The sequence below is a fragment of the Folsomia candida genome, unplaced genomic scaffold (assembly GCF_002217175.1).
Source record: "Folsomia candida strain VU population unplaced genomic scaffold, ASM221717v1 Fcan01_Sc065, whole genome shotgun sequence".
Taxonomy (NCBI): Eukaryota; Metazoa; Arthropoda; class Collembola; order Entomobryomorpha; family Isotomidae; genus Folsomia; species Folsomia candida.
In genome coordinates, this window is record NW_019091257.1 from 176,557 (window position 1) to 247,624 (window position 71,068).

Sequence of the window (71,068 nt, forward strand, 5' to 3'; positions counted from 1 at the left end):
TGATAAAGAAGAACCTTCGAAGAGGTTAGTTTCAATTAATATCAATCGCAGTATTCATCATGACTTCGCGCCACATTTTTTAAATATTTTCCGAACTAATTACTAGCCTAGGAATCTTCAGAGGAATTCCATACTATTATAAGAAAATCATCTTCTTGTCGGATTACGCATCAAGTAAACCTCGATCGTCAAATGAAGTAGGAACAGATTTTTTCAAAGACATGAGTGGCAGCGCGATTGAATACTTAATGACAGTTTTTTGCTGCAGTGCCCTCTATCGAATTTTGGTAATGAAGAATTATTTTAAATCTTGTAGTGATTCTATTTTCATTTTTTTACCAGACAATAACAGCAACCTCCGATATGTCAGACTGCTACTACAACAGATTGTGCACTTATCCGATTGAATTCAAGATGTGAATATGGCATAATTTGCGGTTTAAATTCTTCCTGTGGAATTCGGTCGTATCCAGTTCAGCCTTTACTTTAGCTGCGGTGGCGTATTTTATTTTCGTCATAATTCATGACAAGCTGCAGAGAAAGATTGCGGAAAATTTAAAAAAAAGATTACCAGATGTGGATCAACTATCTGTAATTTCCGAACGACCTGTGCCCCAAGAAGAAAATCAGTTGCCATCAGATTGTGACACAAATTCCGACGGAGATACCTACTCATGTCAAGGGGATGTCTCTAATATTGCGGAAAATAATCAAAGTCCATCAAATGAAGAAGTAAATAACAACGATTCGAATCCTACTGAAACAAAGACACACCAAGGTGAAGGAATTTTGGAAAATCAGGAATACGGAATTCCAATCAAGTCCGGGTTGGATAAAGGTTTGGCAATGTTGCTCATCATGGAAGGTTTCGTTTCTGCGATGTATCACATCTGCCCAAATCTTGGAAGTTACCAAATCGGTAGGTATCAGTTCGCATTTTAGTAACTTATAGTTTCCAAGAAGACTAAAATCTAAATGGATTTTTAGAGGCTCCCTTTCTCGACATGATTGCTCTCTTGGGATGGATTAAACTTCAACGATTAAGACATCGCTCCTACATTAGTGTGTAAGTGTTTTTCGAAGTTATGTTGCGAAATATACACAAACAACCCCTAGAAGTTCGCAACTTTTACAAGCTCCGCAAATATATTTTGATTCTGATACTTTGCGTAATTTTACATACCTGTTTCACAATTTATGTTGCAATGTGACGTTTCCGAAATTGTAAGCACAATATTTTCATTATTTTTACAGGCTATTCACCAGCGTTATAGCGCTTATTTTATCCCTACTCGAATTGTACGAAACAATTCAGAAATATTCTCCTGATGATGGATTTGGACCTTACTTTCTGTTCCCAATGCCACTCACATTTATTTTGATTTTGATGTACGCTCTCCATGGTATTTATGGATGCTTCGTGGATCACATTTATTCAGACGTTGATTCACAAGATACAAGCACCAATTTGTTAACCGTAAAGGAAGTCATTTCCGAACTAACCTCTCTTGCTGATTGGCGAGACGTGGTTCCTTCCATTATTATAGCGTTCGGGAATGTGAGTCTGCTTTTTACTTTGTTGTTCAGAAGTATGCGGATTATTTCCTATGGTTGGGATGGCGCTGATCCAGTCAGTCCGCCAGAATACGTGGATATGTTGATTGACATGCTCCACATCAATATCATGATTGGGCTGGCGATCCATTTTTTTAAGAAGGTGGGATAATTTATTACTCTTTTAATTGTTCTGGTATATTGTGAAACGAGATCAAATTTATGGTAATGACTTGAATCTCGCTTGTGAATTTTTTCATTGATAGAAATTCAATCTAAATTTAAATTTCTCGGCAGAAAACATAAAAATATTATCCCGTTTTAATGCCATAATTATAATTTAAGTTACTTAATTCGATTTAATAACTGTAATTTCGGGTCTTCACAGATATACCTTGAAGGATTTAGACGTACTGACATCGCCCCATTTATGTGTTACATTTCATACATTGGGTTCTACATCGTCCAATGGAATTATCACTCTGATTTATTTGATTGGAGTTTATCGCAAGCTGAGTCAGGCAATTTGAACAAGGAATGCATAGACGGTGTTTATGACGATAATGATTACTCCAAGTTTTACAAGGCGGCGTCCCTATTTGCAATGGGACTGGTAAATAAATAAAAAACAGTAAATTATTCGAATTTCAAGTAATAACACTTCGTTTTTTTATGCAGACCCTAAGCACAATCAATGATGGATGTGTTCTGATGAACAGGAAGGTTATTCGAGTATTTTAAGCAATTCGAAAATTTCTTTCATAATGAAAATCACATATCCCACTTAATTGTTGTTTCTTTCAATTTACGAAATAATACTATTATGTATACGACATTTTATAACTAGTTAGTAAGTATTTGCATGCATGAAATTCCAATTATTTTGTGTATATCAGTGCTGCAAAAGAGATAAATACATAAATAAAATGCAGTGGTAAAAAATCCTTTCATGAATATTTCACTCTTAATTGTCAAGAAGTTTAGAAATTCTGTTTTGGCAATTAAATACATACTTATATAGGTGATATTTTCGGGCCATATTTCCAAAAAAGCACGTATGTGACACGAATTAAAAACGCAAAATATATGGCGACATTCATCCCCACTTTGACACTAATTAGGCTCCATAAAATAACGTTACCTCCTCCGCAGTGAAAACTTGTTACCACCTCAGAGTATGCATACGTCATCAAATTGATGTCATCAATGCATTGATGACATGAGTTGAGATGCGTCTCAACCAACTCTGTCAGCGAATGAATTGAGTGGTGGTAAAAACGAGGAAAAGTTACAAATAAAGAACCGGCTGATTTTCTAGTTGTATTATTATTATTCTCCGAATTTACTGAATTTAAATAAATAAAGGTAAAAAGTAGAAAATTTTTAACCGTTTTTGTGATAAAGATAGAGCTTCAAAAGTTGTTCTGATTAAATTCTTGTATTAATTAAGCGCAGGTGGAAAAATATTTATTTTTTGGAAGATTGTTAATTTGCGGAGTCGCGGACGGGACAGTTTATTTTACATTTGTGTTTTGACTGTTAATTATTGAAAGTGGTCTCCTTATCAGGGCGGATAAGTGGCGTGGAGTGACAGGCAAGTGGGAGAAGCTTAGAGAGTACAGTTTGGAAAATATTTGAAACTATTGTGGTTTTAAATGTGCAACGGATTTTCTAGAATTGAGCAATTTTTGTGGTAAGTATTTGTGGTAAGGAATTTTGCATTGCCCGTTAATATTGCTAGGATTTTATTTAAATGTCCATATCACGTGTGATTTGTTATTTGATTACTGGACAAATTATTGTAAACTTCCGCCGATCTAGATAATGCCGAGGTTTAAATTTTAATGCGAGGTTAGTTAAATGCGACATAAAAAGTTTGTCCCTCTTCAGTACACGACGTAATTTGTTATAGAAAATTTCACACTTTCGAATGAGCTAAATGATTCTATTTTTTTCAACGAAATTTAATTTTCACACTCTTCAGTGGTAGACTTTTACTTTCACTTTTCTTCATACAGGCTGACCTTGTGTTTAAGTGGTGCTTAGAAAAGTTGAGAAAGTGAGAAAAAAATACGAAATAAATTACAATGTGAAAAAGCCAGTGGCCTTGGTAGCTTAGTGGAAAACAGTGATATGTATTAAAAAAACCTGGGTTCGATTCTCCCTGGATTTACTAAATTTTTCACAATATTGCAATTCCGTATTTAAAAATAAATAAAAATTGAGAAAGTGAGTTGTTTATCAATTACACTCTTTTTGTAAGTTTAGTATCCTTTAATTTATTGCTTTTAATAGATCGCAATTCTAAATATAGAAAGTATTCACACACCAACTAATTTGCATCCTGTATTTTTTTAGTTTTTTTAATAAAGTTAAATTTCATAAAATGCCAATAAATTTTTATATTTTTGTATTAAAAATTTCAGAAAGCCAAAGAGTACATAACCAACAACATGACGTCACAGTTGGTTTCTGGAAATAATACAAATGATCCAAGGTAAATGAAACTAGCAATTTACTGAAAAAATTATTTACCAATTGATCATTTAATTTTCTTAGACATTTGACACAAAAGCAAACCCTCAAAAAGGACGATACTTTGGTCTACAGTTGCAGCGATATTAAACGTGAAATTGAACAAACTTTGATAAACTTTCAATCCCCTGCATACTGCCAGCCTCGCCATGGACAATTATATCGACTCGCTAATGCAATTTATTATCCTGAAAAAATCCTACTGCAAGATAAAGAACCACTTAAACTTATCACCACAGTTCACAACAATGCAAAATCCAATCAATATCATGGTGCCTTATTCCTCAATGCGAAGACATCTCAGATAATAATCGTCAATAAAGGTACAGACTCACTAGGATCCTTTTGGGCAGACATACGAGCAGTTGTTAACGGCAACTTAGACAATTCACACATCTTGTCTGCAATCACGTTTGCTCTCAAGGTTAGAGATGTGGTTGAAGAATTGGGTGGGATATTACAGATTAATGTGACTGGTGGGTATGGCTTAATTTATTGCTAATTATAAATTATACATAAAAATATTCAAACATGTTATCCTACATATTGTCAATATCATTACAGGTCATTCCCTAGGAGGATTTCTAAGTACCTTACAGGCATTTGCCATGGAGTGGTTACAATTTGAGGAAAATGAAATCCAAGCTAGGGCGATCCACACATATCGGGTGCACGTTGTCGGGTTTGAAAGTCCCGGTACATATCTTCTCTTTACCATGTGCAGCATAACACGAAAGTTCGACACGACCAGCTTCGCACTGGGAGGCAATTAGAAAATTATGTAGAGAAAGGAAAGCCATACTTTAGTACAAGATTTACAGTATACACGATTTGTTGCAAAATACAGTGGTGGTTTTATAGCTTGGAGCACTCTATTTATTAAAGATGTTCATACCAATTTTCGTGAAATTCGGATAAGACACTGACAATTTATTAATACGTTCAGTTTGTAGTCTAATTGGTCGGGTCGAACTTTCCTGTCATGCTGTATATTGTTTGTCTGAATTTTAAAATATTAATTATTTTATATAAACAAAAGGGAGCAAGGACTTCTTGACTAAACTATGGAGCAACTTTTTTAAAGAAGAGCGATATGTCAATAATAAAATCCTGGAATGTCTGGACCTAACTAATTACACAACTGATCCCAATGCCATCAATACTTACGGGTTGCATCTTGGAACCATGTACAGCTTCAGTCCAGCCTTCTATGACCTTGCAGGATGTTACAAAATCAATCTAAGAAATATTAATGCCCACAGTGTAGCCAATTTTGAGACATTATTTGACGAGGAAGAAAACATACAGCAAAACGCTAACCTCAGACAAATACTCGACCATCCACTCACAACAATTATGAGTGGCGGAGAGCTACACAAATTACAACATCGCAGAATGGTAAATATTTCACCAGAGGAAGTATTGAAGTGGAGAAGATTGACAGCTTTTACTCCTCAAGTGAAACAGTTTCTGGAAGCATTTGAACTCGTACGGGATTTAAACGTTATCAAGAATGATGTCCTCCCACCAGAGATAATGGGCATGTTGCAAAGCTACGTTGTAACAATTGGAAATGGGGGGTTCAATGGGGTCCAGTTAACTACACAAAATGTAACAACGGACCAATTTGTCGCAGAAGTAGACATGTCCATGAGAAAGAATCCACACTTCATCCCCCAGCAATTGAATGCAATGAAAAACTGTGCTAAAGAGTGGGTCAGAAATCTTGGATTTACGACAGCGGCATACTTTCAGGGAGAAGTGACAGATTTCAATATTACCGAACAAACCCATATAAAATACTTTCAAGTAGAAAAATTAGAGAGAAAGACAAATATTTCAGTGATCGATCTACTTGTTGGAGTTAATGTCGTCGCGAAAATTTTAAAAAATAAAAAATCCTACCAAATATTTCGAGTTGGTGACCTAGTAGCAGCAGAATTCGATTATCAGAGACACATTACCACTGATGTGGCAATTCTGACGTGCATGGATGACGATGAGATTTACAACGCAGGCAAAATTGCAGACGGCATCGGGGTGAAAGTTATTATAATATCACAAAACCGTGACGGAATTGCACTAAAGTGGGATGACTTGCAGAAGAAATCACAAAATAAAATAATGAATATGGAAGTTAATTTGCAAGGAAAGACGATGCTCGTGTCGGATCTTCACATTCCCGTTGTCATGGAACTGCTAAATAACTTGCTTAAAAAGGAAAGCACTGTGTTCCACCTACCGCCAATTGGACCACTGCCTGAATACTTTGTTGAGGGGAGAATTGCTGAATCAAGAAATTCAATGGGATGTGTACCCCAGTCTCCAATGCAATTACAATTTTCAGCCAGTGTAAATGAATTGAGCGACAAAATACTTATCATAACGGGAACAAGTGGACAGGGGAAGTCTGCATTCCTGACAAATCTTGTAACCAACCAACCACGAGATGGGAATATTACATTATTTCTCCAATTAAGGAAAGTAATCCCGGAATTGAAACTTTTGAAAACTAAATTAATAACGTGAGTTAAATAATAAAAAAATTTCACTTACATATTAATTACTTGAAGATATTATTTTATGGTTTCCATATATATTTTCAGCATGACACAGGATGACGCCGTTGATTTTATCGCCAACTCCATCAAACTTGACGAAATCGAGCGGACCATTTTAAGTCAGAGTTTAATTTCCGTAAATGGGCCTAGACTGAATTTCTTTGTAGATGGTTTTGACGAAGTTTGCCCCGATTATGAAGAGACGCTACTGAAATTATTTCAAATTTTGAATAAATCTACAATGAAGCGGATGTGGATTTCTACAAACTACCATTTTGAAGAAAAACTAGTTCACACTTTAGAATGTCCATCCTACAAAGTTCTTCCATTGTCAGTGGATTCAGCCACTGCGCTCTTATCGAATCGATTAAATGATTTAGTCAAAGGGTGGGTGGGAACGCCGCAGCAAATTAGCCTGTGCCAATCCTGGCTTGCAATTTCGCAACAGTGGACAAACGATGGCTCCATGACGACGCCCTTACTTATCCTCTTACTGGCTGATCACGTAGCTCCAATCGCAAAAGAATTTGTATCTGGTGAAGATATCACGTCACTCTCTCCCCTGAAGATCAACATCATCCAGCTTTTTGACTCCGTCTTTGGAGAGAAGTTAAAAATAACGAAAGACAAGATGAACATACCTGTCGACGGATCTGTAGGCACTTCAGAAATACTTGAAGCCAGCGTAAGGGATCAACATGAATTCCTCGCTCTGAAGGAGTTAGGTGTCTTGGAGAATGCAGACCTCAATCGCGCATTTCCAAGAATGTCGGCAAAACTTGACCCCCAACTTATTTCTCGGCAAGGAATATTTTACCATGATGGTAGCTCGTACTACAGTGTTCATCGCGCATTTGCTGAATATCTTGCTGGAAGTTATTTGTCAAAGGATTTAAGAGTGGAGGATATTGACGAGATAGCAGAAGCCGTTCAGATTGCCATTGTTCGGGAAGTGGCTCAACCTCGATATCTACAATTGTTGAAGAAAGTTATCAATGAAGAATTAAAGGAGATGGGATCCATTCCAGTGGAAAAGTTCAAATCGTATGTGTGCTTAAATTTTTGACAATCTTTTGAAATTTTGAAATACTTTACCATTGTTTTTTTGTAGGTATGGGGAATCATTCATACGTGAAATGAATAAGAATTGGTCAGAAGGTTGCACATTTACTCATCGCATTAATCAAGATGGAAACGCCAACATTTTAGAATTTGTATTGAAAAGTGTGAAAATGTTATCTGACGGGGTGGATACCCTCAAAAATTTTTTGGGGAGCAGGTGCGGTTTTCAACAGTCACCAATGCAGGATACACAGAGTGCCGAAATTGTCAACGTTATGTTCAAATACGCCGATTGTTTAGGTATGGATGAGAAAAAACGCATACTTTTTGGCCTCGGTGAAGACAATTTCAGTTACCTGTCCTCTTTTTCTGTCATCGTTGGACGTGACGAAGCCTTTACTGCGCTGGTAGGTCAGACTCGAGGAGTTTTAGAAGATGAAGAAGTCTCGCACTTATTCTTTTCCGAGGACAAATGGGGATCTACCCTGCTTTGGTCTTCTGTCTGGGCGAATGTGGTGATTTTAGATTCTATTTTGAAAGAAATAAAACATCGTCGACTCCTAAAACCTCTCCAAACCTCCATTTTTCCAGAGGGTGAAGTTTCCCTTTTGAACATGGCTACACGCCTTGGTCATTTCGAGGCATGGGAGAAGTTATACGGTTTCTGCACAACCGAACTTTCATTACCAGAAAATATTCTGAAAAAAGAATTGTACCTGAGGTGGGCTTGTACGGGAAATACAACTGGAATCGCCTTATCTACAGAGGAAAAGGAACAAGTTCTACTGGGTAATTTTTATATTTATTAAGCAACTGGTTTCAAATTATTAAAGTAATTTGAACTCATTTATTAAAGGACTGGACAAGGACGACTTAACAATCTTCGACAACAAGGCGAGACAAGGAGCAATATCAGAACTTCAGTCATTATTAAAAACAGTAAAATCTGATTGTCCAGATATACTAAAGACACAAATTCTTAAAAACTCATTCTCACCCGGTTCCCTATTTACATACGCAATCCCGTACGTTATTACTGACACTAGCAGAGACACAGGGATAGGAGAGTCCCAATATTTTATGAAATTCCTGAGAGAAACTCACCACCCATTTCCAGTAGTGCACTCAAACTCTCACGCAGATCTGTGGGCCTGGATGACTAACAATTTAAATGTGGAGGAACTGAACGAAGCCTTATTTGAGAGGAAGGAAACTTCTGGAAATACCGCATTTTTAATGGCTATAAAATTTGCAGGACCGGGCAACACTTATTTGTATGATAGAATAATAGAACATTTTAACACTGGTTTAACACCCAGCGAGAAAGCAGAGATTCTAAAGATGAGAAACAATCAGAGTCCATTCCATGTCGCCGCTAATGCAAGGGTGGATGACTTTCCCTTGGTCAGAAGTCTGGTCAATGTCGCACTTGCGAATGGAATAGATTTTATGGCAGCCTTTGCGGAGGAGGATGCCGTTGGGGAGAATGTTTGGGAAATTTTGGTCAAATGGGGTCACTTTGTGAGAATGATGGATTTCACGTTGATAGAAAAGAAGATTGTCTTGGATAGAGAGTATGTTCGAAACGCCTTTCATAGAAGTCTTCCCAATGACGGAAGGAATGTTGTTGATATTTTGAAAGCACAAATTGACCAAGGTTGGCAGCAGGTTACAGATGAAGTGAAATTTTACCAAAAAAGGATTGATATGACGGAGGAGTTGGGAGATGATTAAATAATGTTTTACAGTGTCATCATATTTAATTCTGCTAAATATATTATCCTTCTTCAAGCTATGACACATACTTATATACACTTTGCAAAAAATACATTACTGCAAATAAATGAATCATGTAAAATTCAAATCACCCAAAGTTTCATTTCCTTTAATTACCATATTACGTATGAAGAACCGTTTTTCCATTTTTGCTTGTCCAACTGGGGTCTTATATTCCACATTAATGGTCTCCCTTCCATTCGAATTAACCACAGAGCCTGAATTTTTTGTATTTGCTCTATTCATGAAATTATATCTCGCTAATGTTTGGTGGGAAAATTTTGAAAAAAATTGTCAATGAAAAGGAAACCTTTATCCTTCGAAATATATTTTTTCTTTGTGCATACATCTAATAATGCCCAAGAAATCCCCTCCCGAAGTGGAGGGTATGGTAAAAGCCTTTTCCGGTGAAGGATTGACCTCCAGGGTCATAGTGCATCGCTCAAAAGTTCTCGGACATGTCATATCTCAGAGGTCAGTGTCTAATGTTAAATATATTTAACATGGCCCTAATATGTACGTCTACAAATTTTACACTGGCCACGACTGATTGCCAAGGGACATTGGAAGCTGATAGCTTGAAGCAGATCATTACTACCAATATTCCCACCCAAGTGTATACGGAATATTTATTCAGTGAAAATGATTACAAATGACTTTATTTTCACCTAAAAAGAAATAATTCTATGCAAATTTTTTATCATAATAAAATGAAATTGGTGTTTCGGTAGACCGAAATTATACAGCATTAGGCAAGATTATACGGAATGGTTCCTTAGGTCGTACCAAATTACCCTCTCAATGAAATCTCGAAATTTAAAAACCATATGATAGATAAATTCACTGAGATAATATAAACATATATTTGAAATCAGAAATTTTCGATATGGGTCCTAAAATTGACCCTAAAGTGTTCAATGCTGTAAAAGCAGTTTGCGCGGCTGGATTGACCTATAAAAAAATACTAAAGCAACTCAGATATCAAAAAATCACAATTTCCATAAGTACATACTATAGAATAAAGAACTCAATCGGAAAAAGAAATCAGGTCATCGATTTGGGCCTTCCACAGCCTCCTAATCGGTACCCCCAGAAAATGCGAAAACCGACGCTGAGCAGGAAAATTGCTCCTGCAACGACAAAAGAAAATCTAGCATCGCAAAATCAGTTGGCGGAGAAATGTAAGGTCCTCCAGCACACAATAAACCGAAGTATTCATAACGATTTAAGTAAAAAGACCCTTAAAATGAAAACAGTGCATGCGCTCCAACCGCGTCACCACAAAATAAGGAAGTCAACTTCTCGGACGCTCTACCGGATTCATCTTGCAGGAAAAAAGTCAAACTTTTTGTAACATTGAACGACGCACTTTTTTCCATTCAAAATTGTAACGGTTACGCCGAATCTGCTATTTACAGTCCCACAATGAAATAGAAAAGTTTGCATCCGAAAAAGTGACAAGTTTGCGGACAAAATAATGATCGTGGGCGTTAGACAGGTCTTGGGGCACTCGATTAAATTCGATTTCCACACAATGTAAAGATAAATGCTGCCTATCATGTGCACAATGTTTTAAAACCACTTTTGGCGAAAAAAAATCCAAAACGATATCCTGGCGACACTCACAAGCTTTCTCTCCGCCATTCCGCGGCGTCCTAGACGCCGCTCGGATCACTGCCCAGTATGCAGCGGTGTTAAAAGAAAAGCTCAAAATTTCATTTATTCCTAATAAAGAAATGCCACACTCTTAAAAAAATCAATAACCGCTGGTATTGATAGGTGACTCTACCGCCATGGTATTGATCCGGTATGAAATTAATACTACGCGGTAAAACAGTTAATACTGGGTGGTATTAGAAGTATTACTACCCCATTTTGATTTAATACCGGTTCAATACCAATATGGTATATCTGTTTAATACCATCTCGGTAGAGTCACATTCAATACCACGTTTCTAAGAGTGCAGGGGAGTCCAATGATGCATTGCTCATATTTTTGACTTACTTGGAACATTTTCAAAATCAATTTGAAAACGAAGTGAAAATTTAATTTAATGATTTTGCAAAGTTTTTTTTGAACGAAGGAAAGTGAGCCCTTGAATGTTCTTTATAGTTTTCAATTCCTGGAAACTGCGACTGCTTTCCATATCAGAAAACGATGGGGAACACGTAGAAAACACTAAAAATATTCACCGACGGGTGCATCGACCAAAAAATTAAAGTAGAACCATTCCGTATAATTTTGCCTAATGCTCAGTATAAGGTACAATTCTATCTGATTAGAACAGCTTGTAATCGGTGGGCCTCCCATTGATTTTAAAATTTAATACAAAATTTCAATTAATTGAAGGAGATAAAAAATCAGTATAGTTGGATAATTTTTCCAATTTTCCTTTTCATCTTTCATTAGATAACATTGTGACATAAATTTCTGCGTTCCATTCCTGCTCTAATTTTCCAAAGAGCAGTACCATTTTTATTGTATACTATTTTTTCTATGTACCATTTTTTTATATACCATATTTTCCTGTACCATTTTTTCCGGTCACCAAATATATATGTAAGCTTCATATAAATGGATTTATTTACTACTTATATTACAATTACCTAGAATGACACTAAAATTTATCATGATTTATCTTAATATTAATTATAAGCTGGAAACTGTGAACCAGGAACATTGCCGACAATTTTTATCACCTTTAAAGTAAACTACGTAGTGTTGGTTATAAAAGCAATTTTACGGTTGCCTTTTCTGATTTACTCTGATGATATTGTAATACACACCCACGGCTGTGACACAGAAGGCATAATTAACAAACCCGGAGTCGTGTTTTGACAAAATGTGTGCCTGGTTCATAGAAAACAAAATGTTTGTAAACTTCGGTAACACTAAATTTATGCTATTCTGTAAAGAGCACGACTCCCTACCAGATAACATAAGACCATTTGTTGTACAAGGTCACACAATAGAACGAGTGACCAGCTTTAAATATCTAGGTATTGTTTTAGATCCTGCCCTAAATTTTAATATTCATTATGACTTAGTTTTAAAGAAAATATGTAGTAGAATAAGCTTTATTACAAGTGTAAAAAGATACTTAAACATTCAGTCGATGAAAGCGATGGTCAACGCACATTTACACTCTGTAACAGATTATTGTTTAGACATCTGGGCGATTCAAGGCGACAAAAAGTTAGACACTATCCAAATGAAAATAGACAAATTCCTTTGTTCCTATTTTTACCCGAGAATCGCCAAGAGGAAAGCCCACAAAGTTCTCAATTTCTCCAAAATCCGCAAATCTGAAGACATGGCAAAAATTAGAAACGACTGTAATTTTCTAACTTTGACTATGTAACCTTAAAAGACACGTACAAAAGGTGGTCGCTGGGCAAAATAATTTTTACTGACAGAAGCACAAATTTGAATTTATCTATGCCAAAAATTAACGCGATTATTCACAGAACTGAATCAATGAAGCGGTCACTACAGTATCGAATGTACAAGTTATGGAACAATCTCCCCAAAGACTGGACCCTCAAAGATATGTCTTACCTAATTTTCTGTTACAAGGTTAAAGAGTTCATTATTAACAAGCGTGAAATATAAAATGTAAAACATAATCTGACATTATTAAGTAATATAGTTATAGCTTTAATTTTAATTAGGTTATTTTAATTAGTTTATTTCAAAATTATATTCGAGATTTGTCTTCCGGAGTCCAGAGCTGAAAATCAGTACTTGTGCTGACGCTCATACGACTCCTATAATAAAAACCTATCAATCAATCAATCAATCAATCAATACGATGGCTTAAATTGCGCAGATATTTAATGTCTGCGCAACTGTGTTTCTGTATATAAAAATACAGTTAATTCCTTACTTTAATATATTCCAAATTTTGGAATTGAAAAGTGACAGTAATCTTATAATCTTTAAAAACTTTTGCCAGACCGCATTGTACAGCAATATTGAACCATTTGCAATCGTGCGCGTTTTTTGCGCAGAAAATAAATCTCTTTCATGATGCAAGAAATGAAAAAAACCACAGGAAATGTAAGAAACTGCAATAAATTTTTCTTATGTATACAAAATGGTCACATCCAGCTCACAATCATCTTACACTTAATGAAAATTGATGCGTCTTAACCATACAATTATTTTGTTATAGACTATTTTAATAAGACATTGCGGAAAAATTGATGAAAAAGCTGATGATTAAGTATTTTTAAATTATTGGGTGCTCAGAATTATCCGTCTATAAATAATATAGTGTATGGTCAAGAAACTTGACCATACTAGCATTTTAATGTCAATATATCCTTCTTGACTAAATATTGATCTAAATATTGACACCAGTTTGACGTGGCTGATCAATGTAACCCACAGAGGATCATAAATCACGCCAAAAATCGTGATAGTTTATTTTTCACTTTATAGCTAGGCTTTTAGTTATATAATGTTAAGGTATTTCATAAATACGTTCCTCAGGTTGCTAAGTAAATTCTGTGAGGGTATTCACGAAAGGTTCGCAAGTTCGTATCGCAACAATACAGATTTGTGAACCTTTAACTAACGAAAATAGCCAAGGAAATACGCAAGTTCACAAGACAAATTTCCATGATAACATCTTACGAGCTTGCGAATTTTATTTTTTTTTGCGCACGTTGTGAACCATTTGTGCATAACCTCTATGTTTGTTTTAAATTTCTTACGTTTCTTGCAAAAAAGTGGCCGTAGAAAAACTGCATTTCTTGCATTTAAATCAGCCAACTGGTTTTTTTAAGCGGTGCCATGAACATTTGTTCAAAGGATGTATATAATTTACGACTATTGTAAAATATTCAACCGCAAAAGAAATTATTTTACTGTCATACGGATCATGATTAATAAATTTAATCCCGCAATTTGTAATTGCAATGTAGGACCGACAAAGTTGGAAAAATTACAATATAATTTTAACATCTTTCCATAGATTATGGTGTTAACAAGGTAATGCTAACATTGTTAGAATTACCTTTTTTCAATTAATTAATACTGCTTTGTGTATGTGCGTTATACTGGGAAAGAAAATAAATTCTAATCCAATCCATTCAGTGTAATCCTCCATCATAGTAAATTTGAGAAGAGATTTATTTAATAGCTCAGAAATAAATGAAATTCGTATATAATGAGTTCGCATAACGGAGTATGAGCATCAATAAGATTTATTTCGTGATACCTGAAAATATTCAACTTATTTCAACATCTGGTTTCACAGGTATCAATATTTTTGCCGCATTACATTAAATTTTATTTGAGAATAAAATATAACATCATCTAGTTTTTGGAAGAATTTTTTAGAAATTTAAAATTAAGCATTTTAGATTTTCTAAATATTTAAAAATATTAAGGAATTTTTAAATATCTTCAATAAGCAATAAACGAGAATCCTTAAAGAAGAACGCATTACGGCAACTTATGCAGGATTTAGAATATTTGTATTTTTTTGTATTTTGTTAAGTTACAACCTTTAACATGTTTCAACTTTCTCATAACGAACCTTATCAGATAGTTGAAGTTGCGTGTTTACCTTATCATATGGTTAACATGCATCTTCCATACCACATATTTAACTTCCGGACCGGAAGTTCCGGTTCAGATAATTAAGTACTAACCTACAAAACATTAGAATTATTTTACTTCTTCTATATATATGTTTAAACTTCGGTCCTGACCAAGGCTCAAAGTTCAAATTTACAAGAATCAAAATAATTCCAATGGAGATGCCCTTGGAATAAACCTGCAATATCAATTAAAAATTTTTAATTGATTAAACTTTTATTTCTCCTTAGACATGGCCAACAATTTAAGGAAACTTACCTACCTCCTCGCCCTAGTCTACCTGGCCTTCCTGATCACTTGCATCCATGGGGAAACCTGTTTTGCATCATCCGCCTACTCGACATGTACCTCGAAAATTACCATGCAACCGTTTGATGGCATAGTTCGTTATGAAATCACCCAAGGTCACTTCACCCCTCCTGAACTCTGCTGCGATATGTACACTATGGTTGGAAGTGGGGGAGTTTGGAAACATATTGGCTGTACAGGAGGAAACGACTCATTGTCTGGAATCGTTGCTTGGTCTTGGGGTTATGTTCATGCGAATTATCAACCGCAAATTAAATGTCAAAGGATCGTTTCAGGAAGAAATTTATCTTGGAGCTATTCATTACTTTGACTTCTAACATTCTAATCAATATGGACAAAAATTATTGCACGTAATTGGGATGAGATAATTACAAAAAAATAAAATCACGGATAAAAACCTTAATACAGAGCTCACAAATATATGTACAACTACATAAACTAAAACTAATGATTGGAATATAAATTAAATTTAAATTTAAATATATCGTTTGAATTTTGGATTCAAATTCACGTTTCTCTATCAGACGAGAAACGAAGATCTTTTTCATTCACTCCCATGCATAGAATCGGGTATTTTAAAAATTCTGAAACTTAGCAAAAATTTATATTAGTATCATACCCCAAGCGGCCACCATTATCCTGGGGATATCTCATTCAGCTCATTGTCGGAGTTTGCATGATGTGTCCAACAATGTGATCCTACAGAGTTCCAGCGTGCATCTTGTTATGATGTTATCTTGTGCCGTAACCTACTCACATATAGATCTCCTTCGGACATCATTTTAAGATGATAAATCTGGCCATGGGGAAATTCGACAGTAATATTATGGCGGTAGTTTAATGTGTCAACTTCATTTGTAAACATGCCAAAAAAATTGTATAGTTTATCTCAAAAACAAATTCACAGACAAATTAGTAAAAATATTGAAAAAAATCTTCAAAGTGCAGAACTATTTAGAGTTGTTGATTCAGAAAGTAAACTTGTTCAAGAAGTAGTTGTAGATTCCCCTCTTACTGATTTAGTCACGGCTGACCCTCCAAAAGCTGACAATTTAAGTTTCGAATCTGCTTGTTCGAAGGAAAAAGGTGTCAATATTGCTTTTCCTCTTGTTCACTGTTAATAAGAAAAATTTACGCTATCGTCCATTTCCTGGAAACCAGCGAGGTGGAGGTGGTCCCTAAAATATGGCTCGAGAATAATGAAACAGGACAGCTAAAGTGTTGGTGGCCCCTTATAAGACATCCAAGAAGGTTAGCCATGCAGTTGAGGAACAATATCCAGTGCAAATGGAGACTTGGGTAATTAACAACGCAAAGATTCTTGGACGATATGGTAATCTTATTTTAACTGCAACAATATAGCACCAATATTCATGACGTAGATGCTACATTGTTAAGTAATACTCCACCATATAGATATTTAGTCGTTACAAATATAAATATGATTGTTGGGGGATGATGATATGATTGTGTAATCTAGAAATACATTTTGAGCCTAGTTTTGTCACTAGGTACACTGTTACAAAACATTTAAAAGATAGGAGCAACTTGAGACTAGTTTTGTCACTAGGTACACTGTTACAAAACATTGAGAATAGTTTGTCACCAGGGCATAGTGCCGAGAGATTAGTTAGATGATGAGAGAAGTGTGCTCCGGGAGACTCGACCAGAGGAGAGAGAGAGCAGGTTTGGAGATTGAAGAAGAAGCATCAGGCTTATGAGCAGTCTCAGAAATAATTAAAATTTAGGTGGATAAGTCTTAACAAGTAGTTCTAAGTAGTAATTAAGTGGTAGTATCATTTAAGGTTATGGTTAAGAGTTAGTTTTAGTGTTTATCAATATAATAGTGTAACATATAACGTTCAGTTTAATTATTAAAATATATTTCGGTTAAAACTTGAAATCCTCCCAGTTTCTATAAAGCGGTTTAAATACTAAATAGGGGCGTATCTAACGGGTACGTGAACCAAGTCGGACGCCAAATCCAAGGATGGCGTTACATAACATTTTCAAATAGGTTTATGCCAACTTATTGAAGGATAACATTAATATGTTGGGTTTGTATTTTAGAAACATACGCCGCTGCCCTCAAGAATCTACCCCAGGCCGAGGTCACATCAAATTTGGAGTCGGAGGACGACTTCATACAGGGATGAAATGTCGTCCGTATTCCAGCTCCTTCTAGTGATGATGATAGTCCTGCCCAGTGTGAAAAAATAATATCTGGAAAAAGGAACAAGACGATTCAACACAATTCGTCACTACCTCCACCCCCCGAGCCATCGCGTCAAATTGCTTTTCGATTAGCAGAAGGTTCCGGGACTCAATGGAAGGATACAGCAAATACGACACGTAATTGTTTGCTAAAAATGTCTAATGATAATGTCTAATTCAAATTTAAAATAGTAAATATTCCCTTTCAGACGTAGACCGATATGAGTCGCCAGTGTCGACGATGTCAAAGCCAGTGTCGTCGTCATTACCACTTCGACTTGATAAGACACCCATCACCACTGACCAAACCAACACTGAGATTCTACCCGATGATGTTGCAAGTCAGTTTTGCTGGGATGGAATAAGGAAAACAAATGGTAAACTTCCATTTAAGGACTTGAAGCTGACGAATGCCATCTTTAGTAAGTATGCGTTTTAATTGAGAATTAGTACTATTACAATTCGGAACTATGCTATTTTAACTATTATTCATACAGTTAAATCCACGACCACTGGAAACTGCTCGGAAGTAACGAAGCACGATTTCAAGAAGAAATGTGCATCTTGGTTGATACACGCACCAGATCGCATTAAAAACGTCAGTGGACAATATAACTAATTGATTTCTATAAATATAAAATACATAACTCATGTTTACTCATTTACTCTATTTTCAGGTTAAGCCGAAGGCAAAGAATAAGGATTCAATTGCTTAATTTCATATGGTTGAAATTATTATTAAGAATTTAATTGTTGAACGATTAATTTTGATATTGTTTGTAATAAAATATTGAAATTGAGAAACATGAAATAAGATTTTAAATTTTCATTTCTCGCCGCCATCCAAAATTCATCATTTATATAACTCGTCTCAATATCATTCCCGGACCTCCTCTGCACATCTATCTACGACCTCCTAGGGACATGCATTCACTGGACATTTGCACATCCTCACAATATCCTAAGGTCGTCATAGATCATAAGTAGGTCGTCCTTAGGATGAACTGAACATCATTTTCAGACATCCTGTAGAATGACATAGGATATATGGTGGCTGCTTGGGACCTTACATAAATACATAGTTCGAAACATCTGTTAATGATTATTCAAAATTCCAATTTGTTTAGAGTTGTCGCGCGTGCATGATTGTGCTTAAATAAATAAATTGTCAAATTTAGTGATCGAATTGATTGAAATCAATCGGTTATGAGTAATTTTTAAATTTTTAAATCACAAATTATCTAGATATGCTCTTGATGCTTATAAATAAATAAGTTCTGCTGGCTGAATTTTTATGTGAGCAAGGTGTGTTAATAAAAATCTTGTGTGAAATTTAAAGGTCAAGAAAGATAATATATAAATATTTTTATTATCCACTCAATTCTGAAATCAATAAATTTTTCATTATATACTTCACATTTCCTAGTAGAAGGTAAACATTACACAGCTAAATTACCATAAGAAGATTCATCCATTCAGGGCGGAATTTCGCTTCCTCTTTCCTCCATCTTTCTTAACTTCCCATTAAAACCTTCCCGAAACCCTGACTCCCTTCATTTCCAACTTTTTCAACCTCTCCAGAAACATCTCCCTCCCCCCAGTCCACTTCATGGTTACACAAACCTCCTCCAGATTTGGAAACAGATCAAAATTTCCAACAAGATTCAACACCTCGTCCAATTCTTCGACATAGTTCTCCTCTACAAGTTCAAACCTCCGTAAATTCTCCCGTTCGTGAAAAACTTCCCGAAAAAAGATCTCCATTCCGTTAAACTGCTGTTGGGTGGCCCAGTCTCCCTTCTCATTTCTGGCTGAAATCAACACCAAAATCGGCTCTCGTAGTCACGCATAAATATACAATAACCATCCGCACTTCTTTAAAATTATTTACCTCTATCCACCCTGACCACAATTTCCGTCAGAATATCGCGTGGCAATTTTATTTTCCACACGTCCCACCCAGCCTCTGCCATGTGGGCGCCCAACTTCACAAAATACCTAACAGGTTTCGCCCCTTCTCTGTATTGCGGGGGGAAATACTGATCCCTATCCCAATCTCCTACCGTCATGGATTCTATCGCTCCAAATAGTGCGTCGTCTTTACATAAATTTGAACTCGCCGGCCAAAAGCTGCCAGCCTTAACGCCAAAAATCCCAACGCCGACGGGACCACAGATTCTGCACAAGTGCAAAATTTCCTCTATTGATGTCAAAACTCCGCAAAATTTACGTCTTTTATCAACACCGTTTTCATTAGTTTGCTTAAATTCTATGGAAAATTTCCCAGTATTTCTCGAATTTTGAAATCGAGCTGTCAAATAATCTTCGAGGGCAGGTAAAACTGGAGTATGCCGTCGATACCTAGTTGCCATGGAAATTCGTCGGCTGCAAAAATAAATAAATAATTTACAAATTTACAATATTAGGGTACGAAAAAGACTTATTTACAATTCTTCCGTCCAAATGGCCAACCATCTCAAATTCGGCGCCCACTTCAAAAACTCCCCAACCACGCAGCTCGGTTTAATCTCTAAAACCCTCAGATTTTCCAACCTTGTCGAAACACCAATTTCCAACTCCCCCACCTTACGCGTTACATAAACACGTAAAACTTTCAAATTCCGCATCGAACTAAAAATCTCGTTTAATTCTCTGATTTCAAATTCCGCGCGGAATCCAAAACCAATTCTTTTAATTTTTCCCGCCCCAAACGTCTTTAGCAGCGTGGTCAACAGATTTCTCGGGTGGTCAGTTATCTTTGATGCAATTCTAAAATTCGTCCACCGTGTAGTCGAATCATCCTTAATTTTGGCAATGTCGCCAATCTCCTTTATGCAAATCTGGATCTTCTCCACCGCCGCACGACTATTAGTAACAAGTCGACACATCTCACTTGAAACGGAGCGCAACTGGACAATAGATTCGCCATCCAAATATTTCAGCAAATATATTTTCACCTAAAGAACCCAACAATTTTTAAGTTCCCCATTTTTTAAATTATTCGCAATATTTTCTAAAATCCCAAACATTTACCAATTCTGGCATACTATTCCAGTCGCATGAACCACTCGACGCCATTTTAAATACAACAAAATTCGTAACCCTGATTGGCTCAAGCTCTACATTAAATTCAAAAAATGAACCCATTCATTTAAATCAATGTGACTTTACAAACCCCAAAAAATTCCGGGATGGCAATTATGTGACAAGTATTCATACTTAAATTACTTACTTATCAAAATACAATTAATTTACCGGTTTACATTAACCCACTAAAACCCTCTAAATTATCCAAAGAGTATAAGCTCACGAGGACGACTGGTTTTTCCGAAGTGGGAATCTGGCTACTTCTTTTCTAACAAATCACTTAATTATTTTAAGAAGGCCTTCAGCAATGTACAATCACATCTGGGATAGACCCTTCAAAAGTTCCCTTGAGAATGTCCCTTCACCCAACTCAAAGGAAAAGATTAACGATCTATAATTCCTTTATTTCGGCCATGAACGCAAGATCAACCTTTTCCTTTGAGTCGAGTATAAATATACATTATAAATACAAGAAACGGTCTAGGAAAGTAGTTTTATTACCCTTACCTATTTAGATTTTACGAGGAAAAGCAATGCTTATTCTGCACACAATTTCCAAGTTTTAAAACTTTTGTAAACATTTCAATAATTCATTTAAGGTGTTCACAGTAACCGATTATAATCGTTTCATGTATTATAATCCTTATAGATTATAATCGTCTACTGTGAGTGCTCATGATTCTTTACACCGATTTAAATTTGTTTGCTACATATTTTCCATAGTTACTGAAATTTGCAGGTTATTTTTACAAAATAAGCGATTATAATCCAAAATAATCGTCTCTGGTGACGATCCTTTTTTTGTGATTATAATCCAAATTGATTATTTTTCTTCCAACTAGAAAATAGCAGCAGAATTTTTAACATATGTCTAGATAATTAGACCTATCTGGATTAAAAATTGCGATAATGCGGTAATTGAGCGTACCGCAACCATTTTTACTGTCATATCCAAAAAATCTTATTATAAAAAAATATTTCTTACTGTCCCCCGTAGCAGATGGATTTCACATTCGCCAAGAAAAACTGGTACGGCGTCAGATCCGCCTCTTTCGTCCGGAATATCAACCCACTCCCATCAGCGTTAGGTTCCGTGTAGAATGCAAGTTCTTGAACCAAACCCAGCGAAAAAGAGAGGCAAAGAGCGAAGGAAAACAATTTAAGCAACATTTTGACAAGATTTGTCTTTCCTGTTAAATTAAATTAAATTAAGTCAGAAATAGACTGACAAATTTAAACAAAACTGACCCCATTTTATATCTGAACCCAAAGTATTTGTAGTACGTCATACATTTATGCAATGTGTCCATTAATTTATTTGATAAGGGGAGGAATTCCCATTTTTAAATTTCTGCTTAGCCCACACACTTACTTATACACAAACTAATCAGGGAAACCCGATCATAAATACATCAATTACGTCAACTATGTATACATTTTATTGTAATATTTACCCGTTATTTTAATTGAACACCTAGTAAGTTCGTGGAATGAGATTATATTCTCAAATTGTACACTATGTAATGCTCAGGGGGTTGGAAAACAAGACAGCAACTGACACATCTCCATAGCTCGCAGAAAAAGGTCCATGGTCCACTTGGACCAATTATTTTTGGTCCACAGTCGACGAACAAAAATTGGTCCATGAACCACACGGTCCATGCACGTCTCATTGAATTGATAAGTGAAGGAATTCCCATTAAAAACAGTATCCATTTTCTTATATCGCACCTGAAACTGTCATTTTGTTACATCGCGAATTAATTTAATAAACTCAAAATTAATCATATTGCGTAGAGAATAAACATAATTAAAATTATCTCGCAATTAAACATCAAGTGGGTTCGTGGAATGAGTTTATCTTGTCCAATTTACAGCTTGTACTGCTCCATCTTAAAAAGAATGACGCAATGAGTATCAGGATAACATACAACCAATTCTGGATAAATTAATTCCCCCCTAATATTACTTCTCGTCACAATGTTACCACTGCGATTCTTCCCAATTATTAAGCCGACAGGAGTAATATAAGTAATTTTGGTCCCCCTACGAACACCAGCTAAGACAGGATTAGGTAATGTTTTAATTAATAGTTAACCAAACCAAATTAGTAACATTTAGAAAACTATAGAAATTCAGACACACTCTTAGAAACGTTGTATTGAATGTGACTCTACCGAGATGGTATTAAACAGATATACCATATTGGTATTGAACCGGTATTAAATTAATATGGGGTAGTAATACTTCTAATACCACCCAATATAAACTATTTTACCGCGTAGTATTAATTTCATACCGGATCAATACCATGGCGGTAGAGTCACCTATCAATACAAGCGGTTATTGAGTGCAGATACCAGGACACAAATCCCTAATTTGATTTTCACTCTTCTTCACAGCCATTCATAGTAAGATTTCATATCAACTAATGATAATTACTGCCGGTAATTCACACCCAGCAGAATTTTGCAGAACAAATTTTATTATTATATCACAAACCAATTAATTTATAAAAGATTTCGCTTTGAATAAATAAGTCGTTATCAACAAATACATACAGGATTGACATTTTACGATAACACGAGCCAATTCCCTGACCATTACATAATTATTTACATTCAACTGAGTATAAATTCCATGGATATTTTTTTCAATTATCTCAAGTGAACATCAACTGGGTCCAGGTACATACATATTATCCTGACACAGGTAACACTACTTACTGCCCCTTCGGTGACGGTATGATGCAATAAGAACTCGTATAAAATACAACCAGTTGTTAACAACGTCATTAGTCAACTCACAGAACAATTATCGTCACAATGTTCCTCTTACGATTTATTTCTTTCGCCACTTGCATCTACTTCGTAATTGGTTTTATTCAAGAGGTGACATTCTACACAGGGCCGGTTCTGGAGGAAATGCGTTTAGATTCCGAACTAAGGAGGCAGATCTCACTCCACTCTACTCGGAGTTATTGAGGGACGTCAAGTCTTACTGCTTGACTGGATGGTATGCAATATTTAAAAAACACATGCGAAAGTTATATTAAGTCAGGTTTCTGTTCAGCGATGACTTATCTCACGATAAAACGAATTTGAGATCTGGCATAAGTAAGGCACTCGAATCACGACTTATTAACCCACTTAATTAGAAAGCAATAACTAATTCTTTAATTAATTAATTAATTCCTAATTAAAGTACTTCCTTACTTGAATATTTACTCTATGTAATTTTTTTTCCTAAGAAAGCACATTTGGCGGATATGAATTGTCCCGCCCATTTACGATAGTTTTGGAAACACATTTTTAGTTTAATCAACGTCACACAAAGTAGAAAAACAAATTCTTTAATTTTAACTCCTAATTTAACTTTCCTAGGTGGATGGGATTCAATTCGACAAATTTCGAAACCTCGCTGCTCTTTAATCAACGTGATCTGGATGGGGCTACGGTGTGTAGAAATCTCACGCTTCCTCCTATAATGTCTCTGCGGCATGTGGGACCCTTGGAAACAGAAGCCCCTTCTATTTCCATCTACAGCGGAATTAGTAACTACATTGCTGGTGAAGTTGAACGAACATTTATAGACTTAGCTGCCACAAATTTCGGATATCTTCCTAGTGGTGCCATCCTTACGGTCAAGTTGGACTGTGTTCGAAAACGAGGATTTTTCCGGAAACTCGACATGCATTGAAACATTGGAGTTAATTGAATACTTCTATCTAGCTAACACTCCGACACGATCTATCGTCAAGGGATGTATGGATCGATTCAATTCGATGGTGTCAAAACTTAAAGACCTATAAAAAATGAATCGCTGAATGAACTCTAATGAAATTTTGAGGAGTTATAGATCTATATATTGACTAGTTATTTCGACCCCTCAATGGCCAATATACTCCGTTCCGTCCGATGGAGCTAAGGTTTTTCCTGAAGGACACCATAAGGGCTCCGCCACTCGTTTTGTCCACTCATTTCAGAATTTCTCGCATGATTTTCGCAAATTCTTCGAAAATTTTTGTTAGTTTTTGTCGTCTAGAACATCCTCTCTTGATTAATGCCCAAAATCATTCAATTGGGGGCGCGTGACCTACGTTTGGAGCATTACCTTTTTTTTGCAAAATCAACTTTTTGGGATCGGCAAGCGTCGGTGACAGTCTTGGCCTTATTGGGGCCCAACATGTCCTGTCAACACAAAATATCCCTGTTTTTGATGAAGGGGATCAAGCTCTTCAAGATGCAATGTATCGTGTGCAATTTATAATTTAATATCTTGGTGATACTGGATGTTTCTTAAACCCTTCCATTTTCATCCAACGCGCGACAAATCGGATACTTTTTGAGATATCTTTCCTTAGGATAGAATCTATATTTTAATTTTGCATTTTTTTATTAGCACATTAGTAGTACTTCAAGAAATTAACACTTTCGGGAGCCACAGGGCAGTAGGTTTCGTCATCCCTGACGAATAACCTAGAGATACTTTGCTCGAGAATTTTTTAATACATTTTTCGACAGTTGGATTTGGAATTACTTTTTGATGTTAGTTAAATTTTTGGACCTAATTTGATTTATACATCTTGAAGCACAACTTATTGGCTTCAATATAACGCACATATGATCTTCATATTCCTAACGTACTGGCTGCAAAGCGGTTCGTTGTGTTTGGGTTATTGGGGTTCGCGTCTTGCAAGCTCTTCATTTGTTTCGGGGACCCCAGCACATCTGGATGACGAATTTTTCTTTTGAAATTAGCGTTCCCCCATGCCTAATATATGTGTAATACACGACCAATTGTGGGAAAGTGTATTCTTTGGACTAGAAAATTTTGACGCGTTTTTTTTTCGGTCGCGAAGCCATACTTTTTAGCACGAGTGGCAAACTCGATTTGCAACTTGTCCTGATGTTTTGGCTACCATTTTTTACCGGATTGAGATAACTTGATTTGGTTTTCTGATCCGTGTTGCTGATGAAATTTCACGTTAGATACACAATATTTCAAAATTTAAACATTCCCGCCAACAAAGATAAATGGCATGGGGAACTTGACACCTTTGAATTAAATCGATCCATAACTCCAAATATCGGAGCGTGCATTTTGATAAATCATTAGGCGCCTCGGTTGGTTCCAACGGAATTGCGTGTTTGATTTTTACCCAAAGTTACTAATATTTGTTGAAGATATTAAAACTTATTTGCAATAAAATATGAACACATATTAGTATTTCATTTATATTCATCATAACCTAGTCCCTCTTGAAATTATTTTGTGTCCATATTTACGATTAATGATTTTAGGATTAATATTCTCATTTAAATTTACAAAGCTTGACTAGACTTTTAAAAAGGATGCAGGCTACTTTGAAATTAAAGTTACTTAAAATGATTTTACTTCCAGTGTACCCTTCTTCAGACAATATTTTTGATTAAGTAACCCTTCTATGAATTTTCGATGAACATGTATTGCGGTTATTAATATTTTTTTAATGATTTTTTAATTTATGTTGCCTTGTCATTATAAACATCATAATTGGTGGAAAATAATCGGAAACGTATAATTATAATTATAAGTAACGTTATACCGATAAGCCATACCAACGATAAGTCTCTACAGATTACCATACCGGACAAGAAAATGTAAAATAAATTTCCCGCTTAGGACTTGACGAATTACATGGTTTTTGAGCAAGTAACATATAAAAATAACTCGTCTACAAAATGTATAAAATTACGTCATAACATATTCAGCATTATTTTTATTTAGCGAATTATTTTAATAGCGTTGTACATAAACATAATTTGTTGCAGACAATTCATTTCCTTCCAATGGTCATCATTGCCCTAAAAGTCCCCTTTATAATTCCTCTAATGAACTTCAACACAGTCAATCGTTTAATTGTGAATACACCGTCCGCCCCCACTTTCAATGGTCGACATGCCTTTCTCGATTTTGACAGATATTTTCTTTCCAATGTATTTCTACATTTAATTTCCTTCCAAGATTTCAAAGTTCTCTGCGATAATTGGTAAAAGTTCCCGGACACGTGGAGGAATGAAATCCAAGGGATTAGAACTACCGCGCTCCAGACTATGAGAAGTATCTGAGATTTTAAATTAAATCCCCGCCTAGATTCTAAATTAATTTAACAATTCATCATTTCTTACCCTGGTTAACGGATTCAATTGGTCCCAGTACTTGATTACAGAATAATTGCAAAATAACGCAAACTGCCCCATGAACGCGTGCATGACAAGCAACCAGAATCCATATATTGACATGACTTGTTTGAATATCATCTGCACACTGATATACTCATGAATTAAGTTGTAGGGTTGTCGAAGTGATCGGTACGTCTTGTAAGCCCTCGGTTTTACATAAAATCCAGAAACCAACATTGTGTAGCCAGAAGCTGTAAAGTTTTAACATTCCTACTTTAGATATTTTACTCATGGGTGTAAGCGTAAGTAATACATAAATAGGGCGCGTTGTTAGCTGGAGTTTTTGCATTCCTTGCGGTAGAAACGAAACACCGGCAATCAATTGTCCCCAGATTTGACAAAATTTTATTCCCAGTTCGGTGACACTCTTCCAGGATTCAGCCACAACGTGTTTGCTACCGCATGCGGTGACAAATTGTATCCGAAGTGCATAGCGTATATACTAGAGGAAATGTTGTGAATAAATTATTTTGAGTGTATTTGTTAACTTCTTTTCAGGATATAATGCAGATGATCAAGTACGATGAGGAGGATGGATGCCTACTTGACGCCATCTACGAGTGCCCCAGTCCACCAGACACGACCACGCCGGCGACCTACGTGACCACTTGTACCGCCATTGCGGACAATCATAGATCTTGCGCCACCACTGATCAAGGTCAAGGAATCTGCGAATTTCACAGTTCCCAAGGTTAAATGGATTCACCGGATGCAGTGCAATTCTACCGAACTAATACAACTATGTTTTCCACTTTAAGCCCTTCACTATTATGAATTAACTACACATTGTAGGCACCTTTTAGCGAATAAATTTCGATATAAAAATTATGATTGGAGTTTAGAATGAATAATTTAGATGTCAATTACACTTGGAGCTCTAATCGGGACACAAATTTATACCAGTCCACTAAAAACTTTTTTTAACTGTATAAACAATGTTTAGTTTTTTGCTGGTTGTTTCTAGCATTTCCTGCACTGCACATCAAGAAATGCTAGAAGCCAGAGCCAATTTCGAAATCATTAGCCTATTTTGCATGAAGCGACAGATGCAACGCAATATGCAACCCAACTCACCCCGGTTGACCCTATGTAAATTATAAATAATAAATTACTACATAAAGAATTTATTGCATTGCATTGCATAGATATTTATCTGCCCTGCAAATAATCTGGTATTAAAATTCAAGCCGTAGGGATCCATATACATAAATATGATTCCCCTGCCGTGGTGTACATAGTTCTCACCAAACTTATAATATTTACCAATTAAGTACAACTGACGTAAATGTAAAATGTAAAATCCTTTTTAACGCAATTAGATATCAGATATGCGAGATTTCTCTCTTTATATAATCTGATTTTAAATCCATGACGTACCCTGTCTCACATACATGCATCTCCCATTTACAAATCTCAAATTATTTACAGGGTGATCTTCTTCCTCTCCCTCTCCCACTTTGCACAAACTCACTACACTTTTGGCGAAAGGTCCTCTCACTATTGGGGCGTAACTCCCAAGGGCTGGATGATTCGGAAGGGCGAGACCATTATGTTAGTGAGAACATAAACTGTGTGATGATGACCTGGTTGGCGTGAGAGGATGGCGACTATTACTATGTAGTGTGTGCAAAGTGATGGCGATGGTGTGATGATGGCGACGGCGGTGGTGGGGGCGGCTTGGCGAAATTAATGGTCGCAGATTAGACAAGTCGAGGAGGAGTAATTTGCACAAATTTAGGGTTTAATGGTCACAGTTTCAAATTATTGTTACAATGGGTGATTCTCTAATTTAGATTGTGACGGCCGAATGTTCCTCCTCGAGCACACAAAAGAGAATGTTGAAAGCTTTGCACAATTATTATTAGGAGAGTCGGCCTGAGGGGCCGACTCTAAATTAAATACACCAATCACAAGGTGGACACGCACACACACAATTACAGGTCATATTTGAAGGTTAACAAGTTTGGAGAGGAAAAATAATTTACAGGCAGACATAGCAAATTAAATAATGGAACTGACGGCTACGTGTTTACATATTTGACGTTCCTACCCAAATCTCACCCCACCTCACAAAAATCATATATAACGCGACAACAGGTTCACTTTTTATATAATATCTACATAAGGCTGCATTATTATATTTTGGGCACGAAATTAAAATATAATGCAATTTTTACTTTTGGTCGTGGAAGTTTCAAACTTTGTGTTAAATTAGCTTGGAGAAAACACTCATGTACGTCTATAGTTCATTATACGGTCACCAAACGGTCAATAAAACGGTCAATAAAAATGTGATCGTTCCAAAATATTTATATATGATACCATAAATCAATATGTATTTATTACAGTTTAAAATTAAATTTGATTATCGGTCGTCAACAAGCATTCACATAAATGGCACCCTTTATCAACAGTGCCCAACACACCCCGCCGCCGCGCCGCGACAGCTGATCCCGGAACAGGATCCACCAACACAAGTCGCAGTCTCACATGGCCCCTGTCGCCCCGTGTAGCACCAATTCCCCGACGATCCCGAACAGTAGCGCCAACACCATCCTGCAGGCGCCCACTTCCTGCTGCATCCCGAACTCCCCACCTGCCCCTCCGTTACCGAGACGACCCCCACCAGGACGATCACGCACAGGAAGACAATTTTAGTTGATTGGTGCATTTCTGAAAATAAAATAAAATCAAGAGCAATTAACACTTTGTCTGGCAATGTTAAGAATTTACTTTGTTTTATGATAATTCAAAAAATTCCGCCAATCTCGCTTCTATAAATAAAGTGCAAATTATGAATAAAACCATTACACCAGAGATGACTTCGTTCCAGCCTTTTTAAACCTATAAAATAATAATAAATCCTACACTAAATTAAGAAATTTTAAACGTACTAGTCCCGATGATTCGAATTGATTTTCAATTTGGTTTTTATTATTCAAGTTTTCTCTCACTTGCCCAAACTGGTTCTGATATTCCCTGTCTTCCCAGCTGTTTTTATACCGGATAGTAAATATAATGCATAAATCCATAGATAATTAATATGAGTAACACTTGGCAGTGAAAAATCTACGTGCTTCAGAATAACAATATCCTTCCGAGAAAATGAGCCGGTCCCGACAGATACATATTACGTCGTCGTACCAAGAATTCAGTTACATATTTATGCATTAGTGGAACACTGCAGGCGCCCAGGGATCATTGAGGGCAACGAAATTTCTGTCCCCATACCGTTGCAAGTTTCTTACCAAAAAAAATATTAATTTCAAAATTCTTTGTCAGAATAAAACTGCGTGAATATTTTCCAACACTTTACATTTTAAGAAGTAATTTCATAACTATCTCTACATTTTTTCTCTTCGAATTTTATTACATGACAAAGATACTATTTTTCGCATCCCAGGACCGTATTGTTAGGTTTTTCATATCATTCAATATTAATGCGCCCAACTTCCGCGGCCAATTTAACACTATTAAAAATTATAATTCATTAATTCCGCGTATCAGACACATCTGGAATTAAAATTTTGTTATTTTCCACCGAATAAACTTAATGACTCAAGATCACACTTTAATGTGGACCATACTAAAGCGAAGTAAATAGGTCCTGGTTGTCATAAATATTTGTACTTACCAAGCCGGAAACTATTTCTCAATATCGTCGCACTAATTTGTCAAACAAGTAAATATGTTCCCCTTCTGAATATTTTAATAAAACCTAAGTGCATACTTACTTTTTAATACGACCATATGACATGAAGCCAGAATTTACAGACAATTTGTCCCATTCGCTATTTATGACCCCATATTGAAACTTAAATATTACTCCTCATTCATATTCAATTCACCAACCATGATTCTCAGCATTATGGTGATATCATCGTAATTTTTTAACAAAATTATTTCTGCATAGTGGAATTTTTTATCCTGATTGAATGATATTTTTTACTTATAAATAAACTTGTATTTTCAGTATAAATCATTAATAATTTATAACTGCTGCCACGAATTGTGATAATCTTCTGAGCTGTAGTTTTATCAAGATTGCTTTCCTTAAAATATTTACAACATTAAGTAAACAGGCATCACTATAGAAATCACACTATCACACAATTTAAAAATTTTGTGACCCTTCTGGACGGCATATAAGCACATATTTGTGGACTTGGTTGAGGAATTTCAGTGCATAAAAAATATTCATTTTCTATTCAACTACATATTCAATCAATTTCTACTGCTTATTAATTTTGAAATAAAAATTCATTCATTTCATTTAATGATTCTATATTTCACATTAAACAGAAACTGCTCAAATTAATTTCGTTTCGATTGAAGGACGAAATTTTTACCCGAGATATTTACCAGTCACCGTGAAAGCTATGATGACAGTTTCGGACATTAACATAGTAAGAATAGGAGGAGGGGCATACCAACATTGAAGGGATATGAAGTTTCGAAATTTCTATTCGCACACTTCTGACGGCCACTGACTGATATTTTTCAATCTATTTATTATCGATAACTATATTTTGTCCGACATGCAAAATTTAAGAAATTTAAGATCATACATGTATTATTATACATATTATTATTACAAAATATAGATGTATTATTATTATTAAATACAAAAATAGTTTGCTTGATGTCGTCTCTACCTTCTACAGAATTAATATTAGGTTTCATGTTTTGAATAGATGAGACAAGTATAGCGTGCAGTACTTAGATATTATACATTATTGATTGCCATGAGCAGGCGGTTATACAAAAATACATAAATGCCTATCTAATTATATAAAGTGAAGCTCCAAATATTTTTATCTTACTGTGTTTCACTAGAAGCATTGGATCACGATTCGTGATTCACGAAGTCATAAATATATCCTAGTTGATAATGAGAATTTCTAGGAGATCATGGCTGTGAATGATAGAGGGAGGTCTGCAAGGACGATTTCACTCTCTTTTAATTGTTAGCGTAGCTCGTACTAATTCACAAGATACGAAAATCTATAAAATAGAATACTTGCGAAGAGTCTTGTTTAACGATTGGAAGAACAGGGAGGGGGACCAACCTGCAAAGATCTACCAGGAATCGATGCTGCCCTGTTATTATTTTTCCCTTATATTGCTTGCCCTCGCGATGCTTGCATTTGTTTTAGAGGGTTGTGGAACGTTCAGAAATCGTGTCCACCATATGAACATAGCTAATGATTCAAAATGCAAGATCAGTTTGCGCTGTTGTCTAAAATTAAAGGAAAATATCAATTCTAATGCTGTAGTTCATACACGTATTGAGGAACAATAATTCTGTACAGGCAATAAACTTTTGCTTATTTTGTCACAAGCTATTGCACAAGTATGTATTAAGAAAAAGCAAAAGCAGAATAGTCTAGCGTTTGCTTGGTGGAACTTGCATTTGTTGTGGAGGTTTGTCTAATGTTCAGAAATCGTGTCCATAACATAAACATAGATTATTGTACAAAATGCAAGTTCAATTTGCTTTCTTGTCTAAAATAAAAGGAAAATGTCAATTCTAGAGCTTTAGTTCGTATTATACGTATTGAGGAATGACAGTAATACTAGCACGCCAAAAATTGTAGCTTATTTTGCACAAACTATTACATAAGTAGAACAAGCAAAAGCATTCCTAAACGGAAGATAAATAAATTATGGCTTTCTCCATAAGATAAACAAAACGTGCTGCTTTGTTATTTTCGTATTCATTTGGTTTATTAATTTAACTGGGTAATTAGAACTATAGCATACTATTACATCCAACCCTACGGTAGAACTAAATGCCTTAACAAGATAAATAGTTACTGTACACATTTCATATGTTCATATGACTTGGCTTTGACCACTTACAGAGCGTGTGTTAGAAGAAATAATACTAAAGTAAGGAGCCCATGAAATGCCAGAATTGTGACACTCGTTATTATAACCTCATACCAAAAATTGACGTCAATAAACGTCATTAAAAAACAAATAAACAATTTTTCGACTCGGCATTAAAAATATTATGTCTGTGTCCTGGGATTTTCTTACGTCATTCCAGGTGTCATTTATCCTGAAGAAATATTTCTCACAGTATCCATTTAAGTCTTTAAGTTTAATCATTTGACGTTACCTGGTGGGGACAAATTTCCGTAATCCATTCTTCCCAAAACTACTCAACCCTCACTCACCTAAAAGATGCCAAGCCAGGAGTTGGACATTCTTCTGGTCTTGGACACATACTATGGGATCAAGCAGTCGTCTTCCACCAGTATACTCGAACAGTCACACTTTAAAAGCCCTCCTCAAGCCGTCCATTGGACTCTCACTACTTTTGTATACTGTGCGTCGTTCGTGGAGAAGGACGCATTTTCTTGGTGTTCACGATTTTGTGCACGCATCTCTACCCCCACCATACTCTGGGACCGTACCATTCTCTCATTTCCAGCATTTCATCCTAAAAGAGCATCTTCCTCTCAGGCTAGTTGTCCCCTTCCATCATGAAACTGAGGTGAGAAAGAATGGTGAAGGAGAAGATCCTTCCCTTGCATCTCAATAATCAGCAATTAAGGTTTTCTATAATGTAACAAATATCCTAAATAATTTATATTTCTTCGATATAGGGCGGACACTAAAGTTTAAGACACCTTCATAGAATATCCTGTAAAACCTGAATTATTTTGCGAAATCTGAAAATATTTGCATATGTATATTAGCAGACATGAACCTTTCTAATTTAGTCAGAAGTTAAAGATTCCACGCCCACATTAGCGAGTAGTGAAAATTTTTATCTGAGATTTCTCATAAAATTCTTTTCTCACGTTTGTCAACTTTCCCCGCTAATTCTCTTCCATCTAGCTATGAATTGTCGAGGAGTATTGGGCACATAGATTAGCCCAGAGTATGGTGACTTGGAAAATGCCAAGCAATTTAAGATCGGATAAAGTTGAGGTATAGTTTGTGCCTAGATTTCTTTGGGCACCAATTCTATATTTTTAATTTTGAGGTACTCGGTAACTACAGATGTTGGCGTGGTGAGGAGTTGCAAGATCCGACCAAAATAAAATCTGGACATTATTATGAAACTTATTTATAAATGCTTGCAATCCGGCCTTGGTACCACTTGTGAGATACACAGGTCGCTTAAAATATCATTCGAGAGTGACGGGATTTGAAATGTGGACGCGACCTGAACGTGCATGTTCAAATGCAAATTTCTTTTGACATTCGGCTATTTTCCACACTTTTTCTTCACGGAGAACGTCAGCGAGGTTAGATCTATGATAAAAATGACATTCTGGAAGACTTGAAGTGTAGACCGCGACGTACGTTGCGTCATCCTTGGTCACCAGTTTTTCACACACTTTCTCCAAAAATTTCGGACTGCTTTTAACAATCTTTTGTATCTACTTGTAATTTGGTGCTGGCTTTCTTATACCAGGTTTGCACAACAATTAGTGGAGTTTAATCTATGATAAGTAGTTTCTTGGAATTTTGAAACTTCTAGCAGCTACAAATGTCAAAGTGGATGACTTAGTTTTGATAAAAAATTTAATTATATTTTTCACTCTCGTGGTCGATAACTTTCCTGGACGGTTAGATGGCTTTTTGAAATCAACATTTTCGAAATCCTTGACCATTTTTATGTGGGAGAAGATATTTGGTCTAGAAATATCTTCCTGATTAAAAATTCTATGTAGGTTCAGAGTACCTGTTCGCTTTAATTTTGTAGAACGCGATCACTCTTTTTTGCTAACTCCTACTTTTCAACCAATTTATTCCTGTGTTACCCATTTTCGAAAATTATGTATGATACACCAAATTTAACCTATTAATGTGGCCTCTTAAAAAAATATTTCATTTTGATGCGCATTATTACTCTCTATGAAAAACTCTTGCCAAACCGAACTGTCTTAAACTTTAGTGTTCGCCCCTTAATTGATTTATTGCATCATATGTAGCCAACAGCCTTTGCACAGTGAAATTTATTTATATAAGAATTGCTTTCAAGAAAATGTGTTTTGCAATTTTACATAAAAACTTATATAACGAAACGTAGACAGTTTCCTTCATTTCTGCTAAATTAGTGAAAAAGGAGAGAAGTATTTCGAAAGGCCTATAAATTTCTAGAGTATAAAAAAACATTAATTTATCTACTATCCATATATTACACAAATTTATCTCATAATTCTTAAATAAACTTGGCGATTTTGTGGTGCTCGTGGCACCACATCAATTGACTTGTATATCTATAAACTTCTGTCTATTCGTAACTTAAGGCTTCAATGCATTACTGTGCTCATTGCATACCTCGTGTTGGCACCAAGGGAAAGGAATTCCGCTGCGTTTCCATTCCATTCACACCAAAAGTTTTTTACTATTTTATTGATTCATATTTTTACCGAACGGAACCAAATTCTGTTCGTTTTCCATTCCATTCACACCAAAAAACTTTACTCCAACACTCTTGCACCAAAGGATAATATGTGTGAGGGCTAAGCCACCACCATGCGAGAAAGAGTTTGCGCTAGTTCGCTCACTCATATTCACTCGCTCTATGCACTGTAGTTTTATGATGCATATGTGCTGGGTTGTTCGTCAGGGATTTAAAATTTTTAACTAACAGGGTAGGGGGAATTATGAAACATTATATGTATATTATGAATGAGCATGGGCAAACAAACAAATTTGGTGGGATTTGGTTTCGTGCAATCGGAAAAAAATCAACTGCCGGTTTTATAGTACAGCCAACCCATGTTTAGTATTTCAAGGGCGAACGGAATGGAAAACGAATGGAATTCCGTCCCGTTCGGTAATAAATATGAATCAACCAAATAGGACAAAACTTTTAGGGTGAAGGGAATGGAAATCCTTTCCCTTCCCCTTCCCGACAAATATGATAGAACCAAATGGCACAGAATAATTGGTGAGAGTGGAAAGGGAATTCCGTTCGTTATAGTTGGTAGCAACCTAACTTGAGCGTTCCGGACAGACGAACAGACGGACGGACTGACAGACAGAACTGGGTAAATATATAAGTTAATATTTATTCGTTACTATAATCGTCATCCTTCATGTAATAATTCATTCCTTATTTCAAAAATTAATCACAATAAGTATGCAATCTCACAAATATTAAGTTGAATGACAAAATTTCCTTTAAACTTTGCCGAATATACAAATTGTATGTATCCATAACCTATGATTATTGTCCAGTTTTATGTATACAGCTTGAGAATTGGCATGTACCAATGGCTGTCGCCTTTTATGTTTTATAAAATTTATTTAAGTCAATGCATGAACTAGATGAGGTGAACCAAAAATAGCGTGATAACATGCAATTGTGTCGTAAAGTTTGTGAAATATTACTAGAACAAAAGCCAGAAAATAAGTCATGCTACAGAAAGTAACCACCTGTTGAGCAGCAACATTTCATAACGGTCAGTAATTATATAGTTTATTTTCATTAAAATTTGTCCATCCCTTAATTAATGCATCCACAAATCATATACAACAAAACAGGCACTCACCTCCCTATTCATAGTTAACACTTCATCTGAACATAATATACTCTAGTGGTACTCCGACCAACACGACTCTCCCAACGCCCCTCGGGATTCTAACGGATTCAGATATTTATGAACTATCGGACATTCGCTATTTAAATTGCATTCATTACGATTCCATATCCTTGCAAGATACAAGCATTGTTTATTTATTATACATTATTGATAGTTGAGAGCAGACGGTTATCTAAAATATTACACAGAATATTTTATTATATAACATAACCCCAAAATATTTTTATCCTTTTGCTTTTCACAAAAAGCATTCGGTCACTAACATTGACGCTCTGGTCAACTATAAATTGTTATATATGAGTCTCGATGTCTTACTACTGTAGCCAAGTAAAAATATATCTGCTTTAATCAATTAGAAAGGCCTGACAGTATTTGACACGACAGGCATTCTCTCAGTAACCATCGCAATCCAAACTGGTAAAGAGGATTCCTTCGTGAATTTCCGAAAAAGTCATTACTATTCAAAGTTCCCCCAAAACTTTGCCTCTCAACAATCACCCTCATGTATCTCGTTATATATATATCTCTTTCATTTATCCTTTCCCCCACACTAACAACAACCACATTGCCAGCCATGACCAGGATTGGTCAATGGTTCGAATCCTGCACAATCGATCTCGTCGCTTCACCAATTTTCCTAATCTCTCCAGACTTCTACAAACTAATGCAATCCTTTCCAAACTCCCCGTTACTACTAGATGTTGTCAATCTCTCCGCAGTCAAATTTCCAGATCCATTCCCTCATTCCCCCCTCAGAAAGAAGTGGCTCACCATAATCGTTATCGATAACCACCAAGACCAAGTGAACGCTTTCGGTTGGAAATATTCTCGTATAACTTATCAAAAATCGGTCCCTCCAGAGTATTTTCTTTTGTATCTTAAAAGCGGGTACCCTTACCCCACTGCCATATTTCAGCTACCTTTCAAACTAAAAGTTCTAATTGGTCACCCATCTTCTCCAATCCTCGCAACCACTTGCATTCCATCTCAGTCCTACCTGACCCTCGAATCCTCCACCTTACCAGAATTTGACAGCATTTGGAACTCTTGCAATGGAAATCTTCAAAATAAACCCGTTACAGTTGAAAGATTTGGTGGCGTAACTCACCAAAAACGTAGAGAAGATTGCGGTTACAATTCCCACCACGCGGAACAATGTAACATTTTATGTCTCGCGGAACGACATAATTTTACATTTGCCACCACTCGTTTCGATAAATCTGTTCATCTATTTCATATCTATGAAACTTTCCAGTCCTCACTTGAACCATATTTTCTGCACGATCATTTCAGCGATGCCGATTATTTCCCCGGTATTAGAATTCCTTTCAACTTTTATGTCATTATACCCAAACCAAAGTCCTTAAAAGGGTTTAAAGCCCTCATAGAGCCCTTTCCAATTGAAACTTGGGTCTCAGTTTTGCTAACCTGTGCGGTAATTGGTTTACTAATATATGGCGCCGAATGCAGCCATGAACACCACCTCCTACACGTTGGGTCACTCCTTCAAGATTTCTGGGTAGTCTATTCTGCCCTCTTATTGCAAAGTAGTTCACGAGTTGGTCCCCTCTCGGGGAAATGGGGGGTTAAAGCCATATGGATAGTGGGGTGGTTCCTCCTCTGCGCGATAATTATGACATCACTCTATCAAGGCGAACTGGCTACAACTATGACAACGGCTGTCTTTCCATTTATTCCCCTCACTTTGGAGGATATCGCCAACACCGGAATTTCTGTCATTACTGTAGGAAAATGGTACGGCAGTAACCTGAATGGTCATATCGACGTCATTAAATCACTAGGAATTTATGCCCCTAGAGTTACAGACAACTTGCAAAAAATTAAGAACCGTTCACTTCTCGCTTCGAGCGAACCCCATAAGGTAGGGTTAGAAATAATTAAAGCGGGTAAATTATATTTGTATCCCGATAGAAAAGAAGTTAACCTTAAGGGTAAAATCTTTGCCGTGATGGACGCCGATATGAAGACAAGATATGTCGTTGACGGAGTTATGTTGTCCCATGATTTAATCGTTTACAATGCGAGGGAAGACCTGCATTTCAACGAAGACTTCTTGTACGCTTGGAGGAGAAACTTCTTCACTAAAATATACAGGAGATCTTGGTTTGCCTTGATTGAGGGGGGTTTGGATAATCGCTTCATTTATCTCGATCTACTAAGCGAAGCTCGCCGCCGGAAAGACCAATTTGGAAATCATAAAACAGAACATTTTCTTGGAGTTTTGTTTAACGGCCGGAATAGGAAAAAGGATAAAAAGGACGAATTCTCAAAAATTAGTCAAGAATCTATGCTGCCTTGTTATTATTTTTTCCTTTTCTTGCTCTCCCTCACAATAGTGACGTTTGTAGGTGAAATTTACCTAAAATTGAACAATCGTACCTCTCCCTTTCAACTCGACAACCAAAAAATGGGCAATCTACGGAAGTGTAATAATTTTCGTCCACTTTTTAAAAAAAATCTAGCCAAGAAACAAATTCTTAAATAGGAGGCTTATAAATTTCTAGAGTATAAAAAACCTCTCAGTACAGCTTTGCATAGCCCGAACCAAGGAATCCGATTGTCCGAATATATATAACTCAATTGGAGGGTTATGAAAAATCAGTATCGATGACCCAGTAGGATATATCAACGAGAATTTTTGTTAAATTTCTCTTTATATTTCTTCATTGGAAGTTATTAGAAGCCCGTGTGCCAAATTTCAAGCTTATAGGACAATATTTCAAAATCGGTGGGGGTCACCCTATAGGGTCCCTTCGGGTGAAAATTTTCAAAATTTTGGTTCGTATTCTTTCATTAGAGGCCATTAATGGCCTATGTACCGAATTTCAGCTTTCTACGATCATTTTGAAATTTTGGTGCATAATACCCCCACCACCTATATGACCCCCACCGGTCAACCACTCAACCGATTTTGCTTATCTTCGAACTCATCCCAGGCCTTGCCCCACCGGTCATTTCAAGACCATGTTGGCCAAAATCGGTTCAGGGGTTCGTCCGCTAGCGTGTCACGCACGGACGGACGGACAGACGCGACGGGTACATAAGCCTTTGGTTCAGGCTAAAAACAGTAACTTACTATCCATATATTACACATTTTCTCTCATAATTCTTAAATAAGGATTTATTCATTACCATAATCGTCATCCTTCATGTAATAATTCATTCCTTATTTCAAAAATTAATCGGAATAAGTATGCAATGTCACAAATATTAAGTTGAAGGATAAAATTTCCTTTAAACTTTGTCGGATATACAAATTGTATGTATCCATAAGCTATGATTCTTGTCCAGTCTTATGTACATATACAGCTTGAATTGGCAAGTACCAATGGCTGTCGCCTTTTATGTTTTATAAAATTTATTTAAGTCAATGCATGAACTAGCTGAAAAATAGCGTGATAACATGCTATTGTCTCGCAAAGTTTGTGAAATGTTACTAGAACAAAAGCCAGCAAATAAGTCATGCTACAGAAAGTGACCACCAGTTGAGCAGTAGCATTTCATACCGGTCAGTAATTAAACTAATTAAAATTGGTCAATTACATAATGCTATTCTCACATACATATTTGACATGTATTTAGATGTACCATGGATTTCTTCAATTAATAAATCAATCGCTCTCTGAGCACCTCGTTACTTTCCCATTTTTCTTACATCACCATTGATCATACTTATTACATTTTGTGGTTTATTTGAATTCAAATTTAGGATTCTACCCGAAATTTAAAAATAGTAACGATTACTTATTTTCATTCGTAACATCTTTTATTTTGTCCTTAATAAATTAAGACTGAATTTCTGTCTCAATTCGATCGTACCGACAACTAATTACTTTTAGTGCACTTCCCTGTTAAATTTGGTTTTTGGGTCATACGATTTTTCTTTTTCTTGGTATTCTGCTTTCGCTTCTTCTCCAGTTTTCTCCCAATTTTCTCCCGTTTCCTGAATTCTTTATCTTTCCTTTGCCTCGTTTTTACCATTGATTCCACATATGCGTCATAATCTTTCCCAAAAATAATCCGAGCGAAGAAGTCGTATGAAAATTCTGTAGGTTAAATATTTAGTAATGAGCTTAGGTATTTCTGTATATATAGCGTATAAAATATGTCTCTCGCTCAACTACCTTTGCAATATTCCCCTGTGCAGAACTCCAATTTACAAGACGGACATGTCGAACTCTGCGGCAAAGTAGGTCCACCTTTCTTCGTGCGTTCCCGATATAACTTTTCCGCTTCCAAGGTTCGTGTTTGGTGTCGTAATTTGCCCAATACGACCAGACGTCCGAAGATATCTTCATCCAAAATTTTTTTTGCTCGAGCCATGGTCAACATCTAATTTCCATGTACCAAATTAGCAAATATCAAAAATATAAAAAAGTAAAACTGTTATTTCTCGCCTTCCACGAAATACGAATATCCACCCCAACCAAATCTTCCTGTTTCACTTCCTGCATGGATAACGGGCACGGATCACAATACTCGAAATGCTTCCGAGGAACACGCGCACCACGTTTTAATTTAAATGAAAATTCCTTATCCCTTATTTTGACGTCTTCTGGACGCACTTTCTCACAACGAATTCTTAATTGTGGGATTTTGTCCAACTATTTGCTCAATTCTTCTTGAGATTGGATTATGACTTGGGAAAAGTCAAGAATTTTAACTTTCTCCTGGACTTGGTTGATGATTTCTTCCAATGTATGGGCCATGGTTTGTAGACTCGCGACAACAATGACTGTTGAGGAGTAGAGGAATAATGATCAGAAATTCAGCATGGATTGATATTAAGTGGTGAAATCTGTGGTGGTCTTGTCCGTCCGTCTGCTGTCCGGTTGATGCCGTATCACAGTGGTACGGATTGCATAATTTTAGTTCCAATGGTTTATTTCATTCCAACATGAAATTGTTCTACATTTTTCGTGATTTATGAGACGATCGTAAAGGGGAGTCCAGTGAGTAAATAATATAAAGTGCACCTTGTTTGTTTTTTTATTGTCAGTTTCTGTTATTTAATCCGTACAAATACTTAGATATCCCATCAGATTGTTTACTTTCCCCTCAAGTTATTAAGTCGAATTTGGATTTCAGTATATTCTCTTATAAACTACCGGGTCATAAAATCAATAAATCAACATCATGTGATACATGTCGAATTACATAAACTTTTGTGATAGGTGAGGAATAAACGGACGGCATGGATGATGTTAATGAAAACAAAATTTAGTTCTCTTATTAATCTAGTTAATTTATTTTTCTATTTTTTCCATTCCCGTCCACTAGCTGGATGTGTATGTGAAAGGTATAGTATGTTAGCAGACACCCCAATGTTAAATAATAGCAGCTCTTGTGGCGAACCCTTACAAGATAGGAGGATACGGTTAAAGAACTTTATGACCGTCTCCCAAATATAGGTATAGGGCACGCATACCGTTTTTCGAAATTTTGAAAACTTCTTGAAATATCAACGTTTTAGGTCTTGAAGCAAATTAATCACTAAATAGCACCGTAAGTGAATTGGGTGTATGACAAAGAAAAACGGGTCACTGTTTTATATTGACAAGTGTAATAGCTAAAAATTTTGGTCGAAAATTTTTTTCATAAAGAGCCTTACAAAGGCGGGAAAATTCAAAATGTCCATTTTCGGATAGTTTCAGTCTGACAGGGGTAACATGAATGGAATTAATATTTTGGAAAAATTATAATTTGATTCGTATTCCTGAGAGGTGGGTGGTATTTCCTCAAATAAACCATTTTTAGAAATAGCGCTTCCCTGAGGCACCAAATTAGAATTTTTGAAAAGTTTCAAAATTTCAGCTGTCATTCTCTAACCAGAGCTTCAGCGAAGCTACTACATTTTAGCGACTAAAACTAAGCAGGATTCTATCGCAGACGGTCCGACTGACATTTCTTCCCTGCAAAGCTTTTTCGAAATTGATCTGGTTTTAGAGTTATGGCGCGATATCTCAAATTCGGATTTTAATGCGTAATATAACATATTTAATGTTAAAAAATAGTATTTTCCGCGGTTTTACCGCATAACTTGTAATTTTGTGATAGATTCATCTTATATTTACACTAAAATTCCCCAATTCCCCATTCATTCGATCCATGAATTAATTCGTTAATAGTCAATCAGTTTATCACATTGATTCAGACTACCATATAATAATTAAGTTAATGATGATGATGGTGGTGTGTCAACGGTGAAGATTTATTTATATACCCCTCAGGTCGGACCAAACAGGAGTGGCTAAAACAGCCCTCCGACAGTATTATTAAATACGTCAACCTAAAAATAAATACAAAATTGAAAGAAATTAAGTGAATGTGACTAACATTCACCCAGCATGGGATGAAAGAGCGTAGGTATATGCCTGCAGTCGAGAGAATCTTATGCAAAGTACTCAATCGCCACCACCACTGCATGGCATGTAGATGAGTGCAAGCATTTTCATAGAACTTTTTTCATGATTTTGAGAGCAGCCAGGGAAGATGCGATTACCTGAGGAAAATCGACTCCAATGCATTCGGTGAGTCTTATGGGCCAACGGAAGGTCGCCAGCATGAACTCATTTCATTGGCTCTCTCCTTTACCAACAAGAATCATTCAAATGCATGTGTCAAATCTAGTATTATAGCCTGCAAGTGTGTAGTTATAAGTGTATGTGTGTGAAAAAATGTTACTTGTTCAATTTGCGCAATTGTACTTACAGTAGTATGTGAGATGGTGTTGTTTGCGCAAGTTGCGCAATTTGGTATTATTGTTCTATCTTATTAATGAGTTCGGGAACATATTTAAATTTTTGGCTTAATGCAAGGCTTATGATTGTAGGTATTATTAAAAATTATAAAATAGTTGTCTTCGCGTCTAGATTTCCAGTAATTCAGTAATTAGTAATTTTCCCTTGTTAAATTTGTATAAATCGGAAAATTTATCTATCGGAAACATAATTCGAAATTGACATATTTGATAGATAATAATGTCGTAGTTAATATAAAAATATAAAAACTTTGTATTCGCGACCAGTTTTCGAAATATACAGTAATTAGTGAATTAAAATAGCATATGTAAAGTAAGTGTCAAGTTGCCCCAAACTGTGAGGAGCGATTTATGAGAGGTATGGCGTTGGGTAAGAACAAAAGGAGACGGCATGGTAGTTCTCGATTCCACGGTGGGAAGGGAGAGAAGACGGACACGAATTGAGAGTGCTCCAGTAATTGTTTAAATACTTGGGAATTATTTTGTGGGAATTGATTTTGTGAATTGTTTGAGAAGTGTGATTGCCTGTCAATAACTTGTGTTAAAGAGAAAGTCCTGGTTTTGTAGTAAAAGAGGTTTATTTTAAAGTTTGTAATTGACCCGAGCATTGTTAGTGAGAAGAAGTAGTAATCATCCCCTTCATCAAACTCGAACTGTAACACGGCACAGTCAACATACGGCGACTTCTCGCGACCGGGTAGGACGCGTGGATAGTTTCCAGTGGGTGAGGTTCCGCGATCCCACATTTTGGTGACCCCGACGTGACAGTGCATCAGTTCGACCCAGTGAAGGAGGAGGAAGTCGACACCTGAAGAGGAAAAAGAAAAAGTCTTGCCTCATTGAGGACCACACCCTGAGTTTTCGGGGGACTACCAGGTGATATTGTTTTTGTTTTTCGTTTCTTGTCCGAGTATCGGGGAGGAGGAGAGGGAGCGCCCGCCTGCCACACCCAGTGAGGAAAGAAGACGTGTGAGAGACATCCCACCTAGGAGGATTTATTTGTTGTATTGCCACTTTGTGGGCTCCACCCTTTGCATACGGGGGAGATTGAGGTGCAGATCGTTCAGTGTTGAGATCTGTTCGTTCCAATTCTAATTGTTTTTGTTTTGTTGGATTTGTTGTTCCTGAGATGACTGAACCTAAGCCTACCATGGAGCAGGTGAAGAGGCGAAGGGGACCTGTCCGAAGGAGTGCCACCATCCTCTGTAAGGAGATCGAGACGTTGTTGAAGGTGGACCCTGTCGCGAAAGTATCAGTTGAAGCGAAAATGCGGCTCCTCGTCGCCAACAATGAGCAGCTACAAAAGTTGGACACGGACATGATGGACTTACTAGCAAGTGTGGAGCCGGAGGAAGGTTCTGAAGTTAATCCTGAAGACGAAATGGATCAGGAACTAGCGACGGTCCGAAAATATCAAGAAAAATTTAGTGAAATGCAGATTCGATTGGAACAACTGTGTTCATCTAAGCTCCAAATGCCAGGGAGTGAATACGGGACGGCGAACTCGAGCGAAGGAAAGAAGCGACAGTTCAAATTGCCGAAGATCGAATTGAAAAAGTTTAGTGGGGAAGTGACTGGGTGGTTGAGCTGGTGGGCACAGTTCCAAAAGATTCATGAAGATGAGGACCTCCACGCCAGTGATAAGTTCCAGTACCTCGTCCAAGCAATGAAGGAAGGTACGAGAGCACGTGAGTTGGTGGAGAGTTACCCCCAGACCAGTGACAATTACCCCAAAGTGATAGTCGCTTTGCAAGAGCGATTTGGGAAAGAGAAGTTGTTGACCCAAGTGTATGTGCGCGAATTGTTGAAGATGGTGATCAACAATGCCAAGTCTAAAGAAAAAGTGAATGTGGCCAAGATGTTTGATAAGTTGGAGAGTCATCTGCGGGCATTGGAGTCGCTCAATGTTTCCGGCGATCAGATGGCAAGATTCCTTTACCCGATGGTGGAATCAAGCATCCCTGAAGAGACCCTCATCGCCTGGCAACGTAGTCCCATGTACGAGCATGACGGATCTCAAGAAATTCCTCCCAGAACCGAGTTGGATTATCTCATTTTGTTTCTGAAGAAAGAAGTTGAGAGGGAGGAACAGCGAGCATTTGCGCAGTCTGGATTTGGTGTTAATAGCGATGTCGAGAAGAGCAAGAGTCCAAGCCATAAGGGAAGAGCTTATGAGACAGAAGGAAGACCTGTGACAGCAGCAGCCTTGTATGCAGGAGGAGGCAGAGAAAGTTGTATTTTTTGTGATAAGTCAAGTCATCCGAGTCACGCCTGCTTCCGGTTGCAGAAGATGACACAATTCGAGAAGAACGAAAAGATGAGGGAAGCCAACGTCTGCTTCAAGTGTCTGAAGACAGGACATAGAGTGTGGGATTGTCCGGCCGCAATTACTTGTACGTCGTGCGGTGGTGGTCATTATAAGTTCTTATGTTCTCGGAAAAGGGAGGATGAGTCAGTTGAGCAGATCGTTGATGGAGTCCAGGCGCTGACAACCATCCAGCATGCAGTGGCATTGGGAGCTACCTGCCTTGATGAAAAACGGGTCCTGCTGGGGACTATGAAAGTGAAAGTTTTTAGTGAAAAGGGGGACTTCCGAGAGGGACTTCCGTGAGACTGCTGATCGACTCCGGGAGTAATGTGAGCTATATTTGAGAAGATTTAGTGGACGAACTGAAGTTAAGACCTGTGGGAAAACGTGTATTCCGTACAGAACTGTTTGGTGGGGGTTGTGAGATCAGTGCCAGGAAGGAATACAAAGTGAAAATTGAGGGATTGTCGTGGAGGAGTGAGAAAGTGGAGCTCCCTCTGTTTGGAGCCAGCCTGATTTGTGATGGGTGTGGTCCACTTCCCAAGGGACCCTGGCTTCAGCAGTTGGCCAAGAAAAACGTGTATCTGACTGACACGTATGCGGAGTCGCACAAGATCGACATCCTTGTGGGGGCGAATCTTCTGGCGAAACTCAGCACGGGGAACGTGGTTCGCCTGAATGAAGATGTGATGGACACCGAGACTAAAATTGGATGGTACGTCAATGGGGAGGTGCCAATTTTGAAGTCGTCAAGTCTGGTAACGACAGCAATTGCGATGACTGTGCGGGCGAAAGGGATTATGTCGTGGGAGGAGCTTGGGTTGGCGGGTAGTGTTGAGGTGATGAGTGAACAAGAACCCGATCCCAAAGTTAAAGAAGACCAGGGGAACGGTGAGGGTGATGGCGCTGAGGAGCCACTGGAGACAAAAGGGTGGGAGGGCTCGACTAAATGGTGGGAGGGTCCAGAGGAGCTTCTGATGGCCATGGCGCAGCCTGAGGTGGAGAAGTATGCAAAGGGAGAGGATGTCTTCGTTGGGAGGGCCCTGTTCGAGGACAAGAAAGAGGCCAGTGGGAATCTGATCGAGATGAAATGTGCCTCGTATCAGAAAAGTTTGCGGGCAACGACCAACGCAAGACGACTATTCCGAGGAGACCGAGGATCGGAAGTCAGACGTCCCATCGTGGCGTCCGAACTCAAACAGGCGGAGACCCAGATGTGGCGAGTAATCCAGAAGAAGTACTTCTCCGACCTCCAGAAAATTCAAGTTCGAGTTGAGAAAGACGAAGATGGACTGCTTCGAGTGAAGTGCACATCGAAGTATAAAGGCAGTGATTCCATCCCCAACCCTATCCTACTTCCAGAAGATTGTCCCCTTGTGCAAGACCTCATCGTTGAACTGGATCGCGCATATGGGCACCGGGGAAGTGAGTTTACGGCGACGAAATTTGAAGAGAAGTATTGGGTGCAACGAAGTGGAAGTGTAGTGAAAAGTGTTTTAGAGAACTGTGCGAATTGTAAGTGAGAGGAAATTTAGATACTACAGTGAAAGGTTTAAGTAGTGTAATTGTTAAAGTAATTGGTATTCGACAAGTAATTATAGTTATTTTCCCCATTAGAATGTGATTAGTAATTTTCTCTTGTTAAATTTGTATAAATCGGAAAATTTATCTATCGGAAACATAATTCGAAATTGACATATTTGATAGATAATAATGTCGTAGTTAATATAAAAATATAAAAACTTTGTATTCGCGACCAGTTTTCGAAATATACAGTAATTAGTGAATTAAAATAGCATATGTAAAGTAAGTGTCAAGTTGCCCCAAACTGTGAGGAGCGATTTATGAGAGGTATGGCGTTGGGTAAGAACAAAAGGAGACGGCATGGTAGTTCTCGATTCCACGGTGGGAAGGGAGAGAAGACGGACACGAATTGAGAGTGCTCCAGTAATTGTTTAAATACTTGGGAATTATTTTGTGGGAATTGATTTTGTGAATTGTTTGAGAAGTGTGATTGCCTGTCAATAACTTGTGTTAAAGAGAAAGTCCTGGTTTTGTAGTAAAAGAGGTTTATTTTAAAGTTTGTAATTGACCCGAGCATTGTTAGTGAGAAGAAGTAGTAATCATCCCCTTCATCAAACTCGAACTGTAACACGGCACAGTCAACATACGGCGACTTCTCGCGACCGGGTAGGACGCGTGGATAGTTTCCAGTGGGTGAGGTTCCGCGATCCCACAGCATGGGAATCGGCCTTCTGTATGAATGGCTTTTCTGTGGAGAGCAGCAGAGCAGCTCGCTCTTTACAGCTACGCAGCAATTTGGCCACACTTTTTCAATCATGTCTTCATATAGGTAAAATTCTGACAGTGCACTTGCACTAATTATCAATAATTTCGAGACAATCGTCATCTTATTCTTTTCGAAATTAAATGAAGTGGGACAAATTCAAAAAACCGTTGCCCGCCAGATGTTTTAAAACTATTTTGTAGTTTGTCAAGTATTTCAAATTATTTTATCCAATGAACATCCATGAAAATAGTAGATGCTAAATAGAAAATACTTTTTTCACAAAATACAAACTATTTAGTAGGCAAAATACTTTCTAATTTTAGCGTTTGTCAAAATACTAAATAAAATACTATTTTTTATCTTGTATTAATGTGTAAAATTATAGAAATAACTCTTCTCACCACCGGATGCTTCCTTCCGCTGCCCTGGTCAAGCCTACATACCTACGTCGTGCGGTTTGCCCATTCCTTTGTAAGTTTAAATGACGTTATAATTTTACAGGAAATTGTCACCACATATAATAATGCGTCAATACCGAGAAATCAGGATGTTGTGGTTTTGTCATGAAGAAAAATTATCATCCTTAGACTCCCGCAAATAAACCTGAGCAATACCTTTTCGGGCTTTGAACTAACATTGCGATTATTCTTGGAAACCAAGATACAAACAATTTTGGAATTTTTTTTACTTGGGAAATGGATTCAACAATTCTCCGTTAGAATATGCACATTACTTTCAAATACACATGATATAATTTATTTAAATCTTTAAATTTCATACGTAGAGACAACTAATCTTACAGCCAGCAGTAAAAATTATACTTGCTCCATTACCTCAGGATTTATACAGGGGTACGAAAGATATCCCTTGGTGGCTGCGTCCTTCTGTCTCACACTAATTGCAATCAGTTTGTTCGGCATTGTTGCCAACATTTTCTGTATGCTTGTCCTATCCCGTCCTTCAATGAGAGAAACGCCATTTAACATATTATGGATATTTGGATGGAACTTTAGAGAGAGAGCACGTCACCACTCTCTCTGCCACACTAATAAATTTTTACATCAAAGTTTTGAAATAAATCGGTGACCCCCCACTTCGCGGAGTAGTGCACGTTCCGCACATAGTCCATTAACAACAGTGCAAGTCGAAAAAGTGACAAAAGTGACCGTCTTGACCGCTTTCTTGGTCACCACCGAACCTCTCCTCGGGTCCCGAAATCACCCCCGCCCATTGGAAATAGACTCTCCCAACCATACTGCAACACAAGGGCCAGCAGCGGAGGAACACAAATAAGGGCCATTCATACCACGCACGGCCCTGAAGACAACTTCCCCCATAGGAAGGAAATCTCCTCCCACCACTGTCTTGCCACTTTGTGGGCTCAATCTCGAGCATTCGAGAGTAGCTGAGGTTATAGAGTCCAATTTTTTATACATTTGAACTCAATCTAATGATCTGATCTTCTCTAAAGCTTCCCATCTGCTGACCCTCCACAATTACCCCCCCCCCTCCTCACACACAATGAAAACGGTCGAGGAAATTGTCCCACTCGCTCACCCTACAACCAACGTCATCATTGTGGAAGGTGGAATGGCTGATGATGACCACAACAAAATTTACAACCAGCTCGACTTCAGTCATTGGGGTGATAATGAAGCACTTGGACCCGATTGCCACCTCTGTGGCGAAGAAATTATTGACACGACCACCCCCCTCACTCACAACGGAACCATCTACACAATAATATTTAAGAAGGATATTGAATGCGACAACTGGATTGTTAGCTTCCTGCAATGCGTGTATTGCCAAAATTTCTTCCACAAAAACCGTTGTAACCTTTCTATGGCAAATGAATCCTATCTTAATATTATGCAATCCAAAAGTTGGTCATGTCCTAATTGTGTACCCGCGTTTGTATGTAAAGACAATATTTTTAACGCAACTATTGATTATGAAAAACTACTACTCAAGCTAGCTAAGATTCTAAACCCCTTACTCAACTTACCTACTAATTGTAAGATATCGCACAACTTATGTTCAAATGTTATAATGACAGCTATCAATAGTTTGTTTGACAAGTATGGTGTTGGATAATAATTGCAAATTCATGGTGCTTATATATTGATCATTATACGGCTTGTTATCCTGACTCTCCTCTGTTTTATCGTAATAACTGAATAACTGGGAGGAAAATTATACTTTACTACCACGTTTTATTTAATAGTATTGATCTGCGTATGTTTAGTTAAATTTAAGAATTATTTATTGCTTATTTATACAGTATTAGCTTATGGTGTCATGATTTGTAAACCAGTTTGTACTAACTGATAATTATTGACACTCGAATAAAGGCTTACAAACAAATACAAACAAACAAACATCGTCTTAATGGGGTTATCCTTCTCAGACTTGGTGTTTATTGTGTCCAAGTTACTTTACCATGGAACAATTGAATTGACAATTAAAATCATTTTTAATGCCTCGTTCGCTCCCAGTGTTAACTATTATCAGACAATGATATTTCCCTACGTTGCCCCCGTCATGGTTACAGGTATCAAGATTAATAATTGAAGAAAACCATTAAATTATATATTTAAATACTTACGATATTAGCTCACGCTGCATCGGTCGGATTCACGTTGCTGACGACATTTATGAGGTTTTTTTCAGGTGAGTTTATCCAATATTATTCAAAAATTTGAAAATTATAAACAACAAAAGTTACTGAATTTTTAAATAATATTTAAAAAATTATATCTTTTTGTAGTTCAAAATCCACTGAAAGCACGAAGGACAGTGACAAAACAAAGAATCAAGTGGCTTGTTTTGGCAGTTTTTTTTATCGTTTTTATTTACGGTCTGCCTTTTTGGTGGAAATACGCTACACAATTTTGCCTGGATGAGAAGGGGACATTTTTAGTCGTGCAACGTCAAGCCGTATCGAAAAAACTTTTTCTTTTAAAAACGTATTTATCTAGTTTAACTCAAGGAATTTTGCGATTCCTGCTACCTTTTGTAATCCTTTCGTACTTCAACTTTAAGTTGGTACGGGAGGTGCAAATGGGGGCAAAAAAACGGGCAGAAATGAGTCGGAGTGAATCGAAGGAAATTGCGTACACAAAATTGGCAATAGCAATAATTTCCTTGTCAATGATTACCAGTTTAGTAAATATTATTTTTACTGCCTGGCGTAAATATTTTGACCCATACTTTCAATTTGGCATTACATTCTCTGGTTTTTACGTGGAGCAGTTGACAATTGTAATAAACTCTTCAGTTAATTTCCTCTTCTACTGTTACTGGGGTGATAATTTTCGGAAAGAGGTTAGGCGTTTAGAGTTTAAGCAAAATTGGTGTCGTTCTTTTCGTTAATATTTGAAAAATATTTATGTTAATTTTTATTTTGATGATCAATAGATATTTGAGAATTTGCGGAATTTGAAATTTACAATTGAGTTCTAAATATGTATAGATGATAAATAAGTCTCATACATATTTGCATGAATGGATTTATTAAAACTGAATTTTAGATAAATCTTAACAATTCGTTGCTTAATGGCACACTTTCTCCTTACTTCACCCGGTTAGCCTTCGCATAGTAACAACGACCGAAGTCTTTCCATCGCATACGTCGGGAAATTTTGCGAAATCGCTTCGGTAAGGACATGTATACGCTTCATCTCTTTGTCATCCACCTTTTCAAAAAAATCCTCATGTATTTTACACCGAAAATAATTTTCTAACGAACTATTACCATACGGTGTCACCGTAATTCTCTATCTTATTGGTTTAAAAACTGTGTCAGATTGGTAACAAGAATTTCCCAAAGTTCAAATTTATCTCTGTTTGTTATAAATTTTCTTTCCCGAGAGAAACAAATTTGAACAAAATGCTGTCACCATTGTCTAGCAGATTTAACCTACACTTTAAATAGTAAAACCGCATGGTAACAATTCGATAAAAAATACTTTGATTTCACTTTTTATGCTTTTTCACAATTTCACACCACTTTCTTACCGATCTGAATACCACCTCGATTATAGGTAACGCGTAGCCCAAATGTGACTCCATCTTGACGAATATTTCAAAATGCAGTGGCTCGTCGCCAGTATTTTCAGTTTGGTGAAAAGATTCGCACATTCCGTCCAAAGAGTTTTCCACTGCCATCCTTTTCGCAGGAGGTGTTAGGAATTGTCCAGCATTTGTCTCCCTTTCCAATTTTATTGGCGTTGAGCACGTACATTTTAGAATGGTACAAGTCATGAATCCCACAATGGGCTGTGCCAACTTTTCCAAACTTTTAAGAACTCTTAATTTCGACAACATATTTACACTCCGGAATTTGTCCGGAGCACATTGAAGTGTATCCGGGTTGGTCTTGGCAAACAAAATTTCCACGTATTTGCGAGACTTGCGGGGAGGATTTGATCTAAATTAAAAACTTGTGTAAATAATTTCTTCAAGGAGATTTATTAAAAAATTAAATAAACAGGTACCTCTTGTCTTCCACCGTATTTTGGTCTCTTTGTGTAACCACTGTATTAAAACATTTCTGTAAAAATGTTTCCAGAAAATCGTCTACCACCGTCCCCCAGAAAACTTCAAGTTTCCGAAAGAGCATCCAGAAACCAAATACTTGCGTGATATTCAATTCGTTCATGGAGAATACAAACTGGTACACAAAGTTTTTTGGGGGTTTGATTCGTAATCCGAGCCAACCACAGGTCTCATGGGGCGAAGATTTCTTTAAACTTGTGTATACTTCGGTCACAATATTTTGCAAATCTTGGACCGGGATATAATTTTTTGGAAGGATACGTGTCATCAATGTGGACGGAATTGGGAACAAAATATCCCAGAAAGAAATAACTGGTGGTTTTCCTTCCATATGTTTGTACGTGGTTGAACAAACGTGTTGAAAGTGGGTGATTATTTCCTTCCTCACCCCTCTGCCCAAGTTGAGGTTGAGACAGAGAGGATTCTGAATGCAAAAAGAGGTCGGAATATTATCGAAGAGTGATTTCTCGTTTTTTGGTTTGGTACGAAACCACTTCAAATATTTGAGGACGCCTTCTTCTTCATGTGGTTTGGGTGTTGAGCCCGCTCTTAGGGCGGTCTTGGACACCTACATGAATGCAAAGTTATGTATCAACTCTTCATATTTATCTTGTACGGGAAACAATTAGGGATTCACGTGAGCTACAACTTTGCGACGTTTGAGATCTAGTTACCTACCAAATTTGCTACGATAGCTGATGCCTTTTTTTACATTGCAAGTGCATTTTGTGTCGTGAAGATTAATTCAACTTCTATCCGTGACAAACTTGGGAATTATCGGCGCGATGCGACCCTCACGTGAATCCCCTCAAATAGTATAACAACACGGTCTCTAAACTTACAATTTGTAAGGTGTTTGTACAAACGAAGTCTTTTTCAAAATCAAGTTTGGCGTAATAATGGAAGAATTCCTTAACCATCTCCATCACTGTTGTGGCAAAATCGTCACTTGAGTGTATTGGAATACTTGGTGGAAATTCAGAAAGGATTTTTAATGCATCAGCTTGAAGTGGTATGGTAACGTCCCATCTTGCAAAAATTAATGTATGACTAGAGTTCTATAATTCCCAGGTAGTGAAAGTATGTAGATTTTGGAAAAATTCCCAGGGAATTTATTTTAACATTGGGCTTATAGGGTAATAAATATAAACTCGGGGAAAATTGGAAATTTGGAATAAAAATTCCCAAAAATCTCTGGTAGTAGTAGGATTGCTGCAAGTCCATGCATGAGGAAGAAATCCGATTAAAAATCATTCAGCTAAATCTTGATAAAATTACCATTAATTTGATCCTACTCATATTTAAGAAACGACTGCATTCTATCCACTGAGGGGATGATTTCTTCATACCCAGCATACATTAACACCATCCATGTTAAACATTCCTTAGATATTTCATAAAATTGGTGATAATCAGCCCACAATTGCACCAATTTCACCACAGGTTCAATCACAGGGTGCAATTTTACGTAGAAGTCACCCAATCTCGATAACTGGACTTGCCCCACATTTACAAAAGATAGGAATACATCCGCTTCACCCATTGTGGTCGTCCTAGCGACACAATGTATCGACTGAAATCCTTCTTTTCTGAACAGTTGAACGTTGTCAATTCGTACTTGGGTGAGATTTGAAGTTCGCAGAATTTGTGCGACTTGACTTGCAGCAGTGTTGATCTCACATTTGTTAAGCTCTTTTTCGGAAAAGTTTTCCACCAGGATTTCCACCTGGGAGGTGTCGTAGCCCAGACTGGTCACGACTGGGCAGAGTTTTATTTTCATAAACTTCCGCTGCAGCAGATTCGTTAACTGTGCAAGGATTATACAATGCGTTTCACGACCTTGGGTAGTGATGGAGTTGGTGGACACCACTAATTGAGATAACAATTCCGATGGAGGAAGGGTTTTTAGTAGTTCGAGGTCGGCAGGGTGAATATTGGAGTGGAAATTGCGGGGTGGCGAATTTTCACGGATCTTTATTAAATCGTCGCGTCCGGGTCGTTTGTGATGGCGTCGCCGATGTCGAATCGGAGGTTGGACAGGTGAAGGGGTTGAATTTATTTCACCTTGTTTATTACACAGAGATAAATTGTGATCCATGTTGTCCTGTTTCCTGTAATAAATATTTGGCAATAATAATAAAGTTACAAGAAAGGTAACAATAAGACTTTAGTTTAGCAATTTGATAAATATTTTACATAAGTACCAGTTTGTTGGGTGTGACGGAATAAAATTTGTCAGAAGTTGTGATAAGACACTGAATATTACCTGAAATGGTTCAAACAATGACAATTTAGATAAACACTCCTGAGCAGTTAATTGGGATTTACAAAGCCAAGGCTTTATAATTACTTTTATTCTTAAACCTGAAATGAAATATGTAATTTGTTTTAATCAATTAATATTAAATATATAATATTTATACACACACCTGTGAACTGTAATAAAATTCAAGGATTTTATTAATATTTTATATCAATACAATTATCGCGATTCACTTAAAAATGATCATATTTTTTGACACTCGCATTAAAATCGGATAAATTTATAGTTTACACATGTTTAAATCACATTGTAGAATTTACGATGACTCGAAAAAAGTGGTTTAAATTAAATTAAGACACCTTGAATTAATTAGTGCACTTAACGCACAAAAACTGAGATCGGCTGAGTAGCAGCTGACAGAAGGTCTGGTCGGTGCTTAAATGTTTTCCTGCCATATCTTTCCACGAGTAGTGTGTGGATTCGCGTGATGAGAGTACAAATATACATAAGCGTATAATTTTCCTTAAGCCGAGTCTAATCGAGTAAAAAGGGAAACTGAGAATGCTGCGTTTTCATAAACAAGCTATGGTTTGCATTTTCATGAAAATTGGTCGAACTTGCATCTGGCTCCAATTTATTGTCACGATTTATACTTGTTTGTAGTTATCTAAATATACGTAAGCATAACTAAGCATTAAGCATTAAGCATAATTATACGTAAGCAGACTAGTTAATTTGCGTTATTAATTAGTGCTTTAGCTGATTAATTCGTTTTTATATTTTTTTTATATTTATTAATTGGATTTTTTACAGTGTGTTCGGATATTGACAACTGTGACGATGAGTGGGTAATTACATATACAAGTAAATATGTACCTGCCTCTTGATTTCATACTCACAATGCAACATCGCGAACTGTTTATGTCCAATCTTAACGAAACTAATTTTAATTTGTTCACATCCAAAAATAAGCGGACCCGTATTTTTGCTCTAGCGATAATGCGCGCATTTCAGCGCCTGGCGGGAGATTCGAATAATTTTTCAGCCGAATTTTCCGATCTTAAAATGGCTGTAACTTTTTGAATTTTGGCTCGAAATCAAAAAATTAAAAACATGTATGCTTAGAATTACTTGTTTTAATTTTTTTAAATCCATTTTCAAAATTTTTTAAAAACTTGAATTTTTATCAGGTTTTTGGAATTTTGATAATTTTGGAAAATAGCAAATCTCCAAAAAATATCAAATTTCTAGAAATTCTAAAAATTTTTTTTATTAAATATAGGAGGTACTAATAATACGTGTTTTTAATTTTTTGAATTCGCGCCAAAATTAAAAAAGTTACAGCCATTTTAAAATCGGAAAATTATTCGAATCTCCCGCCAGGCGCACAAATGCGCGCATTATCTAACCTAACCTACCGCTAGAGCAAAAATACGGGTCCGCTTATTTTTGGATGTGAACAAATTAAAATTAGTTTCGTTAAGATTGGACATAAACAGTTCGCTATGTTGCATTGTCAGTAGCTACAAGGACAAGTCCTGGGTTTTGCCCTGATCCGGCTGTGAACACAAATTAACACGCTCTGTCTCAATGATCTTATGTATGTACTTCTTTCAAGTCATGCATAACAGTTTTTCTGCTATTTAAAAACACCTGCATAAAATTAGTACATAAAAGTGTTTTAAAACGTTAAAAACCACCCACCCAAAATCTGAAAAAGTGCACAAAAGTGCATAAAAATTCACAAAAGTACTTAAACGCACATAAAGAACTAATATCTCATTTTTTCGACATATTTGATACATTAAAACAATTTAGTGATATTTCCCAAACTTTCTTAATCAATATTCTTTGTGTTAAAACTATTTAATTTTTTGCAACATTTGAGTTTTAATTTTCATCTTGTTAACGTGGGTAGGGCATCTCAACACTTGTGTATGAATAGAATGAGAATGATATGACTTTTGGAGTCCTTTTATGCACTTTTATGCATTATGCATGCATAAAAATAATATTATGTACCTGAAAAAAAAAACACTGATGCATTCTGATTTACTCAATCATCCTCTTTTACACCTTAGGTGCATATTTAGAAGGTACAAATGTTCCCCTGTTGAATTAAACTATACAGCGAAATAAATTACATAAGCGTTTGACATTGGTGATAATTCTTGCAATAAAAATAAAATATGTAAATGTGATCAAAATGAAGAAAGGTATCCAGCCTACTCACACATTTCAAGATCAAGCAGGTGAGCAGTGAGGATGGACACGACTTTGCGAGAGTGACCACCAGTTAGCCTTGGTTATGTTTTGGTTATGTATTGTCTTAATTTTTATTATCACACGTGCCGCATGAACTCAACTTGCCCGGAACTCAGTGTTCCGGGTGGCATAAATTCAAGTGGTAGTAACCGGTTTTAACTGGCCATTTCTTTTCAAAATACATGTCGTTGTCGGTCAAAAGTGGCCAAAATTGGATAAAATAAAATTTGCACATTATTCAGAATGTATTCATTATTTTACTGAAAATCTAACGGATAATTTCAAATCTAATTCACAAAAGTTATTCTTCTTTGGAAATCCTAATATGCTTCCTTCTCGGTGACAGGATTGACTCAAAAAATTTCCCAAATGGTAGAATAAATAAATAACTGTGCAATTATTGGGTCTATTTATTGATATACATGTGCTAGGACTAATTAAATTGAATTAAACTTTAATTAAGTATGTTAAATTTTGTGGCTCGAATAAATTTGGGAAGCATTTAGGCTTATAATAATTTTTTCCAGCCACTTATGGCTACCGGCCACTGGTCAAAATAACTTTTGGCCGGTAGAGACGGCACACTGAGCTATCTCTGTGCAAATATGTACATGGGATTGGCTCTCGTAAGCATCAGTTCCATTCTTCTTCTACTCGGTTGCATACAGTTGACAAAATTGCCTCTTGGTAACTTATCTGGTAGATTGAATTTTATAATTATGACAATTTTGGGTACAATAATTTGTATTTAATATTTTTATAGGTAAGATAACTTTGAAGCATGGGTTCCTCCCAAGACACCTACGAGATACTAGTGATCGGTGCCGGATTCTCTGGCATCTACGCTCTCCACAACCTTCGCAAGAGAGGTTTTAACGTCAAAGTTTACGAAGCAGGGACATATATGGGCGGAACGTGGTACTGGAACCGATATCCCGGCGCACGGGTCGACACGGACAATCCCATCTACCAATTCAACGAGGAAGGACTTTGGGACTTTGCATGGACCGAGCGCTTCCCAGCCCATCCCGAACTTCAAGAGTACTTCCGCTATTTAGACGACAAGCTCCAACTCAGCAAGGACATTGAGTACAACACCAATGTCAGCGCAACTCAGTTCGATAACGCTCGGAATCAGTGGCAAGTCAAGACGGATGATGGCCGAGTTACTTGGGCAAACCATCTCTTCCTTTGTACTGGCTCTACCACAACTAGGTAACCGAATGCGCTTTCTGGTGTTTGTTTCTCTAGTTTTAGCAGTATTTTTCCCACCCCAGATACACGCCTCCTTTCAAAGGTTTGGACAAATTCAAAGGAATCTCCCACCATTCCTACGTCTGGCCCAAAGCTGGCGTCGACTTTTCTGGGAAGCGCGTCGCCGTTATCGGCACGGGAGCCAGTGCGGTTCAAATAATTCAAGAAATTGGCTCAAAAGTAGGCCACTTAACGGTTTACCAGCGCACACCGAATCTCTGCCTCCCTATGCAACAGGCCAAGGCGAACGATCCTAGCAAAGCTGCTTGGTTTCCGCCAAAATCAAAGTTTCCCGAAATATTCGGCGTAGCTCGGAGATCTTTCTCTGGCCTCAATTTCGATTGGGAACCAAAAAACGCGGCTGACGTTACTCCAGAGGAGCGACGCGCCTTGTACGAATCGCTCTATGCCCATGGCGGGTTTGCCTTTTGGCTTGCCAATTTCCAAGATATGCTATTTGACAAGGTACATAAATTCTAAAAATCGTCGTAAATTTAAATTCCTATAAATCCCGCCCTTCTAGGAGTCTAACGCATATGCCTACACCTTCTGGGCGGAAAAGGCCCGAGCGCGGATACACGATCCTTTAAAACGGGACATCTTAGCGCCCCTAGTTGCGCCCCACGCCATCGGAATCAAACGCCCCTACCTTGAACAAACTTATTACGAAGTCTTCAACCAGCCCAACGTGGACCTTATTAACGTTCGGGAATCTCCTATTTTAGAAATTACAGAGAAAGGGGTTCTCACAGAGAAAGAGGGTGTCGTCGAAGTCGACATCATCGTCCTAGCCACAGGATTCGACTCTTTGACAGGAAGTATCAAAAGTATCGACATCCGTAACGGAAAGGGCGAGGGTTTGAGAGATATGTGGAAGACGAATGGCACCTCCACTTACTTGGGCCTCACAACGGCCGGATTCCCTAATTTGTGGTACATGTACGGCCCCCAGGCAAGTCGAGTCAACTTTTGATCTTTTAAAAATCTGTCAGTAACAGAATTCTAAATAAATAGGCCCCAACCCCCCTGGGAAATGGACCCACGATTATTGAGATTCAAGGGGAATGGTTAGTCGAGCTGATGGTCAGGATGAGGGATGAGAAACGCAGATTTGTCGATGCCAAGAAAGAATGCGAAGAGGCTTGGACAAAAGAGGTTCGCGATGTTTGGGAAGCAAGTTTGTTCCCGGGAGCGGATTCTTGGTATCAGGGGCCAATATTCCTGGAAAAACTAGGGAGCCACTCTGCTATGCTGGAGGATATCCGAAATACGAGGACCTGCTCAGAAAAATTGCAGCCGATGGTTATAAAACCTTCAATTTGGCATGATTTTCAATCGACCGAATGTGCAAATTTTATGAGCAAAAATACGGGTCCGCTTATTTTTGGATGTGAACAAATTAAAATTAGTCTCATAATGAGACTAATTAATCTTAATCAGACTCTCATTAAGATTGGAGATAAACACTTCGCGATGTTGCATTGTAAGTTTAATTTGCTCACAATCAAAAACAAGTGGACCCGTATTTTTTCTTTCCCCAGAATGCGCGCATTTAAGCGCATGGCGCCAATTTCAAATCTTTTTCCAAGCAAAATTTGAAATGTTCAAATCGCTACAACTTATTTTGGCGCTAATTCAAAAAAACAAAAACATGTATGCTTAGAATTACTTTCTTTACAATATAAAAATTCAATTTTAAATTTTTTGAAAATTCAAATTTTTGTAGAGATTTTGTATATTTCGAAAATTGGTTAAAAATTTGAATTTTCAAAAAAATTTGAAATTGAACTTTTCGCCATACTGGACCGCACACGACCCCCTCAAATTAGCATTGCCCGTAGTTAGTTACCACATGCCATATGTGTCTCATAGATGGAAAAAATAGAAGAAATAAGATCAAAAGGAATTTATTTTATTTTAATCCTCATTTAAGATTTCCACTTTTTGGGTTTTATTTATCTGTCTGGCTTAGGTTTCCACGAAGTTGTTCATATTTGTCCTACATGAGCTTATCAACAGTGACGACCAACATTCCGTAAATATATTTACATACCCTGAATATAGTACGCTAAAAAAATACTGCATCCTGTACAATATCACACCTAGCCTCCAACGCGACACAATTTATTTTTATTTATATCGAATAAAGCAGAGAGAAAAGTAGTAATATCACAAAATGTCTCAGAATTTAGAGTATGACACTTTCTACGATAACACGCTCACTTTGTCCAAGACTCTGCAGGATTCGTTGACCAAGTTGCTTGCACATGGCAAGACACCACCAAAATTTAAGTCAATTGCGGCAGAAAAGACTGCCCTGCTGACCAAAGAAGTTGCAATATTTTCTGCAGACATATCGAACTTTAAAGAAAATCCAGGTTCTCTTAAGTCGACGCAACTGCTGACCACAGCTTTCAACGTCTTAGAAGATCTTGGTAACTACTTGATTTTCCTAAATTGTGCCATATCGTTATTAGGACCAATTTTAAGTCTTCAGTTTTTGCAGAAAACTCAAAAAAACTCAACAGTCATTTTTTGTCATTGTCTTGATATTGAAAAATCTCATATATTGGTAGAAGAATTCCCAATCTTGCCATATAAAATTCCAAATTGTAATATTAGTTGATATGAGAGAAACTTCAAAGTAATTTTATTCTTCAAAATAAAGTTGCTAATGACATTTTTGCTAATGCATGACTTTCACATAGCTGGTCTCTGGACCTTGTTTTGATAACTTCGTGGGTAATTTAATTGGTAAGGGTTTCAGCTAATCGGTCCTTTATATCTTATAGATGTGGATGCTTATTCACCATACGAGTCAAAAGCAAGGCGACCAGACATGCGGAGGAATCTACTCCGAATTCTGCAAGTAATCGGATGTTTCACTGCAGCGGGTGGAATGCTGGCGGTCGGCATCAAGAGCGATCTTGACTTAACCATGCTGCATCTTATCCTTCCCATCACAGCCGGTGCGGTATTATCGTTCTGCATTTTTCTGAAATGGTTTGACCCCTCTAAAAAATTTGATGCTTTGGTTTCTGAATTAGAAAAAGTTTCTGGACAAATTCGTAACTTACGGGCAGATCCATTGTATTTAGAAAGTAGAAAAAGATAAAACAAAACTGAGCTACAAATAGATACAGTAAATAAATCGTTGTTTAAATATACAACGTCCAACTTTGAGTTTCTGTTTACATTTGCGTACTTTTTACTACAATACAGTATTTTGTCATACAGTATTTTGTCCACATCACCGTTCAGGACAATGTTTGCATATAAATATTCCATGTTACATAAACCCTGCGATACCAAAAACGATTCACCGTTCAATGAGGTATTTATCATTCTCTCTAATATTTGTCCAGTCTCGGTCTGTTTGTCTATCTGTCTGGCGGAACGGCGCTTCGCATGCGGGCGTGCATTAGTTACGTCATCACTACTAAGGGGCCGAGCATTGATTAAGATTCAAGTTCTGAAGAACTCAAGAACTCACAGACCTTATGTTGTCGACGCCCTGGGGGTATGCCCGTGTCGGTATTTGGTTAACGACGCCCTGGGGATGTGCCATTGTCGAAATTTACTTGACGACACCATGGTCGTGGCGAAAATGCCTTCTTAAGGCCATCACTTGGTGCTACGGGCAGCACTGAATCGGTTAGTTTAATATATAAGCAATCTTATGTATATTTATATTGGTAAATAAATATTATTACGGAACAAATAAATAGGCACAAAGATTAAGTCCAATTCACTGGGAATAACCTACATTTCATGCGTTACATCAACAACGCTTTGGCAGGGAAAAACCCGTTGACCCACTTCCCTTATGTCCATGGAAGTTTCCGTTCTTCATTTGTCGTGATGCAGCCGTGACACGGAGATCTGTACCACAGAATGGGCCGATTTGAATATTATAACTACATTTTAGCACTAATTAAGGTTCTCCAATTAATTCCGACAGTAAAAACCAAACAGGTTATTCAATACACCGGGAAGACTTTGATATATCTGGGACACATTGCGCGACTCAACCCGTTGCCCGGCTATGTTCTGGAGGAAATTATATCCTTACTACAAAGTGCTCAAACACCCACCGCGAGCCGAATTTTGATTGTCCAAATCCTCACGTATGCATCCAGCCAAGGCAGCCATTACATCCTGACATCGGAACTGATCACGAAAATACTAATCCTTGTCCAGTCCAGATGACGGCTTTCACGAGTTAAGGTCAGATTTAACCGATTTAATTACTCATCTTAATACTAACAGTACAGAAGGGTTGCATAATTGGGATAAATTTAAAATCAAAACTGACAAGAAAGTGAGTCGGCTTAAACATGACTTTGGACCCACACCACGACCCAAACTATTTCATGGCACTGATTCAATAAAAATAAAACAGCAAACAACGTCATCGTCAAGATCGTCACACTCGTCAAAAACTACCGTCACCAATCTCACTCTACAAAATCAACTAAATTTGGGACGAAATCAGACGGACCGGGAGAAATTCAGTTTTAATACCCCTGGTAAAGAGAGCATTACCAATTGGTATCAAACACCGGAAGGAAAATGTTTACGTATCTTGCATTCTGCTCAGAATAAGAATTCCACTGCTATACCTGACTTGGAGAAAGTGATAAAATATCTCAATCCTAAACACATCCATTACTTTAGTTTTCGTAGCAGAGAGTACGTGCATGGCCTTGTTCTAAAGATATTTTCTGAGGTGGAAAAAACCCAGAGAATTGGCAAAGACCACGCCTCCAAAATATGCAACCTGCTGGAATGTGTCTGTCATAAGGAGAAACAATGCAATTTGGCCAACGTAACGCATTCCACCGCTATTCTGCACTGCCTCAAAACCATATTTTTTAAAAATCCCGACACTTTTACTCCAATTCAGGGTGACATATTACGGAAAATTTTTAGCTGCACCCACTCTAAAAATGAGAAAGGCTTGAAAGACATAGTTTTGGAAATATTTTCTCAGCAGGAGGACGCTCAATTGCCAAAGGTCGAGTTTAACAATTTGGTCCACTCCTTGCAAAATATTGACAGCCAAGATTTCTACAACGTTATAAATAGTAGCCTGGACTTAATCGAGTGTGAATCTAAAAAGTCTAAATCCGTCCAAACTTTATTCCATGGGGAGACTGTATCTCAGTTAATAGCAACGTTAAAGATGGCAAATGACTCCAGCCAAAGGCAACACCATTTTTTACTAAAACTGATCAATATCCTAGACAATGTTTTCTCATTTTACAGTCTGCAATTTGAAAAAGAAGCAAACACTATACCGACACAACCTCGCATTACCATAAGTGACGGAGGTATTTTAACTTTATGTAAAATATTGGCACAAAAACAACAAACCCCTGTGGCGGTGGGTTTAGTAAAATTATTTATTAGAATATCTCGAAACGTAGTTCCAAAATTTTCCTTGACTACCATAAAGTATTTAGTGGCAGCATGCAATTCTCAGGATGTGTCTAGCAATGAGCTACTCCCACTATTAGTTACGCTCTTACGGGAACAAAGTGCTGGCCGTAAAGTAGCACGTTTTTCTGACCTTGCCCCGCATTTAAATTCGTATCTTGAAGTTGAAGTTCATGCCGATTTATCCTTCAGTGTGATTGATAATATTTCCAGCAATGATAACACCTTATGCATATCGAGCATTGTGGCTGAAATGATGAATGAATCTGCACAGGAAATCACCTTGTCGGATGCACATATCAAACAAATATTCATGGCGTTAAATAACGAATATAGTGGCAATGACCAGACGAAGATTAGATGTGCTGAAATTCTATTTGCATTTACGACAAAAACTGGAAATATACCAGTTTTTAACTTTGAGTTTGTCGACGAGATAACAAATTTGATAAGCAATGCCTACATTTATGACGTCGAGATATACTTGACTCGGGCTTTGTTGAATATATTGCTATCAGTCACGACAAGTGGGGAACAAGACAATTACCAAAAGATTTTAAATGATTCATTTCTAAATTGGATAGTTGATTTGTATAAAATGTCCGAATTTGATTTAAACGGGATTGACTACGGGTTCGAAATTAACGCTAAAATTCTACATATTTTCACCACATTGTCAAACCAGGCAGGGTTTGTTTTATCAAGCAAAGTAGCTCATTTACTTACCATCTTGCTCCAGGATGAAAACATTACAGACTCTTTCGACCCGTGTGTCACCATTATTCACAACTATGTCACTAATAATCCCCACATGGAACGTTCCATGCCGGAAAATTTAATTCAAACTCTTTCAACTTATTTTGACATGGATCAAACTCGCAGCAAGTTATACGATATATTTTACACCCTTGGTAAACGTGGGGGATACATTCCTCCCAAAATAATTACCAGTTTTGCTCACAATCTAAACCAAACAACTGATATGAACGAGCATGCCGATTTTGTCGATCTTTTATTGTCTTTAGATTACACTCAGAATCTAAACACTTATCAATTTTATAGCCTACGAGTCGGTCTGATTTGTAGTGCAGAAATATTTAATGTACAACACCTCTTAGACTGTGTTCAGAATGGGGTGCGACTTTCTAACGTAGCGATGAAAATGTTGATTAACTCGCTCCGTACGGGGACTCGGTTAGATGAAGAAATTGCATTAAAATGTATCATTCTCGTCGTACATATAGATAGAGATAGAGATATAATTTAAGGCAGTAAGTATCTTGGTTTAACCGACAAAACTAATAGTTGTTGGAAATTCATAATGTAAAAAAGTAAACTGGAATAACATGTTGGGGAAGCTCAACTGAGAGGACGCTCTTCCTCTCGCTCTTGGGAAAGAATATTTTTAAAATTGTAAAATATAATTACAAAGACCACCCCCACTTTTTAAAAATAGTTCCGTCTACCTAAAAGTCATATGTGAACACACTTAAACGTAATTCAACCAGTTTAAATCTTGTCGTTCACGTTAATTTCCACCACAAATCGACCGGCCGTACTCTCCTTTTGTCAATTAAACAAACACCTACCTCTGTCCCCTAACTGCCTTTCTGGCACGCCTATGCCTGGCCAGGTACGCACATCGCCACCCCTCCCCCATTTTTCTACTTCTTGGAGGAATCTGGGTGTGGACTACCCGCGAGTAAGGGTGTGGAGCTGGTAAATTTTACCTGGCCACCTTTATACGTATATGGGACAGTCAACCCACCCAGCAACGATACCTGGACCTCCCAAGGAATTTCCACCCACTTTGGAATGCGGATTCAAAAAAGAGGAGTTGTCCCCTCCCTCCCCACCCCGATCCTGATATTTCTCAACATCGTCCACAACGCCTCGCCCACAACAACCACAACAACCACACTCACACAGATTCATACCACGCACGGCTCTGAAGACAACTTCCCCCATAGGAAGGAAATCACCTCCCACCACTGTCTTGCCACTTTGTGGGCTCAATCTCGAGCATTCGAGAGTAGCTGAGGTTATAGAGTCCAATTTTATATATATTTGAACTCAATCTAATGATCTGATCTTCTCTAAAGCTTCCCATCTGCTGACCCTCCACAATTACCACCCCCCCTCCTCACACACAATGGAAACGGTGGAGGAAATTGTCCCACTCGCTCACCCTACAACCAACGTCATCATTTTGGAAGGTGGAATGGATGATGATGACCACAACATAATTTACAACCAGCTAGACTTCAGTTATTGGGGTGATAATGAAGCACTTGGACCCGATTGCCACCTCTGTGGGGAAGAAATTATTGACACGACCACCCCCCTTACTCACAACGGAACCATCTACACAGTGGTATTTAAGAAGGATATTGATTGCGACGACTGGTTTGTTAGCTTCCTGCAATGCGTTTATTGCCAAAATTTCTTCCATAAAAATCGTTGTAGCCTTTCTATGTCAAATGAATCCTATCTGAATGTTATGCAATCCAGAAGTTGGTCATGTCCTAATTGTGTACCCGCGTTTGTATGTAAAGACAATATTTTTAGCACAACTATTAACTATGAAAAACTACTACTCAAGTTAGCAAAAATTCTAAACCCTTTACTGAATTTGCCTACTAATTGTAAGATATCGCACAACCTATGTTTAAATGTTATAAAAACATCTATCAATAGTTTATTTGACAAGTATGGTGTTGGATAATAATTATAAACTTGTGGTGCCTATGTATTGATCATTATACGGATTGTTATCCTGACTCTCCTCTGTTTTATCGTAATAACTGATTAACTTTAAGAAAATTATACTTTATTACCACGTTTTACTCTATTTAATAATATTGATCTGCGTATGTTAGTTAAATTTAAGAATTATTTACTGCTTATTAATACAGAATTAGCTTATTGTGTCATGATTTGAAAACCAGTTTGTACTAACTGATAATTATTGACACTCGAATAAAGGACTACAAACAAACAAACAAAGTACATAACGGTCAATCTATTCCACAACTGGAGGCTGCAAAGCTGGAAATTTATGTGACGGAAATACTTTACGATTTATACACCCTCAAACGTTTTGGAAATGATGAAACTGCTAAAAGTTTTCAGGATGATTTGATCTCATTAACAATTATACTTTTGCAGCAGAATAGAAGTTTGTGTACACAATTGTGCCAGTTATTGATCCAGTGGTTTACACTATTTCCAAGAGATGAAAAACTTACCAAATTTGTGTTACTGTATGGGGAAATAACTCCCAATTTGTTGTCACATAGGTCGGTAAAATGTTTGTGTGACAAGATTCGCCACGGTTCAAGCGATACGGGTCATATTTTACACGTTTTGACCAAATGCGCCAATTATTCAAATTGTGGAAAAATATTATGTAATACGTGCCTAATAATTTTGAAAGAGTGTGATGTTGTGTCTGTCAAATGTGTCAAATCAGCGCTACGATGCATATCAAACATTCCTGGTGTAAAAATCAATAAATATCAAATTTTAACTTTGTTGCAATTAGGAATTAAAACTAGTTGTCAGGCAGAGAAAGAAATTGTTAGAAATGTGGTCATCAAAATGGGACTAGCGACGTCCAAACGAAGCGAGTATATTGCAAGGTTGCTTACCTTGGCAGAAATTATTCTTCTTGAGGACGACTCCACTTTTTGCTCGGAAATAGAAAAGGCAAATTTTACGTTTCATTATATTCCCAAACCCGTACTAAATATGTGTTATGACAGAATAGAAAACATCTTACGACTAGATACAGGCTATCCTACCTACGAAAAAGCATTGAAGATTCTTACTAAACTCAAAAGTCAATCGGTGCTAATTCCCCAAAATCATTACCTGCTACAGTTGATTGACCTTAAAAGTCAATCATTAAAATCAACAAATGGACAAACGTTCGTCACTGAGTTGAATTACAACAACACGTCAGATCCCACTGAATCACCCATAGATAAGAATAATCCCCAAATTTGCAAACAGATAGGAGAATACGACATATCCAAGCAGCTCTTTCCATTATTACGCTACCACAGTCAGCAATTGTTTACTGGAGGCAAGCAATACATCACAAATTCCGGGAAGTTAATCCCAATTCTCTGTCAAAATTTCAAACGAGGAATTAAACGCGATTATTTTTCTAACCTTAAAAATTGCGAGGCCACAAATTATGATAAATTGTATCTCAACCTATTTCTCAAACTCACATTGGAGACGGTGAAGAAAATTGTTCCCTACAATGAGCTCGATGTAACATACCTCTTTCAGAAGTTCAGTCTCATTCAGCTCATTCAGGATAAATTGTGCAAAAATTGCATCCCCATGGACAGCATGGGCTTAAGTAGGGACTTGCAAGTAATGATAACGCGATCAAATGTTGACATTTATTCTCAATTAATTTCCAAACTTGGTGCAGATGACGACCTCACTACATTATCTGATACAGTCTCATTTATGCGAAACCATTCCAACACAGAAAATATTAATCCCGACCTTTCAAAATTAGTTGATGGTGTGGGAATTTCCACTGTTTTGAAGGCTGTTAAGGAAAACGCGATTAAAGAAAAGATCGCGGTACTTCTTCACGATGAAATTGTAGGAGATAAGAAGACCGTGGAAAAATTGGTGCTCCAGCTATCTCAGAAATGTCGGTTTGAAATAGTTATTACGATTTTACAACTCCTCTCAAAAACCAGGGGAATAAACAGAATCACCTCTACTTTAAAGCTGTTTATCGATTATGCAAAATTTCTTGAAGAAGATGTTTTGGCATTTATAGAAAAGGAGTTATCCTCCACACCCGAATCCGAATGGATAATAACCGTAAACAAATTAATTACTAAACATTCCTTAGCCCAGATTAGTAAAGATAGTAAAGATCTAACAGCCTATTTGGAAGAGTTAGCTCTAAATTTGAAAAGTACCAAAATTCAGCCAGATATCGGTCACCTTCACAAGGTTATTGAAAACGTAACAAATGGCAACACTGAAAGTCACTTTGTACCAGACTCGGGCAACAATTTTATAAACACTTGGACTAAGACAGACATCACTGCATGGTCGTCTATAGCAAGTGTTATATTGGGCAAAAATCAAAATTTAGCGACCTCCCCCAAATATGTAGTTGAATGTCTCACCGTGGCCAAACGAGCATATTTCCTCGTAAAAGAGAAACACTTGAATACTACACAAATCACGGCGTTATATCTCGGCCTGACAAAACCAAGGGATGGAATCTTATTCCAGATTTCAACCGGGACAGGGAAATCCGCCATTGCGGCTATCTTCGCCACAATTATTTCCCTTCGAGGAAAGTTTGTCGATGTTTATACCAATGGTTACATCCAGGCGATACGGGACGAAAAAGATTTTGCCGAATTTTTCAAGCTATTTGGCCTTTCGTCAGGTCATAATGCTGAATCCAGGGTTTATACTAAGGGTCCGAAGCAGTGTTACGCCAAATCCATCGTATATGGAGAACCAGCCCAATTCGCGTTCGACACATTGCGACACACGTTTTATGACTTATCCACCATGGGAGAGAGACGACACGATTTCGTAATAATAGACGAAGTTGACGCCGTCTTGGTTGACGATGTATTTAAATTGGCCAGGTTGTTGGAACACATCCCGGGATTTGACTTGTTTTACATTATATTTCAAGTCTTGTGGAATCGGGCTACCAAAATTACAGCCAGATCGGAACAACACAATGGTTCGCTTTATTACGTTGGTCGTGACCTTCAGGAGGACAGTAAAGGTCAACTCTGTTTTCACCACTTGGGACAAGATGGGGTTTCAAGGTTAATAAATTTGCATTCCTACCTCGATTCTGGGCAAGATATCGGGGACGCGGATATCATGAAAGTCGAGGAAAGCGTGACCTCATTTTTAGAAACACATCTTAAATCATATCTCAAGGCCATGTTCACCCCCGAAAGTATTTTAGGGTTTGAGGACGTTGAAAAAATTCAAATTCCAAACCACCTCCACAAATATGTCGCGATACAAATACCAAAGTGGGTAGAAAGTTTCACCGTGGCGGAGAATTACAGGGATAGGTTGCAGTACTTGGTTCAAAACGGTCAAATCAAACCAATTGATTACTGGAGTACTGGTATAATTCAAAATTCCACTTCTTGGAATAATGGTTTGCAACAATTACTTCAGAGAAAGCACGGTCTCCATTTAATCCCGGAATCACTCACGACAAACTTTCTATCCAACCTGTCTCTCATTAAGAAATATGGGAAGGAAATAGGGGAATGCAATATTATAGGCTTTTCCGGCACATTGGGAAAACCTAAAACCAGGGAGATTCTGTCCAACTTATTTCACACAATTTCCATCAACATGCCCGAAATTTTCCAGAAGAAATTTATTTTGTATGATGACATTACAACAACAACTAGAGAAAAATGGTCGTCAAAAATTATTCTTGGAGTACATGCTCAAATCGAGAGGAGGAGAGGAACTCTGGTAATTTGTAGGACAATTGAGGACGCTATGTTTATTCATGAGAGAATCCTGGCCTCCAAACTGCCCCATAACGGGATCAGATTGTACATTCAAAACGACCAAGATCAGGAAAAGCTTATATCTAACATTTATCCTGGTCAGGTTTTCATCACGACTAATTTAGCTTCTCGAGGAACAGATATCCTGGTGGATGACGAGATTGAGGAGAACGGAGGACTTCACGTCATTCTTACATATCTTCCGGACAGCGACCGCTTCGAGCAACAAGGTCTTGGGCGAACTGCCCGGCAGGGAAATAGTGGATCGGGGCAATTAATCTGCTACGGATTCATACAACCAGCCGGCCCAATACGGCATTTACGGGACCAAGTCGAATTATCCAACATGCAAAATACCTTGAACCACTACTACTCCAATTTAGCTCTTAAGGAGGAATGCTTTTCCAAGTTTTCCAGCTTTGTCACAAAAGTTCGACAACATTTCGCTCAACGTAAAAACTGTGTGAGTAAAATACTCTTCAAACATGACATCTATTCACACGAGGAACTCACAATAATTCAAGCAATGACAGAAAAATTTGCCATTTTTCTCTTGCAAGTGGAAAATCTTGGGAGGGAAGTCGTTGCTGATAAATACTCGACATTTCAGTCTCAACTTTCTACAGAGTTTAACTTCCAAAGGGGAGCAATCCATACGGGAGTGATAGACAATCCCTTCTTCCACTTAACCATTGCCACCGACGTGCTGCAGAAGTGGACAAGATTCTCTAATTATTACGACAAGGTTACACAACATGTGGAACGGGCGATAGAAATGGATCCAGAAATGGCGACAGGGGCGTATCTACTGCTCGGGAGTGTTTTGCTAGTGGGAAAGCTCGGCCTGCTGGGGGGAGATAG

At 37.3% G+C, this 71,068-nt stretch overlaps 6 protein-coding genes and 4 long non-coding RNA genes across 14 annotated transcripts; 6 read left to right on the plus strand and 4 right to left on the minus strand.

Annotated features, from left to right (window-relative positions):
• Window positions 1-2,825: 2,825 nt before the first annotated feature.
• On the plus strand, window positions 2,826-9,576 carry LOC118433638. 2 transcript variants are annotated; one of them, XM_035845789.1, is made up of 9 exons: window positions 2,826-2,919; window positions 3,010-3,247; window positions 3,981-4,051; window positions 4,114-4,565; window positions 4,654-4,785; window positions 5,129-6,614; window positions 6,696-7,694; window positions 7,762-8,501; window positions 8,569-9,576. In XM_035845789.1, exons 3-9 carry the CDS (start codon window positions 4,008-4,010, stop codon window positions 9,444-9,446), a joined length of 4,731 nt encoding a protein of 1,576 aa, XP_035701682.1. In that variant the 5' UTR covers window positions 2,826-2,919; window positions 3,010-3,247; window positions 3,981-4,007; the 3' UTR covers window positions 9,447-9,576. The 2 variants fall into 2 exon arrangements, with proteins under 2 accessions (XP_035701682.1, XP_035701683.1); XM_035845790.1 differs by lacking the exon at window positions 8,569-9,576 and having other exon boundaries at window positions 2,842-3,247; window positions 7,762-8,227; window positions 8,304-8,461.
• Window positions 9,577-16,408: 6,832 nt separating this feature from the next.
• On the plus strand, window positions 16,409-18,302 carry LOC118433644. The gene is made up of 3 exons (XR_004833482.1): window positions 16,409-17,757; window positions 17,829-18,041; window positions 18,117-18,302. It is a non-coding gene; the product is annotated as an uncharacterized LOC118433644 (long non-coding RNA).
• Window positions 18,303-19,081: 779 nt separating this feature from the next.
• Window positions 19,082-20,566, minus strand: LOC118433641. The gene is made up of 3 exons (XM_035845794.1): window positions 20,068-20,566; window positions 19,511-20,004; window positions 19,082-19,430 (listed from the first exon to the last, which is right to left on the minus strand). Exons 1-3 carry the CDS (start codon window positions 20,505-20,507, stop codon window positions 19,144-19,146), a joined length of 1,221 nt encoding a protein of 406 aa, XP_035701687.1. The 5' UTR covers window positions 20,508-20,566; the 3' UTR covers window positions 19,082-19,143.
• Window positions 20,567-26,445: 5,879 nt separating this feature from the next.
• On the minus strand, window positions 26,446-27,569 carry LOC118433643. The gene is made up of 3 exons (XR_004833481.1): window positions 27,184-27,569; window positions 26,877-27,121; window positions 26,446-26,799 (listed from the first exon to the last, which is right to left on the minus strand). It is a non-coding gene; the product is annotated as an uncharacterized LOC118433643 (long non-coding RNA).
• A 1,081-nt stretch (window positions 27,570-28,650) lies between these two features.
• On the minus strand, window positions 28,651-29,950 carry LOC110862687. The gene is made up of 2 exons (XR_002549212.2): window positions 29,825-29,950; window positions 28,651-29,603 (listed from the first exon to the last, which is right to left on the minus strand). It is a non-coding gene; the product is annotated as an uncharacterized LOC110862687 (long non-coding RNA).
• A 17,564-nt stretch (window positions 29,951-47,514) lies between these two features.
• Window positions 47,515-50,255, plus strand: LOC118433635. Its single transcript, XR_004833479.1, has 2 exons — window positions 47,515-47,944; window positions 48,267-50,255. It is a non-coding gene; the product is annotated as an uncharacterized LOC118433635 (long non-coding RNA).
• Window positions 50,256-51,372: 1,117 nt separating this feature from the next.
• On the minus strand, window positions 51,373-55,135 carry LOC110862691. 3 transcript variants are annotated; one of them, XM_035845787.1, is made up of 7 exons: window positions 54,868-55,135; window positions 54,643-54,704; window positions 53,717-54,549; window positions 53,281-53,650; window positions 52,378-53,006; window positions 51,899-52,310; window positions 51,373-51,576 (listed from the first exon to the last, which is right to left on the minus strand). In XM_035845787.1, the coding sequence occupies exons 4-7, from the start codon at window positions 53,362-53,364 to the stop codon at window positions 51,466-51,468; spliced, it is 1,236 nt and encodes a 411-aa protein (XP_035701680.1). In that variant the 5' UTR covers window positions 53,365-53,650; window positions 53,717-54,549; window positions 54,643-54,704; window positions 54,868-55,135; the 3' UTR covers window positions 51,373-51,465. The 3 variants fall into 3 exon arrangements, with proteins under 3 accessions (XP_035701680.1, XP_035701679.1, XP_021967594.2); XM_035845786.1 differs by having other exon boundaries at window positions 53,281-54,549; XM_022111902.2 differs by lacking the exons at window positions 54,643-54,704; window positions 54,868-55,135 and adding an exon at window positions 54,705-54,773 and having other exon boundaries at window positions 53,281-54,549.
• A 2,583-nt stretch (window positions 55,136-57,718) lies between these two features.
• On the plus strand, window positions 57,719-59,231 carry LOC110862675 (baeyer-Villiger monooxygenase-like). Its single transcript, XM_035845809.1, has 3 exons — window positions 57,719-58,181; window positions 58,244-58,685; window positions 58,744-59,231. The coding sequence occupies exons 1-3, from the start codon at window positions 57,748-57,750 to the stop codon at window positions 59,191-59,193; spliced, it is 1,326 nt and encodes a 441-aa protein (XP_035701702.1). The 5' UTR covers window positions 57,719-57,747; the 3' UTR covers window positions 59,194-59,231.
• A 34-nt stretch (window positions 59,232-59,265) lies between these two features.
• LOC110862689 lies at window positions 59,266-61,414 on the plus strand. Of its 2 annotated transcripts, XM_022111901.2 has the most exons (3): window positions 59,268-60,655; window positions 61,013-61,189; window positions 61,268-61,414. In XM_022111901.2, the coding sequence occupies exons 1-3, from the start codon at window positions 60,397-60,399 to the stop codon at window positions 61,333-61,335; spliced, it is 504 nt and encodes a 167-aa protein (XP_021967593.1). In that variant the 5' UTR covers window positions 59,268-60,396; the 3' UTR covers window positions 61,336-61,414. The 2 variants fall into 2 exon arrangements, with proteins under 2 accessions (XP_021967592.1, XP_021967593.1); XM_022111900.2 differs by having other exon boundaries at window positions 59,266-60,655; window positions 61,013-61,387.
• Window positions 61,415-62,410: 996 nt separating this feature from the next.
• On the plus strand, window positions 62,411-66,649 carry LOC118433646. The gene is made up of 2 exons (XM_035845796.1): window positions 62,411-65,700; window positions 65,762-66,649. The coding sequence occupies exon 1, from the start codon at window positions 63,406-63,408 to the stop codon at window positions 64,924-64,926; it is 1,521 nt and encodes a 506-aa protein (XP_035701689.1). The 5' UTR covers window positions 62,411-63,405; the 3' UTR covers window positions 64,927-65,700; window positions 65,762-66,649.
• The last annotated feature ends 4,419 nt before the right edge of the window (window positions 66,650-71,068 follow it).

Bases quoted from the DNA above. Each gene is read 5' to 3' on its own strand.
- LOC118433638 (XM_035845789.1), top strand. From the start codon at position 4,008: ATGACGTCACAGTTGGTTTCTGGAAATAATACAAATGATCCAAG. The intron at 4,052-4,113 runs GTAAATGAAACT...TAATTTTCTTAG, and splicing joins AATAATACAAATGATCCAAG to ACATTTGACACAAAAGCAAA. The intron at 7,695-7,761 runs GTATGTGTGCTT...GTTTTTTTGTAG, and splicing joins CCAGTGGAAAAGTTCAAATC to GTATGGGGAATCATTCATAC.
- LOC118433641 (XM_035845794.1), bottom strand. From the start codon at position 20,507: ATGTGTCGACTTGTTACTAATAGTCGTGCGGCGGTGGAGAAGATCCAG. The intron at 20,005-20,067 runs GTAAATAAGTCT...TTATTTTTGCAG, and splicing joins GCCATTTGGACGGAAGAATT to CCGACGAATTTCCATGGCAA. The intron at 19,431-19,510 runs GTAAATAATTTT...TGTTGATTTCAG, and splicing joins TGTGGTCAGGGTGGATAGAG to CCAGAAATGAGAAGGGAGAC.
- LOC110862691 (XM_035845787.1), bottom strand. From the start codon at position 53,364: ATGGAGATGGTTAAGGAATTCTTCCATTATTACGCCAAACTTGATTTT. The intron at 52,311-52,377 runs GTACCTGTTTAT...TTTTTAATTTAG, and splicing joins AATACGGTGGAAGACAAGAG to ATCAAATCCTCCCCGCAAGT. The intron at 51,577-51,898 runs GTAAGAAAGTGG...TTTTTTGAAAAG, and splicing joins TCGAGGTGGTATTCAGATCG to GTGGATGACAAAGAGATGAA.
- LOC110862675 (XM_035845809.1), top strand. From the start codon at position 57,748: ATGGGTTCCTCCCAAGACACCTACGAGATACTAGTGATCGGTGCCGGA. The intron at 58,182-58,243 runs GTAACCGAATGC...TTCCCACCCCAG, and splicing joins ACTGGCTCTACCACAACTAG to ATACACGCCTCCTTTCAAAG. The intron at 58,686-58,743 runs GTACATAAATTC...CCGCCCTTCTAG, and splicing joins AAGATATGCTATTTGACAAG to GAGTCTAACGCATATGCCTA.
- LOC110862689 (XM_022111900.2), top strand. From the start codon at position 60,397: ATGTCTCAGAATTTAGAGTATGACACTTTCTACGATAACACGCTCACT. The intron at 60,656-61,012 runs GTAACTACTTGA...TATATCTTATAG, and splicing joins CAACGTCTTAGAAGATCTTG to ATGTGGATGCTTATTCACCA.
- LOC118433646 (XM_035845796.1), top strand. From the start codon at position 63,406: ATGGCAAATGACTCCAGCCAAAGGCAACACCATTTTTTACTAAAACTG.